The sequence below is a fragment of the Oryctolagus cuniculus genome, chromosome 12 (assembly GCF_964237555.1).
Source record: "Oryctolagus cuniculus chromosome 12, mOryCun1.1, whole genome shotgun sequence".
Taxonomy (NCBI): domain Eukaryota; kingdom Metazoa; phylum Chordata; class Mammalia; order Lagomorpha; family Leporidae; genus Oryctolagus; species Oryctolagus cuniculus.
In genome coordinates, this window is record NC_091443.1 from 97,694,912 (window position 1) to 97,767,000 (window position 72,089).

General features: G+C 43.1%; 1 protein-coding gene and 2 long non-coding RNA genes across 3 annotated transcripts in view; 1 reads left to right on the plus strand and 2 right to left on the minus strand.

Moving 5' to 3' along the window:
* Window positions 1-14,729: 14,729 nt before the first annotated feature.
* On the minus strand, window positions 14,730-54,341 carry LOC138844731 (uncharacterized). The gene is made up of 2 exons (XR_011381001.1): window positions 42,209-54,341; window positions 14,730-14,845 (listed from the first exon to the last, which is right to left on the minus strand). It is a non-coding gene; the product is annotated as an uncharacterized lncRNA (long non-coding RNA).
* On the plus strand, window positions 24,401-37,276 carry LOC138844730 (uncharacterized). The gene is made up of 2 exons (XR_011381000.1): window positions 24,401-24,555; window positions 24,666-37,276. It is a non-coding gene; the product is annotated as an uncharacterized lncRNA (long non-coding RNA).
* Window positions 54,342-65,125: 10,784 nt separating the features above from the next.
* The window catches only part of LOC127482730 (monoacylglycerol lipase ABHD2), a 709,665-nt gene continuing 702,701 nt past the window's right edge, over window positions 65,126-72,089 (minus strand). Inside the window, exon 23 of the mRNA XM_070054462.1 lies at window positions 65,126-65,262. The gene's annotated coding sequence lies outside the window, so the exon portion shown is untranslated. The remainder of the gene's footprint in view (window positions 65,263-72,089) is intronic.

Consider the following 72,089-nt stretch of genomic DNA (forward strand, 5'->3'; position numbering starts at 1 on the left):
TGTCTTCCAGAATCTGTGCAACTTACAGAATCTCCAGATCTGATTGTGATCCTGGCCTCAACAGCTACCTCATTAAACTCCTCTCCTTAGCACTGCATAAGTAGGTCTCAAAGAGATTAGGTGACTTGTTCAAGGTGACCCAGGAATCCCTGACAAGGGCGATGCCAAGAAGTCAAGTCTCTGGGCTCTATGACAGACGTGGCTGTTTCTTCTGGTGACAGATGCAATCTTTACCTTTGCTTCTTCTAAGGCCAAGGCACCTGCCCTTGAGCAGACATCTGTGAATTGAAGGGCTCTCATGACAATGTACAGCCACCCTTGGCACATGAGGTGACCTGGAGCAGTTCATGTCTCCACTCCAGGTTTTGGTACCTGCAGGTTTACACGAGTATTTTCAATGACCCTGGCTGATTCCATCAAGAACTAAGAGGAAGTCAGCATGCTGTTCCAACAACTTGTGTTAAAACTCACCCTGGGAGTCTGTGTTGTGTTGTATCATGTAAAGCTGCCATATGGGTGCCACTGCCAGTTCCTGTCCTGGTTCCTCTAACTCTTATTTTTTGTAATATTTATTTGTTTGAAAGCGTCACAGAGAAAGGAGAACAGACAGAAAGAGGGAGAGAGGGAGAGAGGCAGAGAGGGAGAGAGGCAGAGAGAAAATCTTCCATCCTCTGGTTTACTCCCCAAATGGCACAATGGCCACTTCTTGGCCAGGCCCATAACCAGGAACCGGAGCTTCATCTACAATTCTCACATGGGTGAAAGGACCCAAGCACTTGGGCCATGTTCCACTGCTTTCCTGGGTACATTAGCGGGGAGCTGGATTGGAAGTGGAACAGCTTGGACTTGAACCAGCACCCATATGGGATATCAGCATCACAGGTGGCTGGCTGCTTTACTCTCTATGCCTCAATGCTGGCTTTGCACAACTTCTGATCCAGTTCCCTGTTAGTGACCTGGGAAAACCAACAGAGGATGATCCAAGCACTTGGGCCCCTGATACTCATGGGGCAGTCCTGGATGAAACTGCTGGCTCTTGACTTCAGCTTGGCCCAGTCCTGGCCTTTATGGTCATCTGGGGAGTAGGCCAGCAGATGGAAGATCTGTATCTCCATCTCTTGCTCTGTAACCCTGACTTTCAAATCAATAAATAAACCTTAAAAAAATCCTCACCCTGGGTAAGAAGTGGGGGTGACAGAGAAAATAACCCAACCCACCAACTTCAGAGAATTATTTTAGAAACCGGCACTTTGGAGGAAAGCCTAACTGTGTATATGCATATGAGAGCGTGCTTTAAAATGTGAAAAATGAGGCTGGTACCGAAGCTCACTAGGCTAATCCTCCACCTTGCGGCGCTGGCACACCGGGTTCTAGTCCCAGTCGGGGCGCTGGATTCTGTCCTGGCTGTCCCTCTTCCAGGCCAGCTCTCTGCTGTGGCCAGGGAGTGCAGTGGAGGATGGCCCAAGTGCTCGGGCCCTGCACCCCACGGGAGACCAGGATGAGTACCTGGCTCCTGCCATCGGATCAGCGCGGTGCGCCGGCCACAACGCGCCGGCCGCAGCGACCATTGGATGGTGAACCAACGGCGAAGGAAGACCTTTCTCTGTCTGTCTTTCTCACTGTCCAGTCTGTCAAAAACAAAATGAAAATAAAGATTGTTTGGAGGGAAAATTCAAATCTATGAAGAGATTTTTTCATAACATACATTTTCCTATTAATGACTCCTATTTAGGTGCATAAAAATTTTTGTTCCAAAATAAACTCTTAATTTATTTGAGAAGTTGAGAGACAGATAGCTCCTGTCCACTGTTTTACAGCTCAAATGCTCACAACATTTCCACAGCATTGAGCTGGGAATTCATTCCAGGCCTCACCCCTTGAATGGTAGGAACCCAATTACTTGAACCATCACCAATGTTTTCCCTCTGTATTAACAGAGGAGTCAGGAGTCAGGAGTTAGAGATGCGTATAAAAACCAAGTACTCCAATATGGGGTGCAGGCTTCTCTACTGGCCTCCTAACATATAGGCCAAATGCCCTCCTGTATACTGCTTATATCTGAATTCTATTTTCCATTAACTTTGTTGAAATACCCATGTTTATCCCATATTCTTTTTTTTTAACTTTTATTTAATGAATATAACTTTCCAAAGTACAACTTCTGGATTATAGTGGCTTTCCCCATATTCTTATAATGTGTCTTTCTTTGAACTGTCCCCAAATACATGCAAAGATGTTATATGATCAGGGCAACAACTGAATTACCTGCAACTCTGAGATTGCTCTTTACTAAAACAACACATTGGGACACCTCAATGAAACGGCACCAGTATCCTCACAGAAGCCTGTCTCTTAATGGGCTCTGAAGGGAAGAATAGAACAAACTGAAGGATACCTACGATAGGGCTGGCACTGTGCCACAGCAGATAAGGCCAACACCTGAACCTCCAGCATCCCACATGGGCACCAGTTCGAGTCCTGTCTGTTCCATTTCTGATCCGGCTCTCTGCTGTGGTCTGGAAAAGCAGTGCAAGATGGCCCAGGTCCTTGGGCCCTTGCACCTGCGTGGAAAACCCGTAGGAAGCTCCCGGCTCTGGATCAGTGCAGCTCCAGCCATTGTGGCCATCTGGGGAGTGAACTAGCAGATGGAAGACTTCTCTCTCTGTCTGCCTCTGCCTCTCTGTAACTCTGCCTTTAGAATAAATAAATAAATCTTTAAAAATATATCTATGATAAAGTAAAGTACTCTGAACACTGCCTAACTCATAACTGTTCTGTCTACGTGAGCATAAACCATTGCTAGTAATCCGCACACTATGCTCTAAGCTCACAGGAACTTCCTCTTGCCCTCTGATCACCTTATGGGACACCCCCATAGGCTAAGTCTGCTCCCACAGAGCCCATCTGAATTAACCTCAGTCCTTCTGTGGAAGGTATTGTGTCTCTCAGCATTCACACTGAAGCTTTAATCCCATTATCTTAGCATTTGGAGATGGTAATTTTGGAAAGAGATATGATTTCGATGAATTTATGAAGGTAGGTTCTTCATAATGGGATTAGTACACCTGAAAGTTTGCTCTTGTTTCTCACTCTCCCCCCGCCCCAGGTGAAGACGCAGAAAGATGGTAGTCTTCTGTGACCCTGAAATGAGCCCTCACTATACTATCCACCTATATTGGTGCCCTGACCTCAGACTCCTGGCCTCCAGAACTGTGACAGAAATAATCTCTATTCTTTCTGCCATCCAGTCTATGATGTTTTATTACAGTAGCCAGAGCTGACCACAACATCTCAGTGCTGAGGCTGCCACAAGTTGTTCTTCCATTTCTGAGCACAGAGATTTTGCATAAAGTTCATGAATTAAAAGGATTTCGGAGTGAACCCCCACTCAATCAACTATCAACTGAATTCAATTCTTGATCTCTATTTAATCTCTGAGTTCATCTATTTTCCTCCTGGATGATCACACCTGTTTGCAGGACAAGACAGGAAAATGACAACCCCAAAATGCAGAAGTTATGACGTGACAGCTCAATGCCTGGATCAGAGCAGGAGAATCTACTCCATGCCCTTAATTCCAAAAGGAATTTGAGTAATGTGCACTTACAAATGAATTGTCATCAGATTCACTGAAACCTTCCTCAAGAACCACAACCTCATGGAGAAGCAGCACTCACTACCTTCAGGACCCCTCTGGGTCTCAGGGTACCCAGGAATCTGTAAAGGGTACCTATGGCTGATTTTTAGCTTTCTTGCCCCCCAAGCTACTTTTCTAAATGCCACTGAGATGACACTGGTTCAGTCTCAGCCCTTCACTGCTGGGAGTTACACACAATGATCCTTTTATGGCATCCAGGTCTAGAAAAACATCACAGTCCCCTCACCTGGGAGGGTCTGTGTGACCACAGGTGTTGACTCAGAGGTACTGAGGGGAGAACTGAGCAGCAGCTGGACCTTCATTATGGCAGCCTTTCCCAGAGCATCCAACGCAACCACTCAGGACCCCTGCTCTGCTCTCAGAGCTGATGACTCATATAACCACCACAGATTCCTGCTTATTCAGCATGTGTGACAGCTGGTAGGTGATCACGTGGCACGTCTTTGGAGAACCTGACATTTATGTCTCTCTGATAGAAATGACTCTAGCAACATTCAAATCTGGGCAGTCAAGTAAAGGTTCCATCACAAAATGCATACAACCTAACCTCTGAGCTTCCATTTCCTTCTTTGTGGAATGGAATAAATGCATCTTTATCTTCCAGTACTGTCACAGAGGTGATGTGTGTAAGACTCATTCATTCAACAAATAGTTATTGAATGCTGAGATGAGTGAAGCATGGTTCCAGGCACTTGGGATACACAGCCGTGGTTAAAACACAGCTCCACTCTCATGAGGCCCATATTGTAGGAGTGGGAGGAATGGGAGAAAAGAGCAAAGAAAGAAAGAATACATAGCCCAGAGGTTGGTGATAGCTGCTGAGGAGAGAGAATCAAACAGGAACAGGAAAGGGGTGCAGAGGTTAAAGACTGCTGTGTCATACAAGTAGGCTGAGGAAGGACTCCCTGGAAGGTGAACAGAGCTCTGACAGAAGTGAAAAGGTGGGCTTTAGGATTCTGGAAAAAGCAGTGCGAATATCTAGAAGTATGAGAGTGCCTGAAAAGACTGAGGAAGTGACAGAGGCCCAGGGTGGCTGGAGTTGAGAAATGAAAAGAAAAATGGTAGGAAAGTAGATCAAAGGAGGCCATATAATGCAGACCCTGATGCCACTGAGAGTGTGGTTGCTCTTACTCTGAAGGAGATAGGAAGCGAAGGGAAGTCTGTAGAAGAATAACATGATCTAACTTAAAACTTCCATCTGGGGAGGTGCCAAGTTGCTGAAATAGGGAAAGGCATACTTCTCTAAGCTAAGAGTAAATAATAAAAAAGCAGGATATACATTGTCATGGGAGAATCAGAGAAAACTTCAGTGGAAAACTATGGAAGGAAGAGGAATGGCATGGATCTGTGTGGAAGATTTGGTTGTGTAGCATGAACACAGACCCAACTCATGACCCCAGGAGCTGATAGCTGGAGAAGGCTCCAACTTTGGAGACTGAGGTGAGATCAGATTGTAGCAACCCAAGCCAACAGTGATACAGACAGAGGGAGAGCATGGCATGAGTCTGGCCTGGAGCCTAAGAGGGAGAGTGTGACTGCTGACACAGTAAAAAAATGGCAGCACATTTCTCTCACCTCATCTGAATACAACAGCACCCAGCAACTGGCTGAGAGAGGGCAGGCACCAAAGGTGGCAGCTCTGGAAGCTCTTGGGCAGGCACCCAGCATCGGGCTGAGAGGAGATGCCATCTTCTCAGCAGTACCAGGGGCAGTACCAGGGGCAGCAGCTTGGGGGCACACACCTGGAAACCAGTCGGGGAGGAGACACTATTCAGCAGGTGGCTGTTGTGCATGCATGTGATCCAGAGATACCAGCAGAGGGAAAATCCATGTTCCCCACTGACTTTGAGTCAGCTTGGAGGATTGGACACCCATGTAGGAATGTGAGGCACCCCTAGCCTCTCAACATACCATACGCTCTGTGGCTCCAACTGCCAAGGCAGAACACAGACAGCTGGCTCTGGGAACATCTCTGCCTCTCTGTGGACAGGACAGGCTAGCAGAGCAGAGTGGATCCTCTATACCCTGTTGACTGTGGGAGCCTAGTGAGCTGAGACTGTGGGAACTTGTGACTGCACAAAGTGTACCTGGGTCTCTGGGCAATCAATGTGAGCTGCTCCACATGCTGCTCAGAGCTCCATGATCATCTAGGGTGGGTAAATGCAATGGGGTCCATGCTTATACTGAGGATTTTATACAAAGAATTTTGGAGGATTCCCTCCCTTTCAATTGTTTTGAGTCATTTGGGAAGAACTGGGGTTATTTCTTCAAATGTCTGGTAGAATTCAGCAGTGAAGCTGTGTGGTACCAGACTCTCTTTGTTGGGAGGGCCTTTATTACTGATTCAATTTATACCTTGGTTCTGTGTCTGTTAGGTTTTCTTTGTCTTCATGGCTCAATTTAGGTAAGCTGTATGTGTTCGGGAACCTATTCATTTTCTAGGTTCCCCAGTTTGTTTTGTTGGCATACAGCTCCTTGTAATGGTTTCCAATGATTCTTTTTATTTCTGTAGTGTCTGCTGTTACATTTACTTTTTCATCTCTAATTTTATTGATCTGAATCTTATCTCTCTCTCTCTCTCTCTCTCTCTCTCCCTCCCTCCCTCCCTCCCTCCCTCCCTCTCTTTTTTGGTTAGTTGAACCAACAGTGTGTCAATTTTAAACAAGGTCTTCATTTTGCTGATCATTTGTATTTTTTGTTTCAATTTTGTTGATTTCTTCTCCAATTTTAATTATTTCTTTTCTTTCCCTGGTTTTGGGTTTGGTTTGCTGCTGCTTTTCTAGATCCTTGAGGTGCACAGATGGTTCATTTATTTAGTGCCTTTCCAGTTTCTTGATATAAGCACCAATTGCTTTAAAGTTTCACCCTTAACACTGCTTTTGCTGTATCCCACACACTGTGGTAAGTTGTATTGTCATTTTCATTTGTTTCCAGAAATTTTATGATATCTCTTTTGATTTCTTCTGTGACCTACTGTTCATTCAGGAACACACTGTTCATTCTCCATGTGTTTGCATATGATGCAGAGATTCTTGAGTTGCTGAATTCCAGCTGCATTACATCGTGGTCTGGATAGATGCATGGTATGATTTCAATTTTTTGAAATTGCTGAGACTCCTTTTATGGCCTAGCATATATGGTCAATCCTAGAGAAAGTTCCATGCACTGGGAAGAAGAATGTGTACTCTTTTGCTGTATGGTAGAAGGCTCCATAGATATCTGCTAGGTCTATTTGGTCTGTAGTGTCAATTAACTCTGTTGTTTCCTTGGTGATTTTCTGTCTGATCTGTGCATTGCTGAAAGACGGGTATTCAGTTCCCCTGTTACTATTGTATTTAAGTCTATATCTCCCTTTAAATCTCTTAATAATCCTTTCAAATAGCCAGGCACCCTGTAATTAGGTGAATATACATTTATAATAGTCACATCTTCCTGTTGAATTGATCCTTCTTTGTCTCTTTTAATAGTTTTTGTGTTAAAGTCTACTGTGTCCGATATTAGAATGGCCACACCAGCTCTTTTTTGGTTTCTGTTAGCTTGCAGTATCTTTTTCCCTCCTTTCACTTTCAGTCTGTATATGTCTTTATTAGTAATGTGTGTTTCTTTTAGGCAGCAGATAAATAGGTTTTCTTTTTTTTTTAATCCATTCATCCAGTCTGTGTCTCTTAACTGGCGAGTTGAGACCATTTACATTCAGTGTGATTATTGTTAAATATTATATATTCCCTGCCTAGTTTCCTTAAATAGACCTGTTTATGTGTTTTGGATTTTGTTTGTACTGTTGCTGGGTCATTTTCTACATTCATCTTCTTTTGTAGCGAAGTTCCTGTTTCTGTGTTTCTGTGTATAGCACATCCTTGAGCCAGTGTTATAGGGATGGGCATGAAGACACAAATTCTTTCAATTTCTGTTTGTTGTGGAAAATCCTTATTTCTCCTTCATTCATAAATGAAAGCTTTGTAGGGTACAGTATTCTGGGTTGACAGTTTTTTTTTTTTTCTCTAGGACTAGGAATTTATCTTGTGATTGTCTCCTTGCCTGTAAGGTTTGAGATGAGAAGTCTGGGGTGAGTCTAATTGGATTACCTCTGAATGTAATTTGTCATTTCTTTCAGGCACATTTTAAGATCTGTTCTTTGTGTTTCACTGAGCTGAGTATTGCCACAATGTGTCGTGGTGAACTCCTTTTCTGGTCCTGTCTATTGGCAGTTCTGTGTATCTCTTGTGTTTGGATGTCTCTTTCAATCTGCCTATTGTGGAAGTTTTCTGATAAAATTTCATTAAGTAGGCCTTCTAATTATTTCTCTCTTTCCACACTTTCTGGAACTTCTATGTGATCTGTACGTTGGATCACCTGATGGAATCTTGTAAATCTCCAACCAACTCTTCATTTTCTAAATTTTTCTTCTTATGTTTGTTCTGACTGTTATTTTTGGAAGTTTGTCTTCAAGTTCTGATATTCACTCTTCTATTTCGTCTGTTCTATTACTAAGAGATTCCACTGCATTTTTTATCTGGTCAAATTCTTCGTTATTCTTATTCAGAATTATTTCTTTGTTCTTTGGCATTTCTGTTTGGTTTCAGATTGGTTTTATTTTTAAATTGATCTCCCTCTGCTATGAGCTGCTATGTGCATGCAGTACCACCTCCCTGAGCTTTGTTTATTTCTGATTCCTGATGGAGCTGGGTACCAGTGCTTTGGTGCACTAAGCCCCACCTGCTGGTGCTGGGCTCCCTGCTCACTTGTTTGTAAAACGAGCTAGGGTTATCATTTAGCATTATTTGCTGTTGTACAACTTGCATGGTGGGTGGGAAATCACTCTGAATTGTTGTGGTCCTTGTCCCCGTGTGGTACATGTTGTGAGGTGGCCTCTGCAATCGATGAGTATGCGTACCTGGGCGAACACGGCAGCATGCTGCCTACACACAAAAATGTAAACAACCAATATGGCTTCATCCCGCTAACTGTATCTCTGGTTGGGGGGGATAGACACCAATGGATTGTGGTATATTCAATCTCTCCACCCATTCCTCAGAATTTCTCCTTCTTCCTGCTTAGAGCCCCAAGCACTGTTCACCAAATGTCCCCACTCACTGCATCTTTGTGGGATTGCAACCTCTCACCTGGTTTGCTGAGGAAGAGGCACCTGTCTCCTCACTGCATTCCTGTGCTGCTCATTCTCTATCCTTCAGTCCTCTCTCTGCTTCTGCTGGAGTGGACCTGAGCAGCCTCTGGAGGACTTCGGGACATAATTTTTTCATGATTCTGCCAGCTGTTTGTATCCCTTCTACTCATTAATCATCCATTTTCGCTGCACAACTCGGTACCTCCTGCTGCTATACCGCCATCTTGCCCTGTGAATTCAATATTTTCACAAATGCCTAAAACTAAACACAGAAATTCAAGAATCAAGAAAAAAGACAACTTCACTTGCCCTCCCCAAGGAATGCAACAACACATCAAAATCAGAATGTGAAGATTAAGAGACTGAGGAAGTACCTGAAGTGTAATTCAAAAGATTAATCGTAGGATTACTCAGAAGGAAATCCACAAATTAAAGAAATCCTTACATGATGTGAATGAGAAATTATCCCCTGAAATGGATCTGGCTGAAAAGCCCATGAGAGTATTTCAGGCATGGAAAGCCAAGACACTCTGGCAAAAGATCTCTGTGAGTGAGATCTCAGTGGAAAGAACAGGTCTTCAAAGAAGGAGGTACCTTTCTCTGAAGGGAGGAGAGAACCTCCACTTTGACTATGACCTTGTCTAAACAAGATAAGAGTCGGAGAACTCAGAGGGCTTCCATAGCCTTGGAAACTCATAACTGGTGCATAGGGAGATTACTGATGCCATAGACAGGAGTGTCAATTGGTAAAGTCAACAACAGGAGTCACTGTGCACTTACTCCTCATGTAGGATCTCTGTCCTTAATGTGCTGTGCATTGAGATTTAATGCTATAACGAGTACTCAAATAATATATTTCACTTTGTGTTTCTATGGGGGTGCAAACTGTTGAAATCTTTACTTAATGCATACTAAACTGATCCTCTGTAAAAAAAAAAAAAAAAAGAAAAGAAAAGAAAAGAAACTATCAACTCCCAACTTGACTCTCACTGGGATTAAACATGACAATAGGTCTGATCTGATTTCATCATCATTAAAAAAAAAATCATCTGTTATTTTTCACTTTATGTTTCTGTGTGGGAGCAAACTGTTGAAATCCTTACTTAATGTATACTAAGCTGATCTTCTGTATATTAAGATAATCGAAAATGAATCTTGATGTGAATGGAAGGGGAGAGGGAGTGGGAAAGGGGAGGGTTGTGGGTGGGAGGGACGGTATGGGGGGGAAGCCATAGTAATCCATTATTCGTACTTTGGAAACGTATATTCATTAAATAAAAGTTAAAAAAAAATTATCCCCTGAAATGGAAATTTTCAAGAGAAATCAAAATGAAATATTAGAAATGAAGAATTCAATGTGTCAAACAGAAATATATTGGAAAGCCTTAACAACATATTTGGTGAGTCAAAAGAAAGACCATCGAAGCTGGAAGAGAAATCTTTATAAAGTTTTTGTCAGAACAAAAAAAGGAGAAGAAATTATAAAAATTATAAATGTTGGAAATTTATGTATACTATCAAATGACCCAACAAATGGGTCTGAGAGTTCCTGAAGGTGTGGAAAGATAGAGCCGATGAGAAGGCCTATTCAGTGAAATAATTACAGAAAACTTCTTCAATTTGGAGAAAGAAAGGGTTGTCTAAGTACATGAGGCACATAAAACTCCTTATAGACATGACCAGAAAGGCTCTTCATCACAACACACTGTAGTCAAACTTTCAGCACTAAAACATAGAGAAAAGGTTCCAAAATGTACACAAGAGAAAAGCCAGATTACTTTCAGAGGCTTATCAATTAGACTCGTTGCTGATTTCTCGTACAAAACTCAACAGGCTAGGAGAGAATGGAGAGACACAGCCCAATATTAAGAGAAAAGCTTTCAACCCAGAAGACTGTACCCTGCAAAGCACTCACTTATGAATGAAAATTAAGCAAACACCTTCCATAATAAAAGAAAGAATTTGTCACCACTTGTCCAGCCTTACTAAAGATGTTTAAGGATGTCCTACACACAGAAACACAGAAACATAGTCATCACTATGAAAGAAGGTGAAGGCAGAAAATCTCACGGTAAAAGTACAAAGGAAACCCAAAGCAAACAGAAGGAATATTTACAGAAAAACGGCAGGGCCAAGTCGTGACTTATCGATAGTAACCTTGAATGTAAATGGCCTAAACTCTCCAATTAAAAGATAAAGGCTGGCTAAATGGATTAAAGATAAGACTCATTTATTTAATGCCTTCAAGAAACATCCCTCACCAACAAAGATAGACCCAGACTGAAAGTAAGGATGAAAAAAGATATTGCACGGTAACAGAAGACAGAAACAACCATGTGCAGCCATCCTAATATCAGACAACATAGACATTAACATAAAAACTGTTAAAAGAGACAAAGCAGGACACTACGTAATGATTAAGAGATCAATTCAACAGGAATATGCAACTATCATAAAAGTACATGCACCCAATTCCAGGGTGCCAGGCTGCTTCAAATAAATATCAATAGATCTAAAGGGAGACAGAGACTCCAATACACTAGTAATGGGGGTCTTCAACATCCCACCTTTATCAATGGACAGATCAACTAGACAGAAATTCAACAAAGAAACAATAGATGGGCCAAATGGACCTAATTAATATCTATAGAACCTTTCATCCCACAGTAACAGAATACACACTTTTTTTTAAACTTTTATATAATGAATATAAATTTCCAAAGTATAGTTTATGGACTACAATGGCTTTTCCCCCCATAACTTCCCTCCCACCCGCAACCCTTCCCTCTCCTGCTCCCTCTCGCCTTCCATTCACATCAAGATTCATTTTCAATTATCTTTATATACAGAAGATCAATTTAGCATATATTAAGAAAAGCTTTCAAGGCCGGCGCCGCGGCTCACTAGGCTAATCCTCCGCCTAGCGGCACCGGCACACCGGGTTCTAGTCCCGGTCGGGGCGCCAGATTCTGTCCCAGTTGCCCCTCTTCCAGGCCAGCTCTCTGCTGTGGCCAGGGAGTGCAGTGGAGGATGGCCCAGGTGCTTGGGCCCTGCATCCCATGGGAGACCAGGAAAAGCACCTGGCTCCTGGCTCCTGCCATCGGATCAGCGCGGTGCGCCGGCCGCAGCGTGCTGGCCACGGCGGCCATTGGAGGGTGAACCAACGGCAAAAGGAAGACCTTTCTCTCTGTCTCTCTCACTATCCACTCTGCCTGTCAAAAAAAAAAAAAAAAAAAAAAGAAAAGAAAAGAAAAAGAAAAGCTTTCAACAGTTTGCACCCACACAGAAAACACGAAGTGTAAAATACTGTTTGAGTACTAGTTACAACATTAAAACACAATGTACAGCACATTAAGGGCAGAGATCCTACATGAGGAGTAAGTGCACAGTGACTCCTGTTGTTGACTTTACAAATTGACACTCCTGTCTATGGCATCAGTAGTCTCCCTAGGCTCTTGTCATGAGTTGCCAAGGATATGGAGGCCTTTTGAGTTCACCGACTCTGATCATATTTTAGACAAGGTCATAGTCAAAGTGGAAGTTCTCTCCTCCCTTCAGAGAAAGGTACCTCCTTCTTGAATGACCTGTTCTTTCCACTGGGATCTCACTCACAGAGGTCTTTCACTTAGGTCATTTTTTTTTTGCCACAGTGAATACACATTCTTTTCATTAGTGCATGGGACTTTTTCTAGGATAGGCCATATACTAGGCCATGAAGCAAGTCTCAGCATATTCAAAATAAATGAAATCATAGCATGCATCTCCTTGGACCACAATGGAACTGAATCTGAAAATTAAGAACTCAAGAAACTCTAGAACACATGCAAATACATGACTGAACAACATCCTCCTGAATGATCAGTGGGTCATAGAAGAAATTAAAAGAGAATTCAAAAAATTTTTGGAAAAATATGAAGAAGACAATGCAACATATCAAAATTTATGGGATACAGAAAAGAAGAGTTAAGAGGGAATTATGTAACAATTAGTGCCTGTATTAATAAATTGGAAAATAACTAAGCAATCAATGTATCTCAAGGACCCAGAAAAATGACAAATCAAATTTAATGTTGGTAGCAGGAATGAAATAATTAAAATTAGATAAGAAACAAACAAAACTGAAACAAAAAAATCACAAATGATCAGTGAAATGAAAATTCTTTTGTTGGAAAAAATAAACAAAATTGAAACACCATTAGCCTGAATAAACAACAAAAAAAGTAAACCAAGGAGAAAACCCAAATCATTAGAATCAGAGATGAAAAAGGAAATGTAACAAAAATAGCACAGAAATAAAAAGAATCACCAGGAATTGCTACAACGAGCGAAGAAATGGATATAAACCTGGACACATACAATCTACTAAAAGTGAGGCAGCAAGACACAAAAATCTAAACAGATCAATAACCAAGATGGAAATTCAATCAGTAATAAAGACTATCAACAATGAAAAGCCCAGCACCAGATGGCTTCACTGCTAAATTCGACCAGACATTTAAAGAACTAATCCCAATTCTTCTCAAGCTATACAAAACAACTGAAAGGGAGAGAATCCTCCTAAACTCCTTCTATGAAGGCAGCATCACCCTAATTCCTAAACCAGAAAAACGCAACAGAGAAAGAGAACTTTAGACCAATAACCTGATTTACATAGATGCAAAATCCTCAACAAATACTATCTAATCAAACCCAGCAACATATCAGAAAGATCATTCATTCAGAGAAAGCAGGATTTATGCCTGGTATGCAGGGTGGCTCAACTTTGGATCAGCTCAACTCTGGCCATTGCAGCCATTTGGGGAGTGAACCAGCAGATGGAAGAAGTCTCTCTCTCTCCCTCCCTCCCTCCCTCTCTTTGTAACTCTGTCTCTCAAATAAATAAAATAAAAATCTTTCTTTAAAGAAAGAAGAGAAGAAATTTCGATGGCCAGCAGACACATGAAAAAATGTTTAGGATCACCACCAGCCATCAGGAAAGTACAAATCAAAGCCACAATGAGGTTTCACCTCAGCCCTTTTAGAATGGCTCTCATATATAAATCAAAAAACAGTAAATGCTAGTGAGGACGTGGAAAAAACAAGTATACCTCCACATTATAACAGAAAGTCCTGCCCACTTGTTAAAGTATGCTGGATTTTGAGATCTTAGTCTTTCTGTAACCAAAGCAAAGACAATCAAGTGAGAAGATCTGCTACTCAGGGGTGTTGTTCAAGCATGAGGATTCACTATGCAGTAGCATCACAGTGTCAGCAAGAGGCACACCGCCTTGTTATGTGAGTGACATGGCTTGCCTAATTAAGAGCTCTCTTGTCACAATACCCAGAATTATGGCACAGTTCACCAGGGCCTGACCCAAGGCATCTACTTGTGTGCACCATGCTGACTCCATCACTTGGAGCAGTTAGTACTCACATGGCTCCCATGCTCTGTGCGTCCTCCTTTTGCAGCCCTGGCTTTCCTGGATGACGTCCCCAGTGCTGTGCTGGCTTCATCACGCAGGGGAATAGCAGTAGCCCTGGATGAGGAAAAGAGGTGAAGAGAACTGTACAGACGGCTCCGAGGGACAGCCCCTCTGTCTTGAAGAAATTGCAGGGTCTGGCTCATGAGCAGCTCTTGGGACCTGGGAACTCTCACCATCTTCTCTAGCATTCCCTTGGGGTGATGTCTTAGGCACTGGATTCTCCTGCTGAGTCCTGGCAGATAATTCTCACCTCCTTTGAAACCCATGGCGAGGGCCTCTTGGAGAGAACAGCAGGTATCCTGGGATGGAGTCTGAAAGGACAACGTCAGACAGGGGCTGTGGCAGAGAGTTCACAAGGCATTTTTCCCAATCAGCTGCTCCACATCTACCTTGACATACCCTCAATGATTGAATCAGGACCTGGCTGTCAAAGATACCCCGACAATCCTTACCCCTTGGACACTTTCACAACATGTTTCTTTCCCTTAGAGCCCCTACTTGATTGAAGTGCTCTCCATTGCTGTACAAAGCCTCAGTTCCTGTTCTCAAGCAGGTGATTTTAAATAGCTTTGCTCCTGGACATCTGTGTTGGGAAGTTCCCTGCAGGCACAGAATTATGTGTGAGTTCCTGAGACAGTCCACTGTAAAGAGGCACTGTGAGGCTGGTAAGAAGGCTTATAGATGGATAGGGTTTTGGGAAATCCAGTATCCAGGAAGGCACAGCATCTTGTAACATGGACAGTGTGAGGTCTGATATACCTGGGCTTAGAAAGGGTGGATGTAACCTATCCAGGGCAAAACTTCAGACCTGGCCTGACTATGAGGAATCTAACTTTGGAGTGTCAGAGTCAAGCTTAAAGAAAAATAATCACCTGATCGGAGATTTTCCTGAAAAGCATCATTAATTATCAGTTCCATCACTGTTACAGATTTTCTTAAATATCTTTCTGTCACACTGGGCTACCATTCCAGAAAAGATCCTTAACTAACACAGATTTAATCATGAAAGAAAATGAATCTTAGACTTTTAACTACCAAGAAAGCTTTAGCGCTCCCTGATAATCCTTGAGATTAAGTACACTGTCCAACCTAAAGTGCCCATACATTTGCTACTAGACATGTGGTTCTGAAGCAAATTCAAACTTGTAGTGAGAGAAAGTCCTAGAAACACAGGTAGAGTGTGATATCGAGGAAGGAAGGGGATGTCCCCATGGAAGTACAGACCAGTTGCCCTCAGTATGTAGGTCTAATATACAGTTAACTATAGAATTTTGGTTTTATTTTTGCATCCCCAAACACACATCAGAAAATGTTGTCCCAAATATACTGCATCTTTCGCAGATTCTGGAACAAGAATTCTGGATTCTAAACTAGCCTTTGCCTTTTACTAGCTGTGCGATCTCAATCTCTTACTCTCTCTGAGCCTATTATTTCTCAGCCAACAACACTCTACATAAATCAGTTACCATATGTAAAGCAATGGAAGCAGTATCTGGTTGAGAGCAAGTGTTATATCAATGATGAGCTACTATAAATAGGAATCACAGTATTTCAGAAAGTGGGGTTCAAACAATCAGTCAGAAAAAATTCTGAGAGACAATGACACTGAAATGAAAGGCGAAATAGCAAGAGTTAGGCAGGGATAGAGGGTGGGGCAGCAGAAGGGGGTGTCCCAGGAAGGAACAATAATGTTCAGTCTGTGGAAGGGAGGGGACAGGACCAGGGCATAATCATGTTTCTATCTGTGAGCCATTGCCCACGTTCTGTGTTCTCTATGTTAAACAAATATAAAGGAGAACCTTAGCATCCTTAGCACAAAGGCAAGATATAATGAAGACTGCATAAATGTACCCACAAGTCAATGGCAGTATTCAGTCTCCCTTGTGGAGCTGGATCCAGTCCCTGATCCTCCAGAGCAGATAAAAACGAGAGTCAACCATGGGGGAGCTTTCTAGGCTACACTGGACATAAAGGAATCCACTTTTTGGGCCTGGTGGAGATGAAGTGTGCTAGTCTGAGAGAGCCCTGGCTGAGAGGCTATAGTCAGGCGCATCCACACTTCAGGTGACCACCTCCAAGGGCACTTCTTGGAGGAAAATATATATGGCTCTCCCACTTGTCTCTTGCTCCTGGCACACTTATTTCAGTGAAATGAATGAAAAATGTTTTCCCAAAGACTGATGGCAGATGCTTTACACATAAAAAACAAACAAACAAACAAACAAAAAAAAAACCAGTGATCTGGGGCTGGCGCCATGGCTCACTTGGTTAATCTTCTGCCTGTGACGCTGGCACCCATATGGGCACCGGGTTCTAGTCCTGGTTGCTCCTCTTCTAGTCCAGCTCTCTGCTGTGGCCCAGGAGGGCAGTGGAGGATGGCCCAAGTGCTTGGGCCCCTGCACCCACATGGGAGACCGGGAGGAAGCACCAGGCTCCTGGCTTTGGATCGGCACAGTGCCAGCTGTAGCGGCCATTTGTGGAGTGAACCAATGGAAGGAAGACCTTTCTGTCTCTCTCACTGTTTATAACTCTACCTGTCAAATAAATTAAAAAAATAAAATAAAATAAAATAAAATAAAGAAAATCAGTGATATGATTATTGGCTCTGTAGCAGAAGTGAACATTTTGCTTCTGTATAACTTGGTGTGTTCTTCACAGCTATGTTGTGGCATGCTGGAGCTTGAGCAGATCTGCCCTGGCCAGCTCTAGGTGGGTAACTTTAGAGGGTTATTCCAACTCCCTCTCTTTCTATGTCTGTGATAAGTGGATAACACTATGAATAATATCTCTCAAAATTAAATTAAGACAATGCATGTTAACTAATAACAGTATTGGGCGATAAACACCAATAATGGCTATAATTATTTTACCATTCTTTTCATTATTACTATTCTAGCTTTATCAGTTGACAAAAACTGGTCTAAACCTGGCTGTGCCTTTAGGTATCCTAGGGAAATTACATTAATATAGATTCTTGGGTCTCAGTTTCAGATATTTAGATTCACAAAGGCTGTGTAAAGTGGGACCTCTGTGCATGTCTACAGATGGTTCTGTTGTATATGATTTATGGGATGACTACATGATCTAGGCAATACTGCATATACCACAGGTATTACGTATATAAAATTTGATGTGAATCTGTACCTTGGAGTTGTATTGTGTAATGACTCTGATATGATTTCCAGGGCTATTTTCATTTTTAAGAATCTGTGATTCTGTCCTGTGTCCTAAACAAGCATAACCTCACAGTCTAAACTGAGAACTCACTAGTTGTTTTGAAACTAATTGACCTACAGTTTTTAATCATTGAGGATTTTAATTATTTGGTCCTTGTGAATGTGGTTTGGATGCATCATGTACAGTCCCACCTGGAAAGATTAGAAGGTGAACACAGCCCTGAACATCTGTGTGTTCTGCCCCTGCAGATTCAGGCAACCGTGAGCCAAAAATACTCAGAAAGGGATGGGTCTTTGGTCCATCAGTTAAGAGGCCTGTGTGCCATGTTGAAATGCCTGGTTTCAATTCCAAGCTCTGGCTCCCAATTTTGGCCTCTAGCCAATGCATACTCTGGGAGGTGGTAGCTAATGGCAGTTATAATGTTATAATGGTAGTTATACCTGTGCCATCCATGTGAGAGACTTAGATTGAATTCTTGGCTCTGGTTCTGGCCCAGCCCGGGCTACGGTGGGCACAGGAGAGTGAATCAGAGGTTGGGGCCTCTCTGTCTCTGGTTTGGGCTCTGTTTCAGTTTCTCTGGCTCTAGAATAAAAATGACTGTATCTATGTTGGATATGTACAGACCATTTTTTTGGTCATCATTCTCTAAACAATACAGTGTAACACTATTTACATACCTTTTGTACTGTATTAGGTATGCTAAGTAATCTAGGGCTGATTTAAGATATGTGGGAGGGCTGTGGGTTATATGCAAAATGAAACATCACTTTATTAAAGGAATCAAGCATCCAAGGGAGGAGAGGTGATTCCTGCAGCCAAACCTCTGAGGATTTGGAGGGAAGACTTTGCAAATGGAATGGGTATGAACTACAGGGCCCTTTCTGCTGAGAGCAGCTAGCTCCCTGCTGGAGCCCAGATTCTATCTGCCTCTGCCCTCTGGACCCTGGTCTTTTGAAAAAATAAACAAAATTGACACCCCATTGGCCCAACTAACTAAAAAAAGAAGAGAAAAGAGCCAAATCAATAAAATCAGAGATGAAAAAGGAAATGTAACAACAGACACCACAGAAATAAAAAGAATCATCAGAAATTACCACAAGGACTTGCATGCCAGTAAACAGGGAAATCTATCAAAAATGGATAGATTCCTGGACACATGCAACCTACCTAAATTGAACCAGGAAGACATCGAAAACCTAAACAGACCCATACCTGAGACAGAAATTGAAACAGTAATAAAGGCCCTCCCAACAAAGAAAAGCCCAGGACCAGATGGATTCACTGCTGAATTCTACCAGACATTTAAAGAAGAACTGACTCCAATTCTTCTCAAACTATTCAGCACAACTGAAAAAGAGGGAATCCTCCCAAATTCTTTCTATGACGCCAGGATCACCTTAATTCCTAAGCCAGAAAAAGATGCAGCACTGAAAGAGAATTACAGACCAATATCCCTGATGAACATAGATGCAAAAATCCTCAATAAAATTCTCGCCAACAGAATGCAGCAACACATCAGAAAGATCATCCACCCACACCAAGTGGGATTTATCCCTGGTATGCAGGGATGCTTCCTTGATTCCATGTTCTGGCCTTACTCTCCAGGAACAGTTGTCCTCATCCTAGGGAAACCTTTATCCGATCCTGGGTTCCTTTGACTATCATTGTCATTTGTTACCTTTTGGTAACAAGATTATTAATTTCTACCCATCAAATATTCTGCTGAAATTATAATTTGAATTCCATTGAAAGTATAGATCAATTTGGAAAGATTTATAACCTTTATAAAATTTCCAATCTACAGACGCAATTGCATGCATATTCTTAATTTTGTATATTAACCATAAGTCAAAGATTTTGTTAATTCAACTGATTTCAGTTAATCAGTTACATTAGTATGAATTTTACAAGTTTCTAAATTGCAATGTGAATAATGACACTTTCATTATTTAATGCATATATCGTTACTTCTTTTTTACCTACTACTGGGTAGTTTTTGAGTGACCATTAAATAGACGCTGTGTTGGGGGACCACGTTAGACTTATTTTACAACTAAGGGGGGAAAGCACTGAACATTTCAGACTTTATTTTTTATTTTATTTTTTTTTGACAGGCAGAGTGGACAGTGAGAGAGAGAGACAGAGAGAAAGGTCTTCCTTTGCCGTTGGTTCACCCTCCAACGGCAGCCACAGCCGGCGCGCTGTGGCCGGCGCACCGTGCTGATCTGATGGCAGGAGCCAGGAGCCAGGTGCTTTTCCTGGCCTCCCATGGGGTGCAGGGCCCAAGCACTTGGGCCATCCTCCACTGCACTCCCTGGCCACAGCAGAGAGCTGGCCTGGAAGAGGGGCAACCCGGAGAGAATCCGGCGCCCCAACCGGGACTAGAACCCGGTGTGCCCGCGCCGCTAGGTGGAAGATTAGCCTAGTGAGCCGCGGCGCCGGCCAACATTTCAGACTTTATGCATAGAGTTTCTATAGGTTTTATAGATACTTTTATTCAGATAAAAGAGGTTAATATATATTTGAGAATTTTATGTTTTTATAGAGAATAAGTTTTGAATTACTTTCATTATCATTATAGAGTGTCTTCTTTATGCTTATACATGCTATGGAATGTCATCAAGTTTGCTACTATCAGTTTCTCTTTCCCTGCAACATGTTTTCCATTATTCCTTTTTAACCTGTGTGTGTGTGTGTGTGTGTGTGTGTGTTTGTGAGAGAGAGAGAGAGAGACAAAGAGAGATTTATTTTATAGATATATATGAACATCTATGTAATATCAACTTGTAAATGTTTGAAAAGATAAAATTATTAAACATAATAAAATTTCAACTAGTGTCAGTTGTAGCATAAATACACAGAATATTATAAAAAATCAAAAACACGGTAAACAGAGAAAAAGAAAAAACATTCTGAAATAGTAGTTCAAAGATATGGAAGATAGGTGGATTGATATGGGTTTGATCTAATAGGAATTCCACAGTGAAATGGTGAGCATGGAAGAAGGACAACAAGCAAAGATAAGGATGTTGAGAATTTCCATAGATTGTGGAATAATTTTTTATTTATCCTATGCTGCTCCTCAAACAAAGCATATTTCTTCATTTAAATAATCATCTTGAATTGTGAAAATTTCTTTGACTTCTCTATGCATATATATATATATAAATACATCACAATATATCATAATATGTAGTATATCATACCAGTACATTGAATCATAAGCATGATATAATTATTCCAATGGATGCAAAAAACCATTCAATGAAATTCAACACCCATTCCTGTTTCATAAAAAAAGAAACATAGTTCAATATAATAAAGGTTATATATGACAACTCTCAGTCACTGTCCTATTGAACGAGGGAGAATCAAATGCATTTCCTCTAAGATCTGGAACCACACTAGGATATATATTTATTGTTGCTGCTCTTATTCAATACAGTATTGGAATTTTTAGCCAGAGCCATTAGGAAAGAGAAAGAAAGAGTACAAATAGAAAGGAGAAGCTCAAACTATTCCTTCTCAGATGATATGCTTCTGTATGATGAGAAACCTAAAGACTCCTCAAAAACACATTAGAACTGACAAATTCTGTAAAGTCACAGGATATAATCAACACACAAAACAAGTTACATTTTTAGACACCAATAATTAACTCCCTGTGGAAAGAATGATAAAAACAATCCCATTCAGGAGAACTACCAAAAAATGCCTGGGAGCAAATTAAACCTGGTAAGTGAACGACCAGCATCCTATATGGGCACCGGGTTTTAGTCCCGGTTGCTCCTCTTCCAGTCCAGCTCTCTGCTGTGGCCCAGGAAGGCAGTGGAGGATGGCCCAAGTGCTTAGACCCCTGCACCTGCATGGGAGACCAGGAGAAGCACCTGGCTCCTGGCTTTGGATCAGCGCGGTGCGCCGGCCGCAGTGGCCATTGGGGGGGTGAACCAATGGCAAAGGAAGACCTTTCTATCTCTCTCTCACTGTCCGCTCTGCCTGTCAAAAACAAACAAACAAACCAGGATTCCTAGAGGACTATTCATTGGCTGGTTTTGCCTGGCATAAACTGGATAAAACCACCTCTGCTATTAGGAACCAATTTTCCCATAAAATCCACCATTCTGGATTTTGTGTGTCTGGAGGTTATATTTTATTGTGGATAGTTTTATAAATTTATCAAGTTCCATTTTTGGCTTTATGCTTTATTTAGGAATTCATGTAATTGGTATCTGGTCCTTTTTAAAAAATGTCTGGACTGCTTCAACTCACCATTGAGAGTCCTCATTTTACTTGTATTTTTGGCTTCATGCTGGCTTCCTTATCTTTTCAGCCTTGTGCCATTTCCCTTATGGATTCCCATTTTTTCAATTTACTTCTATTTCTCTTTCATCAGCACAACACATTTGCCATAGTGTACCTTAATATAGAAAAAGTTCCCCACGCCTGACCTTTAACCTCAAAAAGGCAGAGAACAGCTCCACTTATGAAATATGTACATGGCCATAGTAAATGTAAGCCTTTTTTTAGTACAGAGGGTTATTGAAAATGAGTTTGCCTCAGGTACTTCTTTTAGAAAAACAAATACGAGAGGACAGTTCATCGCCAGGTTTTGGCTACCACAAACTGGATGAAACTGGTTCTGTTGCTAGAAACCTCTTTTCCCATACTAGTCCACTATTTTAGTTGTGTCTTTTATTTTGTGTGTTACATTTTGCTTTGGATGTATGTATAAATTTTCCAAGTGACAATCTTTGTTATATGGTTATTTATGTATAATGTAATCAGATATCAGGTTTCTTTTTTAAAAAAATTCTTCACTGCTTCAACTCACCATTGAGAGTCCTCATTTTACCTATGGTTTTGGCTTTGTGCTGGCTCCTTATCCTTTCAGCTTTATTCCATTTCCTTTATGGATTCCCAGTTTTTCAATTGCCTTCTTATTTCTCTTTCATCAAAAACTTTTGCCATCACGTACCTTAATACAGAAAAAAGTTTCCATCTGATATTTTAATCTCAAAAAGGTAGAGAACACCTCCACTTATGATATATTGATGAGGGAATAGTAAATTTAAGCCTTTTTAGTACAAAGGGAACTCAGTTATTAAAAATGGATTTGCCTGAGGTACTTCTTTAAAAAAAGATAAATGCTAGACAACTGTTCACTGGCTGGTTTTGGCTGCCAAACACTGAATAAAACTGGTTCTGTTGCTAGGAACCTGTTTTCCCATACTAGCCACCATTCTGTTTTTTAATTTTTATTTTGTGTGTTACATTTTCTTTTGGATATATGTATACATTTACCAAGTTACACTCTTGGTTTTATGCTTGATTCAAGAATAACTGTAACCAGATATCCCATCTTTTTTTTTTTTTTAATCTATACTGCTTCAACTCACCATTTACAGTCCTCATTTTATTTATATTAATATTTATATTTCTGGCTTTATACCGGCTTCCTTATTCTATTGGCTTTGTGCCATTTCCCTCATGGTTTCCCACAGCAACTCTGATGCCAGACTCATGCCACTGGTGACAGTGAAAGGACTTGTATGCTCATGCTGGAGCAGAACCCACACAGCTAGGACATACATATATGCTTACACACACACACACACACACACACACACACATGCTCACTCCACAGGGGAGTGAAGTTCAGGCTCTGCTTTGTTGGGAAGAGCAGAGGCTGCTGGAATGCAGCAGGAGCAAGCCCACAAAGCTGGACGAAACCCACCAGGCCCTTCACACTTCTGCAGGGGCCAGAGGTGATCTGGAGGAGCATGGCATTAGAGGAGCCTGAGCTGCTACTGGTGACAGGGATACCTAGCATTCCCTGGTGGTCTCCCCAGCACCCAGCTCTCCCGGGTGCTCCTGCCCCTCCCCCACACTTGCCAAGCCCTTGTTGTCAGCATTGGCTTCAGTATTACCTGCATGTGTGTCCAGTATCGGTGCTGAAATCACAGTGTTTCGTCTCTCAACCCCTCACCTGCACCCAGGGCAGGGGCCCTGTTCCTCCCACAGACAGACTAGGTGGGGCCGACACAGGACACAAAGAAGGCCATGCTCGGCCATCTGCTCCCTTCTCTGTCATCCCGGGAAAACTCTCTGGTGACCAGTGCTGACAGCACCACAGAGGAACAAGACAGGAGCAGAGTGGGAGGACACAGAATGGATCAGCAGGGCTGAGACCTGTCCTGTGTCAGAAGTTTGTAGCCTTGGGAGTCCTGCTTACTGCAGGGGCGGGCACAGACTGAACTCAGGGAGCTGGGTGAGGTGTGGGGGGGAAACTCACTGCACTAACTGAAATTCAAAATGCCAAGGCTTTGAAAGTTGTTACAAGGGGTAGCAATGGCATAGCAGATTAAGCTGCTGCTTGGGAAATGGGCATCCCATACTGGAGGGATGGTTTGAATCCTGGCTGCTCCTCTTCCAGTTCAGCTCCCAGCTAATGTGACTGGGAAGGTAGCAGAGGATGACCCACGTTCTTGAGTCCCTGCCACCCATGTAAGAGTATAGAATGCCTGGCTGAGACGTAGCTGTTGCAGCCATTTGAGGAGTAAACCAGAGGTTAGAAAAATCTCTCTCCTCCTTTTTCTCGTTGCACTTATTTCCAAATAAAACAACAACAACAACAACAACAATAATAATAATAAAACATTGGTTCAAAACAGAGGTGTATTGGAGGAAGCGGACAGGTTACAGGTAGAGAGCCCTGCAGAAGGCTGGGATTTATCGAGCAGCTGACAGAAGGTGGTGGCAGAGCTAGGTCATGGCACATTTGCCACAGTTCTTCCCTCTTTCCTCAGCCCTGCAAAGACCACAGAAGCCCCCAGTATAGGGTTGTGCTTATTCTGAGGTTGAGGAGGCTGACACTCGTCCCTCCTGAGCTGGGAGGGCACCACTGGGACAGGACTGGTAGAACTCCACAAAGCTACCATTACCCAGAACCCTCTCTTTCCATGTTCTGTGGCAGTTAGAGGCCACCAGTGTTGCCAGTAACCCAGAACCCCCTCTTTCCATGTGTCCAGTAACTGACGGACCTGGGGTTCATTTTCTAGACAGGAGGCATGTTTGGCAGAGCTGGATGGATCCAGCTCTGCAGGTCCTGCCGACTTGAGGACATTTGCTTCCAGGTGCGTGGCCCTGGGCTCTCTGGGCTGCTGCTGAGGGTGATGCTGGCTGAGTCTTCAGTGATGCCCATTGTGTGCTGAGCGTGGATACAGTCATGTCGTTGCCTCCGCAGAGTGACCCTGGAACATGGGTGCCTGTGTGCCCTGGGTGTGAGCCTGTGTCAGGACACGGATGTCTGGGCAGGCACTATGCAGAGCACTCAATTCAGGTGTGGGGTGAGCCCATCTGTGAACCCACCGGGCATGTGGTTCCCACAGGTGGGAGTGGGGTGGGAGCCTTCTGCACAGGTGCAGTGATGGTCATGGGAGGAAAGCTGGATGGCAAAGGAGGATGAAGAATGACCGTCCTAGGGAAGTGGGGTGGGCCTATCCATGTCCCTGTCCTCTGCACAGTTCACCATTCTGGGACCTGGGCATCAGGCACTCACTGCCTGTGGGGCTGACACCTCCTCTGATCTGATGGACAGGAGCTGTGGGGAGCAGTTCCCTGTGGTTCTTTGAGGTTGTGTCATGGTGGGATTTTTGCCTTTCAGCTTCAAGGAGCTGTGGGACCTGGAGGTCTTGCTGGTCCAGCAAGCAGCACACATCACTGCTGAGTGTGAGCAGTTACAGATCTGGAGGCTGCATATCGACGAGTTGGGGATCTGCTTCACAGACCCCCAAGGGGCTTCCCTGGTTCCACCAGTCCCTGATGTCCATGGCCTCTCACCAGGCCCCCCCACCCCCACCCCCCTGGTTGCCGAGTCACCATGGAGGGCCACAGGTGGAGCCTGGGGAAGAGAAGGAGTGAGCTGCTGCCTGGCCCTAGGGAGGCTGTGGATCTTGCAACGAAGTCTTTTGTCCCCATTTTGTCCCAGGAGTGGGGTCATTTTCAGAAACTCATCCCTTGAAGTGGGACAGTGTTTACCTGTTTGAGAACTTGTCCCCAGCTGCCATCACAGTGCTCTCCCTGGTCAGCATTAGGCCAGAGCTGAGTGACTCACAAGCAACTCAGGGGGCTGGTAGGGACAGAGTTGAGGTAGAGCAGGTGCTGAGAGCTCAGGGATTCCCAAGGGCAGGGGGCAGCCTGCAGGTCCTCCCTGTCGCTGGTGGAGCCAGCCCAGTTCAGCAACATTCCAGAGCATGTAGCCATGGGGTGAGGGGCACCTTGCCTGACCTTTGGGCAGGTGTCCAGCAGATCCCTGGGTCCCAGAGGGTTGGGCTAAAGGCCTCTTGTAGAAGGCTCCTAGGAGCAGCCATGGCTTTGGCATCAGGGGCTGAGAAGCTGCCCAGGGACCTATCCCAGGGAGAGCAGGACAAGTGGGTTTGCAGTTCATAGTGACCTACTTGCCCTGGGTTCCGTGCTGGGAGGAGGACCTGTGGTGGAGGAGGCAGGACTTGAATCTGTTCACACCATCATCCCAGGACTGCACAGAAGCACAGAGACTAGGAGGTGGGCTCAGCAGAGCACCTGGAACAGTGCCCCAGGGGATTGTTCTGGAAATGTATCAAAAACCCACCTTTATTGATGGTTGACTTACGTATTGCAAGCCACGTAGGGGAGGGGGGAGGTATCTTGCCTGAGCAGCTGACAGGACACAGAGGAAAGGATTGGCCACAGCCTGTGTGGTCACTGTCACAGATTCTGGGGCCGACAAGGAAGGGGTACGGTGCGTTTCAAGCATACAGGAGAAGCAGGTAGACAAGGGGGCATCCTCTAAGGGATGTGGAGGCACCAGGATGGGTGGGCGCCTGGGTGAAGGCTCTCAGCAGCAAACAGTTCTCAGGCTAGGCACCCAGACCCTGTCACTTCAGGTCAAGGTCACTTCAGGCAACAGCTGCTGAGGGCAGAGCCCACCTACTCCCGGGCAGCACAGCCCTTCTCAGAACAGTCCTCACTAAGCTCTAGCAAAGGGTGATGACTTCTGCCCAGGAAAGGCAGCAGATGGCAAGTCCAGCCCCGCCCCCCCCCCCCACACACACAAGGAGGGTCCTGCTGGCCTTTTCTGCCTTGGAGACAAGGCAACAGACACTCACCCAATTAGAAGATCTAGGGCCTCAGGGTCTGACTCCTTTAAGTTCAGTCATGTTAGGGCTCCTATGCTGCCTCCAAGGGCCACTGCAGAAAGGCCAGCAACTGGACTCATGCCATCCCCTCTCCTCTCCCAGCCATGACACTCACACTCTAGAAATGCCTAAAGATGTTGAAGAACTGGAACAAATATCAGAGTAATAGCACGGTGAGGAGGAGGTTGAGGGTCCCCTTATGACAACTTCCTGCATGGTTGGTGCAAGCAGTGCCTATTTCCAAGGCAGCACACTGCCTGATTCTCAGATGGCTGGAGGTAAGTGTTCTCACCCTAAAGTCTTCCTGTCCATCCATTGCATGGTCATCTTCTAGGGAGGGAAACTGATGTCACTATTCGGGTCACCACTAGGTCCAGGGTTGGGAGGCATCTTGGTGCTCCAAAAGGGTGAATCTACTGGGAATGAAGCCCATGCCTCCCGGGAACTGTGGGTGATGAGGCCAGAGTCCAAGCAGAGCCAGCCTCTCCCAAGACGCCACGGAGCCCAGGGCTTCCATGTTCCAAGCACCTCAGGCTGTTCTCCACCCCATCCTGTTCCATCCCTGGGGCCTTGTCTCACCCAAGCCTCTCCTTTCCTGTAGCTGTGTCACAAAACAGACATGGGGATCACTGCCCAGGTGTGGGGGAAGAAGTCAACACTGCTGCTAGACATGAACAAGATAAAGACCGAGAGTCCAGGAAAATACCAGGTACAGGCCCTCTACCTGCTCTCACACAGGTAGCACTAACAACCAGACACTGTCACAGCCAAAGTCTCCCACCTGTTGTAAAGTGCAGCCCAAGGGATGGCCAGTAGTTCTAGGGCCTCCTCACCGACTTGCCTTCCTTTCTCTGGAACCTCCTCCAGCCCCTTTTCAGACTCTCCCAGACTTGGCTGGCCCTGGGTACTCACACTCCATGACAGAAAGCCTGCCTCTCTCACTGATGGGTTGTTCTGTGAACCTTGGCCCAGCACAGACACCAGGCCCAAGAACAGATTCCTCCTACCTCAAGGCTACAGTCATATGTGGAAGAGGGGTTGGAGGGGCCATGGGATAGGCTAGTGCCCTGGAGATAAAGGGACTCCTCAGAGAGGTTAGGGGTCTTGGGAGAGTTGTGGGAGTCCTGGAAAGGATCAAGGGTCTGGAAGATGTGGGTAACACCATATACCCAAAGCTCTCCTAGCACAAAGATCAGCATTCATCATGTTCTCAGAAGCTATGGGGTACCAAGCCCCAAGCTGGGGCAGTTGGGACCACGGCATTCACTAATAGAGAATGAGAGCAGCAAGCAAAGCAATGCTGCCCAAAGCAAGGAGCTCTGGGAGACCTGTGTGGATCTGGGGAAGAGACTTTCTGTCTGGACATCAGGACAAGGGACTCCTGGGTGCCAGCATGGAAGCAGAGACCTAGAGTGTGACATGGACGTGGTCGTGGGAAGAGTGCAGGGACAGAAGGAGGGGTCCTGGGGTAGGCAGGTGGGAAGGAGCCTCAGAGTGTTAGGATGATGTAGAATGGAAACCCCCGAGGTGAGGGTAGAGGCCAGGCCTAGAGAGACAGGGCTATCCTTGTGGTATTTTTTTTTGACAGGCAAAGTTAGACAGTGAGAAAGAGAGACAGAGAGAAAGGTCTTCCATCTGTTGGTTTACTCCCCAAATGGCTGCTACGGCCAGCGCATTGCACCGATCCGGAGCCAGGAGCCAGGTGCTTCCTCCTGGTCTCCCATGCGGGTGCAGGGCCCAAGCACTTGGGCCATCCTCCACAGCCTTCCCAGGCCACAGCAGGGAGCTGGACTGGAAGAAGAGCAACTGGCACAGAACCGGTGCCCCAACCGGGACTAGAACCTGGAGTGCCGGCGCCGCAGGTGAAGGATTAGCCTAGTGAGCCACAGCGCTGGCCTATCCTTGTACTTTAACAGGTGGCCTGGAGAGCAGAGCTTGGAGAGATGAGGTCATGGGAAATCTCAGCCACCTGGAGGTTGTGAGAAGGGCCAGAGTGCAGAGTGAGGGGTCGATGCCGACCAAGAGCTAGCTGGGAGCAAAATCAGGTTGGACTACGATATGCATGGAATGAATTGAGGGTGGGGGCCATCCAAATTATGCCCTATTTTACTATTTGTGATCTCATATTTCTGCCTTTTTTACTTTTTATTTTGACTATGCCAATGTATCTCAACAATCAGGAATGAATAGTGTACCAAACCAAAAAATTCCATCCTCACAGTTCCCACAGGTATCTGAAGCAGTCTCCCATCCCGCCTCACACGGCCACTCCCCCAGTGGAAAATAACTTAAAACAAAGCCAAATGCATTTGTAGATATCTCAGTGTGCATTAGTAATTTAGAATTGTTTGTTAAACACGAGCATCACCACCCTTCAAATATTGCTGGAAGTCTACAATATCGTCAGTATTCATATCTACCTAACTGCCTTCCAGTCTCTAACTATATTCCATCAGAATGTGGAGCTTCTCTGTAGAGGAGCTAGTATTAAACACGTAAAGTAAAAACTTTCAAAAATGCTTTAAATAATGACAATTACCATTGTGCCACTAAAAAGGCCACACTGATCAGGAAAGGAGCAGCCTGGACTCGAACCGGAGCCCATACGGGAGGCCCGTCCTTCAGGCAGCGGCTTTACTCGCTACTCTACAGTGCCAGCATCAGGAGAAAATATTTACAAAACTTACAGCTAATGAAGGACTTGTTCCCAATTATACACTGAACACTTAAAATTTAATCCAGAGGGGCCGGCACTGTAGCTCAGTAGGCTAAGCCTCTGCCTATAGCGCCAGCATCCCCAATTGGCACTGGCTGCTCCTCTTCCAATCCAGCTCTCTGCTATGGCCTGGGAAAGCAGTAGAAGATGGCCCAAGTGCTTGAGCCCCTGCACCCATGTGGGAGACCCGGAAGAAGCTCCTGGCTCCTGGCTTCGGATTGACTTAGTTCTGGCCATTGCAGCCATTTGTGGAGTGAACCAATGGGTGGAAGATCTTTCTCTCTGTCTCTCGCCTTCTCTGTCTGTAACTCTACCTCTCACATAAATAAATGAAACCTAAAAATGTTTAATGAGCAAAAAGGTGACCCCTCCACCCCGCAAATGGCACAGTATATAATAGGACACTACCTCCAATAAGCACACAAAAATAGTATACTGAGTGTTAACAGCATGATGAAATACCACTGCAAGTCTATTTGCATAAAATCAAACAGAACTGCTAATAGGAAATGTTGACAGAAATGTGGAGTAACAGGAACACGCATTTACTGAAGAAAGGAATTCAAAGCAGAACAGGAACTCTAAGATAATCTGGCAGTTTCTTACAAAAGTACACACACAGCATCAGACTCCAAATGTGTATCTCTATGTATTCAATTGACCTGGAAAACAAGCACACATAAAAACCCCTTGCCATGCTCACTGTCTTATTCACAATCACTAAAAACTGTAAACTGGATGATCTTCATGAGGGATGAATATGCAAACTATACCAGATCCATAATGAGGAACAGGATTCAGTGAGAAAGAGGAACAAGCCGTGAAGTCATGTGGTGACCGGGCTGAATTTCAGGTGCATTTTTCTAAGAGAAAGAATCCATACCTTAAAGGCTACATGCTAAGATTCAACTCATAGGACATTCTGGGAAAAGGCCAAATAGAGATGGAGAACGCACGAATGAATGGTTGTCAGCGGCCACTGGAGTTCAAAGAGTTTGACTGCAAAGGGCCACACAGAGATCTTGTAAGGCAAAGGAGCTGCTACTTCAGTTGTTGGACTGGTGGTTAAGAGACACTCCCATGTGGGTTCAAACCACTGGTGTTTAGGAAACACTTTCAATGTGGGTTCAAACCATTGCTGGTTAGGAAACACCCATGTGGGTTCAAACCCTTGCATCTGTACTTTCCATACACTGCTCATGTAGACAATGCACCCAACTGTACATCTGAGTTTCATTTCATTATATGTAGATTTTACCCCAAAGCTCAACAAATATCTATGTTCCCTGAAGGCCTCACTGTTGATTGGCCGATGGTCAGATGGTCACAATAGGACTTCAGTGTTGCTCTCAGAGCTTGTTAGACCTCAGCAGCAAACCGGGAAAACCCTCTTTACTCTCTTTCCCAGGAGGCAAGTCCCATTTCCTGTGATTTTGGTGTATTCTGCCTATGGCACTCTTAAGTGTTCCAAATGAGATCCCTAGGCTATACTCCAGTCAGGAGGTCTTATGTCACAGAGATGCAATCAAAGCATGGGCGGGGGGACTCTCTAATGCAAAACTGAGATAAAAGGAATGGAGATCCAAGCGAGGGGCCTCCCTGGACCTGGCCACAAGTTGTAAGAAGTGGTGCCTTCCTCCTGGGCCTGCATCAACCCCATAGGCTTCGCAGTGTTGGAGGATGTTCCTCTAGCTAGGGACATATCAATCGACTTTGCCAGGATCATGAAAATTGAGTCTCGAACCTGCAGATCTCACCATATTTATCACTGCTCTAGTAGGGAGTCCATGAATCTGAATTTCACTCCTTAAGAAACCCAGTGCGCAGACCTTCCCTTTCAAACCCTTCCCTTGAGGGAGACAGCTGAGCGTATCTATAGTCAGTCCTGGGTCTTTGCAATCTACTGACTCACAGTCAGCCAACCTCCCCAATGCACTGAATTTATGGCTGCAAGGGGCCCTGGGCTGCAATCAAGGCAGTTTCATAACTTGTTGGTCCTCATGGCTCTGGCTGGCCTTGCTAAGGTGCTTCTTCCTTGGGGGTCATGTCTTCAGAGTGCAAGGCTCAAGGCCTGCCATAGGTGTAGTGCCTGGACTGGCACAATGGCCTGCCAGGTCCTGACCTCTGGGCAGAATGTGTTACCCCTTCGTTCTGCCCTTCCACCCCAGTCAACCCGAGTGCAAGCTTAGGAGTCTCCCCGGGGTCACTGAAAATAGGCACGTGCTTGTACTCTTGAGGTCCAATGCCCAGTGGACCAGTACCAGAAGGCTGAGCCCAAGCCTAAGCCTGAGCTTCCCCAAGGCCTCTGGCAGGACACATCAGCCCCCAAGATGAGATCAGTTTTTACAGATGAAGCCAGTGTCTTTTTCAGGTGAAATGAGACCTTTCAGGTAAGCTTGACACTGCCAGGGGATGCTTGGCCATGATGACCTTGGTTCTTGCAGCTATCGCCAGAGCAAGAATGAAGTGGAAGCCCTTCTCTTCACGTACATGGATGAGGAACCTGCTTTCTGGGCCCAGGCACGCATTGTATGCTCGGTACATGCTGGTGATGTGGTTTCTTGCTGCCAGGCTGAATGATGGCCATATGCCTGGATGACTGCACCTTCCAACTGCTCCTGCTCCTTGTGCATCCAAGACAATCTTCTTATGGAGGGCCCCAAGCAGAAAGGGATGGCAGAGAGGCCCCTACTGTGAGTCGGAGCCCTCATTTCCCCATTAGCCAAGGTAGCTGTGTCTGTTGGTGACCAACCTCTTGAGTCCCGTACCCACAGTACTCAGGCCTTGTCCAGATGATTCTTACGGCCCTGCTGACCCTTCTGCCTCGCTTTTCTCCAGTCAATCAATGAACCCAATGCCAGAGCACATCCAGATGGTAGGGTTCCCCATTCTAGGTCCCTTTAGCCTGACTTCCAAACCCAGTCAATATCCATCCTCCACCCAGCTCCCACCCCTATCTCCATGGCAGCCACCTACAGACCAACTGTGGAGGCTCCATGTTGTCCCCCAACAGTACCTACTTCCCTCCTCTGTTCCTCTGTCCTGACCAAATGAGCTCCCAGCTGCTATAGCGGGTGAATTCCATGCCTCCCCGTCCCACTGCTTTTCTGGGAGGCTCTTTCTCTGCCACTCCCTGGGAATGGCTCCTGTCTGCTAAACGATCCACAGTGTTACTGATGTGAAGCTGGAGATGGAGCACACAGGGCTGCTGCACCTGAGGACTGGCCAGGGAATGTAGGTCTTCCTCCTCACAGCAGGTTGGGGACCATCTGTCCTGTCAGCCTCACTGCTGCTGGTGCTGAGAGTGGGTATGGAGGACAACAGGTTTTGGTATCTGAGGCCGCGAGTGCAGGTCCTCCTCCTTATGTCAGGTTGAGGACTATCTGAACTGCGGGCCTCACTACTGCTGGTGTTGAGACTGGAAACAGAGGTAATGGGGTTCTTGTACCTGAGGACTGGCCAGGAAGTGTGGATCTTCATCATACCAGGTGAGGAACTGTCTTGTGGGCCCCGTGGCAGGCATTTAGCCCTGATGACGGGTCACCTTCAGGCAGCACTGGGGACATGGCACTGGCTTGCAGACTGGGCGTCGGGAGGCTGCTTTATGGCTCAGCTGAAAGCCCAGCTCCACAAGGTAGTTTTGAGCCTCAGCATACTGAGCAGATCCTAGAGGCTCCCCTTTAGTGAGCTCAGTTCTTGCTGCTCCACTGAAGCCCTCCTGGGGACAAGCAGCCATCCTCCTCCTCACGACCCAGCTGGAAGACAAGGACGGACAGGTATTGCTGACCTTCAGCAACTTTGGAAGGGCCTAGGAACCCCATGTCAGTTTCGTTTCCTCCTTGTGTACTGCAAGCCTTTGGCTGGGATTTCCCCCAGCTCAGAGCAGGGGACAAGCGGCCATCCTCTTCCTCACAGACCAGCTGGAAGACAAGGACGGACAGGTATTGCTGACCTTCAGCATTTTGGGAAGGACCTAGGATACCCATGTCAGTTTCATTTTCTGCATCTCTGCTGTAAGCCTTTGGCTGGTATTTTCTCCAGCACTGCATGGGGGGGTGGGGAGCGCTGCCCTGTTCTTTAAGGCCCTCCTGAGACACCAGGTGCTCCACAGCTTCATGGATTTCCTGGTTCTCGGGAGAACTCAAGAGACTGAAAAGTGTGATGTCACTTGGTTTGGGCTCTTTCTGCTCCATGCTGAGCTACTTGTGGCCCAATGCGTCTGCCACTGTGGGCCTCTCAGCAGGGTCAAAAGTCATTAGCCAATCCAGCATCTCTGAAGGTTCCCTCTTATATAGGAGGGGATTAGGTTAAGAGCAGGCCAGGATGGCTTCCTTCAGATGCACAAAGCTCTCCCCTTCAAAGGGCAGCCACCCTGTCGCTATGGTGTACAGGCCCAGGCTCCACACATCGGCTTTATACCCATCAAACTCCTTATCTAGGAACTCTTCTGGGGCGTAATATTCAAGGGTCCCACACAATGACTTTAGTAGTTGGCCTTCAGTCAGTTTTAGTCAATTAGCTTAATAGATACTTTATAGTCCAGAAGGAGATTTTCCAATTTTAAGTCTCTCTGAACAATGTTCTGCATATGGCAGTACTCCACTGCTGCTAATGTCTGAATGGAATACCAACATGCTTCTCCTTCCTGAAAGAGGCTGCACACTACCACATACTTTTCAAGACAGGCTCTATCTGCTGTGTAGTCTACCTGTGACAGCTTTATAATGTTAGGGTGATGCAGAGAATGCAAAATTTCTGCTTCTACCCATGCTTGCGGAACTCAGAAGAATCCCTGCCACCTCTGGCAATGATCTTCACAGCCCCCTTGGTTCTGCTCTCCAGATGGAGGGCCAGCTTCACCTCGACAAAGCTGCCCTTTCCAATGATCCTGAGGACCTCATATCCACGGAACACCTCCTTCTCAGTGTGGGAGGATCTGACGCCTTTCATCGTCAGGGTATCTCTTGAACCTAGTGTACTGGGGCACTAGGAACACTAGCTAGTCACCTACAGTAGCTACGCTAACATGATACTCCAATGAGAGTGCAACAGATAAATCCAATGGAGAGCAACAGATAGGTGGTGCTGGGACAGTGGGGATCAGCAATTTTGCACAGGAAGCTTTGGGAGATGTTGTTTACTGCAGTCTGTCTGAAGGTGGGACAAAACAGAAACAAGATGAGTTTGGTGCTTTGGAAAGTGTGAAATTTGACTGTGTACAATATCTACTCTCCTGTATCAGAAGTAACAGAAACAAAACAAAACCATGCAGAAAACCCAGGATTTCTCAACATATCTTGTAATGCACATGGTTGCTGATCAAGATGAAACTGAATAACCCTTCAGAGCCAGATGAATGAATGAGGAGAGAAGCCTGAGGAATATAAAAAAATACTGAGGAGTAAAGCACAACCCCTCAGCGAGATAGCATGGAATAATTTAATCCAGTGCAGTTCTCTTAAATTAGTGGCTGATGTAAGACTTGACATAGCAATTGTTAGGAGTATGTATGGAAAAATATGCTACTTGCAAATCTGTTACTGGGCAATCTGACCCCTAACTCTGTCATGATTGCAAATACATACAGTATGCATCCTAAACAATACATGGATCTTTTTCACAATACTCTGTGATTTCTTACACTAGGCTCTAGTATTGAGAATTTATGAAATTATCTGTGGTAAAAAATATGAATACATATCACATGATTCAAGAATAACATTGTTATCTTAAGCCTTATAGAAAACTGTAGCTTGCTGACATCCATCTCTGGATTGGAGTAAATATGTAATGATTTTTGCATCGGAAATAACTGGAGCTCTGTCTCCCTCTCTTACGCTCTCCTTCTGCCTCTTTTCCTTCTTCACCCCTTCCATCCAGTCTGTCGGGTTTCCCCCAATACACTCTTTCCCTTACTCTGGTGTTTGGTGTGTTATGTGGTGGCCTTACACTGGTGCCATGACTCAGATCCCGGCTCCCACAGTGACTTTGCTCTCCCTTTGGGAATCTCTGAGCTGCTCTGGGGTCCTGGATTTCTGCCAGCCACAAAACACACCCCCAGAACTCCTTCCATGACACTGAAAGCTCCATGATCTCCATCCAAACACCAGACTTCCAAATTCTGAGCTAAGATGCAGAACCAGAAATTCTCACAATGACTTTTACTTCAAGTTGTGGTTCTACTCTCGTCTGCGTTCGTCTGGAAGTCCTAGTACTGGGTGCCAGCCACAACTCCCAAAGGCTTTTAGTCTCTACAGACGCTGTGTCCGGGCAACAGTGGGTGTGGGTGACGACTCAACCTCCTGCTTCCCTTCTACAGGCTAAGCCCTGGGCTCCAGTGGGCACTTGGGTGACGACCCTGCCCTCTGCTCCCATATCTTTATAAATGGGACTAAACAACACTACCAATCTTAATGTTTTGTTTATCCTATAGTTTTTATAAAGCCTCACAAATTCTGACAATAAATCTGTGTGACTAGGTCATCACGGGTGGTTATCTCCTCCTTCCAAAATTCTCTTCCAAAATCATTAGTACCTTTTAAGATTCAATGATTATCGTAATTTGTTTACAAGTCTCAACCTTGTTTCTCCTAAGAAGGTCACTTCCAACACATCTGGTGTTAGTAAAATGTATGTAATACTATGAAGGGCCGGCGCCGCGGCTCACTAGGCTAATCCTCCGCCTAGCGGCGCCGGCACACCGGGTTCTAGTCCCGGTCGGGGCACCGGATTCTGTCCCGGTTGCCCCTCTTCCAGGCCAGCCCTCTGCTGTGGCCAGGGAGTGCAGTGGAGGATGGCCCAGGTGCTTGGGCCCTGCACCCCATGGGAGACCAGGAAAAGCACCTGGCTCCTGGCTCCTGCCATCGGATCAGCGCGGTGCGCCGGCCGCAGCGCGCCGGCCGCGGCGGCCATTGGAGGGTGAACCAACGGCAAAAGGAAGACCTTTCTCTCTGTCTCTCTCTCTCACTATCCACTCTGCCTGTCAAAAAAAAAAATGTATGTAATACTATGAAGCAGACCATTTATTCCTTATCAATTTTATTTCTTATTACACTAAGCAATAGAAGCAAGAATTAGAAAACTTTGACCAAACTGCAGAAGAGGATTTTATTCTGATAGCTCTCATTCACACAGATCACCTTCTCCATAAAGTCATCCTAATCAATGTCTCATTTTTGTGTACCCTTGATCTGCTTAAGTGTCTTTGCAGATATACTTGCTGTATTTTCCAAACACCAAATACAAATAAGACTTTTTGGTTATAAACTTTTGAGTGTAAATGAGTGAGTGAGTGTGTGTGCGTGAAGAGCACCTCTCTAACAAATATGATGCATTTAACTTACAAAAGGCATTACTGGGGCAAGTGTAGTAGTGTAGTGGGCTAACCCACCACCTGCAGTACCAACGTCCCATATGGGCAGCAGTTCATGTCCTGGCTGCACCTCTTCCAATCCAGCTCTCTGCTACGCCCAGGAAAAGCACTGAAAGATGGCCCAAGTGCTTAGGCCCCTGCACCCATGTGGGAGACCCCAAGGAGGCTCCTGGCACCTGGCTTCCAATCAGCTCAGCTCTGGCTGTTGCAGCCACTGGGGGAGTGACCGAGAAGATGGAAGACTTTCTCTGTCTCTTCCTCTCTCTGTTACTCTTATCTCTCAAATAAATACCAATCTTGAAAAAGAAATTATTTACATATTTGAAGTTGAAAATTTGCACATGTTTGCATTTTTATCTATATACTTTTTCTCCATTCTACTACAGGATAATTACCATCTGTGTAAATTAAATTGAAATAACTAAATTTGTAGAAAAGAAAAATATGCAACATTCTAATGTATGTCTTACTATTAAAACATTACAATCATAGCTACATAATATAGTAAAAATAGCTGTAATTTAGTAGGAATAATTAAGTTTTTCACGGATAATTTTATTTTTGATTTCTCAAAGCACTTTTCCATAAAATGATTGGGCAAAAGTAAAACATAGTTCAAAATTTTGTTAATTTTTTAATATTTATTTATTAATTTATTTAAAGTCAGAGTTACACAGAGAGAGAAGCAGAGGCAGAGAGAGAGAGAGAGCGGGGGTATTCCATCTGCTGGATCATTCCCCAGTTGGCCACAACAGCCAGAGCTGCGCCGATCCAAAGCCTGGAGCCAGCAGATTCCTCCGGGTCTTCCACACAGGTGCAGGGGCCCAAGGACTTGGGCCATCTTCTACTGCTTTCATAGGCCTTAGCAGGGAGCTGGATCGGAAGTGGAGCAGCCAGGCTTGAACCAGCACCCACATGGGATGCCAGCACTGCAGGCAGCGGCTTTACCTATTACACCACAGCGTTGGAAGCCCTCAAATTTTAGTTATCTAAACACAAAAGCTCTCACCATAAAGAACAAAGAACTGCTGAGGTGGATTTTAAGGTGAATGTCTGGGACTGTATTGATGAGAAAAATCAAGGAAGACTTCCTCCAATGATAATAAACCAATAACATATAAAGAAATGGAATGTGCATGTCAGTAACTCCTCAGATGTTTATTTCTGAGAAGGAAAAGGAAGTTATTGCAAAGATGACCAAACAATCCGCAAAAGAAGACAACAGATACACCTGTCAACTTCTTTATGTAATCGTCCTTGTGAAAACAGGGATTTCCTTTATCTGAAGAAAGGCATGATGTTAGCAGATAAGCATAAGATTGCAAATTAGACTTTGTGGTGCTCGAGCTGTGTGATACAGTGAGTTAAGCCACTATCTGGAGTGCCGGCATCCCAGCTGGGCGGTGGTTCGAGTCCCAGCTGCTCCACTTCTGATCCGGCTCACTGCTAATCCATCTAGGAGGGCGACAGAAGATGTGCACAAGTTCTTGGATCCCTGCACCCATGTGGCACACCCACATGAAGCTCCTGGCTTTTGGCTTCAGCCTGGCCCATCCCTGGCCACTGCAGCAATTTAGGGAGTGAACCAGCTGATGGAAAGCTTCTCTTTCTGCTTCTCCCTCTCTGTAACTTCACCTTTCAAATAAGTAGATAAAACTTCTAAAACATTCAACTGTGTGCCATTGATTATAAATACACTACTAATCAGGAAATTGAAGGAGCTTATAATTTAACCAGAAATACAATGCCAACCTGGTGTCACCTGAGGTTAGCTACAAAGATTATTTCTTAGTTTGAATCCTTACTTAAGGTATACTAAGCTGATCTTCTGTATATTAAGATAATCGAAAATGAATCTTGATATGAATGGAAGGGGAGAGGGAGTGGGAAAGGGGAGGGTTGTGGGTGGGAGGGACGGTATGGGGGGGGGAAGCCATTGTAATCCATGAGTCGTACTTTGGAAATTTATATTCTTTAAATAAAAGATAAAAAAATAAAAAATAAAAAATAAAAAAAAAGATTATTTCCTAGTTTGAACAAACAAAAGTCATGACTTTTATAATAAACAGGCTCTAAACTTAGAACATTCCACCCCTTCAACTGGATAAAGTTGAAAATAGGTATTTTATTAAAAATGAGCACAGAAAAAAAAATCTGATGACATGAGGGTTTCATTCACGTGTATGTTGACTCATAAAAAGTCTATGCTTCTAAACTTTTTATAAGAAATCATTTTAGGCCGGTGCTGCGGCTCACTAGGCTAATCCTCCGCCTAGCGGCGCCGGCACACCGGGTTCTAGTCCCGGTTGGGGCGCCGGATTCTGTCCCGGTTGCCCCTCTTCCAGGCCAGCCCTCTGCTGTGGCCAGGGAGTGCAGTGGAGGATGGCCCAGGTGCTTGGGCCCTGCACCCCATAGGAGACCAGGAAAAGCACCTGGCTCCTGGCTCCTGCCATCGGATCAGCGCGGTGCGCCGGCCGCAGCGCGCCGGCCGCGGCGGCCATTGGAGGGTGAACCAACGGCAAAGGAAGACCTTTCTCTCTGTCTCTCTCTCTCACTGTCCACTCTGCCTGTCAAAAAAAAAAAAATCATTTTAGACTTGAAGAGTCGCACAAGGAGTACAACCAAACTAAGACTTCATAACATTTCCAGAGCCTCACAGCCTAGACAGTGGTTCAAATAAGAATGCTGAACTCACTACCTATGCTTTTTCAATCCCAGAAAGTTGAAGACATTTCCCAAGGTCATAGAAAGACAGCATGTAATAAAACAAAACACGCAAACCTAATGACTCTTTACTGATTCTGGCCAGCAGTAGTTGGGACATGAACTGGTGTTCACATGGGATGCCCGTGCTGCAGGTGGAGGCTTAGCCTACTACACCACAGTGCCAGACCTGGAATTAGGTTTTGATTACTTTCCTTAGTACAGTCTGTCATTCTGTGACCTTGGGAAAATGTTTTGGACTTTTTGGGATTGAAAAGCATGGGTAGTGAGTTCAAGCTTTCTTATTTCAAACACTTTCTAGGCTGTGAGGCTTTGGAAACCTGATGAATGCAACAATACATCAAAAAGGTATCATATATGTATACATACACAACATATAATATGATGAGTGGGTTTTATCAGAGTCACGCAAGTGTGGTTCAACATCTATAAAAATCAATGAAATCACATCAGCAGAATGAACAACATAAAACAAATGAACATCTCCATGGGTGCAGAGAATGCTTCCATCACACGATTCAACATCGCTTCATGAAAAAAAAAAAAACTGAACAAGGTGCAGAGGAAACACAGCTCAAAATTCAAAGCTATATGATAAAACAATAGCCAATATCATACTGAATGGGAAAAAGCTGAAAACATTTCCCCTGATTTTTGGAACAAGATAAGAACTCCACATAAACCGTTCTTAGTCAATATAGTATCTCAAGTACTCAAAAGAGTACTCAGGTAAAGTAAAGAAACAAAGGATGAAAACTGGGAAGGGGGAAGTCAAAATATGTTTTGTTCAGAAGACATGATTTTAGACAGAAAAACTTAAAACACTGCAGTAAAAATATGTTTGGAGTGATAAACCAATAAGTCACAGGATACAAAATCAATGTGCAAATAAGTTGCATTCTTACACACTAATAATGATCCTCTGTAAAGGTAAGTTTAAGATCTTTGTAAAAAGTAAGAATGGGAATAGGAGAGGGAAGAGGAAGAAGGGTGGGAATACGGGCGGGATGGAGAGTGGAATGGAAAGCATCACCACCTTCCTGAATCTGTATATATGAAATACATGACATTTGTATATTTTAAATAAAATAAAAAGTATGAAACAGGAAAAAAGAAACCTAAATTTACAATAGCTACCAAAATTCCATAGTTAGTAATGAATTTAACCAAATAAGTGAAAGATCACAATAAACTTATAAAGCACTGATGAAATAAATCATCAGACACATGAAAATGGAAAGACATCCCCTGCTCATCAATTAGAAGAATTAACATTAAAATGTTCATATTCCTTAGGAAATCTACAGACTCAATCCTATCAAAATACCAATGACATTCTTTATACAGTCAGAAAAGAAATGCTAACATTCCTATGGAACTACAGAAGACCCAGAGCAGCCAAAGTGATCTTATACAAGAAACAATATACAAAGCTGGGTGCCTAACAATGCCTGATTTCACAAAGGCATAGTAAATAAAATAGGATGAAACTGGAATGAAGATGGATACCAAGATCAATGAAAACAGAGAAAAATACATAAATACAAACATACATATGTAACAGCTAACTGATTTTTGATGAGAATCCCATAGTCCTTTCAATAAGTGGTGCTGACAATACTGGATATACATATATAGAAGAATGAAATTAAACGTCTATGTTTCACCACACATAAAAATCAACTCAGGGGCTGGCACTGTGGTGTAATGGGTGAAGCCACTGCCTACAGTGCCAGCATCCCATATAGGTGCCAGTTTGAGTCCCAGCTGCTCCTCTTCCAGTCCAGCTCTCTGCTATGGCCTGGGATAGCAGAAGATGGCCCAAGTACTTGGGCCCCTGCACCCACATGGGGGACCCAGAAGAAGCTCCTGGCTCCTGGCTCCAGATCAGCACAGCTCTGGCCATTGCAGCCATCTGGGGAGTGAACCAGCGGATGGAAGACCTCTCTCTCTGTAACTCTGTATTTCAAATAAACAGAATAAAATCTTTAAAACGAAAACTAAAAATAAAAAATAAAAATCAACTCAGATGGATCAAAGATATAAATCTGAGACCTGACAATACAAAACTGCTGGAATAAAACATAGGGAGACATCTCTTTTTTAAAAAAAAATTACTTGACAGATAGAGTTAGACAGTGAGTGAGACAGACAGAGAAAAAGATCTTCCTTCCGTTGGTTCAACCCCCAAATGCCCACTACGGCTGGCGCTCTGCTGTTCTGAAACCAGGAGCCAGGTGATTCCTCCTGGTCTCCCATGTGAGTGCAGGAACCAAGGAGTTGGGCCATCCTCCACTGCCTTCCCAGGCCACAGCAGAGAGCTGGACTGGAAGAGGAGCAACCAGGACTAGAACCCGGCGCCCATATGGGATGCCGGCACTGGAGGCGGAGGGTCAACAGAGTGAGCCATTGCGCCGGCCCCGGAGATATCTCTTAAAAGAGGTAGAGGCAATGACTTTTTGGTAAAAACCCTAGAAGTTCAGGCAGCAAAATTAAAACTTGATGAATGGGACTACATCAAACGCTGAAGCTTCTGTACAGCAAAGAAAACAGTAATAGAGTGAATAAACAACCAATGGAAAGGGATAAAATACCTACAAACTACTTACCCAACAAAGGATTAATATTCAGAATATATCAGGAACTCAACAAACTCAAAATCAAGCATCTAATGCAGTTAAGAAATGGGCACAAGGGGCCTAAAAAGACAACTCTTTAAAGAAAAAACACAAATGGCCAACAAATAGATGAAAAAAAAACTATTACTAGCCATCAGAGAAATGAAAATAGGGGCTCACACTGTGGCATAGCAGGCGAAGCCTCTGCCTGCAGGGCCATCATCCCACGTGGGCACTGGTTCATGTCCTGGATGCTCTTCTTCTGATCCTGCGCTCTGCATATGGCCTGGAAAGCAGTGGAAAATGGCCAAAGTGCTTGGGTTCCTGCAACCACATGGGAGATCTGGAAGAAGCTCCTGGCTCCTGGTTTTGGATGGGCTCAGCTCTCGCCATTGCGGCCATCTGGGGAGTGAACCAGCAGATGGAAGACTTTTGTGTGCCTCCCTCTCTGTCTGTTAACTCTGCCTCTCAAAGAAATAAAAGCTCTTTAAAAAAAAAGAAATGCAAATCAAAACCCCAAAGAGATATCACCTCATAATGCTAGAATGCCTATCGAAAAGAAAAAGTAAACAACTCTAGCAAGGATATGGAGAAAGGAGAACTCTCATATACTGAGCATGGGAATCTAAATGAGTACAACCACTGCAGCAAACACCGTGGGGATTTCTAAAAACTAAGAATGGAACTGCCATATGACTCAACAATCTCAGTACTCAGTATATCTCAAAAAGATATGAAATCATTGTATCGAAGAGATACCTGCTCCACCATGATTACTGCAGCACTGTTAACAATGGCCAAGATATGGAATCAACCAACGTATCCATCATCAGATGAAGAGATCAAGAATTTGTTGTGTACATACTAAATGGAATACTACTCAAGCATTTAAAAATGAAATCCTGACCTTTGCAGCAAAATGTATACAACTGGAGGATATCGTGTTAAGTGAAAAAGGCCAGGCACAGAAAGACAAATAACGTGTGCACCCCTTCACATAAGCAAGCTAAAACCCTGAATGTATAATGCATAATAAAGGATGGCAGGCACTGCGGGAGATGGAGGGAGTTTTGATGATGGGCACAAAATCAGAGTTAGACCAAAGGAATAAGTTCCTATTGTTACACAGCACAGTGAGGAGACTAGCTCACAATAACCTAGTAGGTATTACATGAACACACAGAAGAAATTCCAAGCCTTCAATCATAAAATATTGACAAAGAAAGGGAAATGTTGATTATCCCATTTTTCATCAGGACCCATTGCAGATATGCACCGAGACATCATACTGTAGCCCTTAAGTAGGTGAAATTATTGTTAATGTCAAAATTTTCAGAAAACAGAACCATACCATGAACCAGCACCACCAACACTGGGTCCATGCCCCATAGAAAGGAACTAAGTAGTTCATGTATCTGTAGTCTCATGTTTGAAGCACATTTTCAGCCATGAAGGAAAAAGCAGGGAGCACTCTGGTGTGGTCATCAACAATAATAATCGCTTGCCTCTTGCAACAGTAGACCAATAAAATCCACCTGCCAGGTGGCATGTGAGAGGAATCACCTCTCCAAACACCACCATGGGAGAAAAAGGAATGATGTGAGTTTTGTCTGCAAAACAGACATCCCTGGGGGACTTTCCAACTGAGTTGGATGGAATAGGAAAACCACAATCAGAAATCCAAAATGACAGGTATAAGATGTCCCCAGATCAGATATGCCTGGGAGAAGAAACTCATTCTGGTACCACAATAGGAAAATGTCCCCGCATCAGATATGCCCAGGAGTTCAAACTCATTTTGGAACCACAGTCTCCACTATGAGGGCAGGGATTCAGATAAAGCAGACGGCATTTTTGTCTCACTAAAAGGGAATAGTATCTTGGCATACAAAATTAGCTGAGAGTTCATCAGCTGAAGGGGTCAAGAGTTTGTTGTATATATACGGAATGGAATACTATCCAGCCACTTGAAAAGAATGAAACCCTGTCACTTGAAGCAAGATGTATGAAACTGAAAGTAAGTGAAAACAATCCAGACACAGAAAGACAAATACTGTACCCACTCCCTCACAAACACAAGCTAAAACAATCGGGGGCCAGTGCTGTGGCATGGTAGGTTAAGGCTCTGCCTGTGGTGCCAGAATCCCATGTGGGAACCCACCTGCTGTTCCTCTTCTGAACCAGCTCGCTGGTTATGGGTTGAGAAAGCAATGGAACATAGCCCTAGTGCTTGGGCCCCTACATCCACTTTGGGAGACCCAGAGAAAGATCCTGGCTCCTGGCTTTGAATTTGCTCTGCTGCAGTTATTGCAGCCATCTGGGTAGTGAATGAGCAGAAGGAAAACATCTCTCTGTCTCTCCCTCTCTCTATAGCTCAGCCTTTCAAATAAAAATAAATAAATCTTTAAAATGCACCAATCTGACTACATAATAATTAATAAAGGATGTAAGACGTTGGAGGGAAAATGCAAGGAGTTTGGATGATGGGTACCACATCAGAGGTATATCAAAGGAGTAACTTTCGAATGTTACACAGAATAATGGAGAGGATAGCTCACAATAACTGAGTATGTGTTGAATGAACATACAGAAGATATTCCAAGTCTTCAATCCTAAGTACTGACAAGTAAAGGGAAATATTGATCATCCCATTTTTAATCAGGACACATTGCAGACATGTACCAAAATGTCACACAGTAGCCCTTAAGTATGTACAAGTATTGTTAATTTCAAAATTTTCAAAAAAAATAACCTTCACGTGAACTAAAAACTCCATCACTGTGTATACACCAAATGGACAGGAACTAAGTATTTCAGATATTTTTGGTCCCATGTTTAATGCACCAGGGATGAAGTACTTAGAATCTGATGACATTTTCAGCCATGAACAAAGAAGCAAGGAGTAGTCTGGTGTAGGCTTACGTAACAGTAAGCACCTGCCATTTGCTACAGCAGGTCAACAAAATCCACTTGCCAGGTAGCATGTGAATAATCACCACTCCAAATGCAATCACGCGAGAAGCAGGAATGACAGTTTTGTCTGTACAGCAGGTGTTTCTGGGGGACTTCCACAACTGACTTGGATACAATAGGAAAGCTACAAGCTGAAATCCAAGTTGATAGGCCTATGAGGTCCCAAATCATATAAGCCTGGGAGGCTCCCCGATGAAAGAAAGGAGGTAGATAATATAAAGTACAGTTTTGCTACATTAAAAGGCAGTAGAGGCCGGTGCCGTGGCTCACTAGGCTAATCCTCTGCCTAGCGGCGCCGGCACACCGGGTTCTAGTCCCGGTCGGGGTGCCGGATTCTGTCCCGGTTGCCCCTCTTCCAGGCCAGCTCTCTGCTGTGGCCAGGGAGTGCAGTGGAGGATGGCCCAGGTGCTTGGGCCCTGCACCCCATGGGAGACCAGGAAAAGCACCTGGCTCCTGGCTCCTGCCATCGGATCAGCGCGGTGCGCCGGCCGCAGCGCGCCGGCCGCGGCGGCCATTGGAGGGTGAACCAACGGCAAAGGAAGACCTTTCTCTCTGTCTCTCTCTCTCACTATCCACTCTGCCTGTCAAAAAAAAAAAAAAAAAGGCAGTAGAATTTTGGCAATCAAAATAGCTGAGTTGCTCAGTGAGGTTAGGCCAGTAGCACAGATATCAACAGTGACCCACCAAAGGAGGAACTCCAAAGTAAGGGTATAGAGTGTCCAGTTTGAGGCCACACAAAGGCCATTAGGAATTGGTGTTGTCCCAAGAATTGGTGGATATGTGAATTTCAAGATGGCCTTGAGTGAGGGTGGACTGCTCGACGACAAGTAGGACGATCACAAGTTCTGCCCCCTGAGACACATGACACTACCCCTGTATCTGGAAGGAGGTATCTGATGTGAGATGACCGATGGGGCTCTGCAAATAGACGAAGTGTCAGAGGCTGACATCCTCGTCAAGGACACAGACTCCTCAGGGTGTGGGTTTGTCTGGCCTCTGAAAATACCACTTCCATTTAACAAGAGATTCTCAGTGGCTGGAGGCCAGGGCCCAGCTCATGATGCTGAGGGAGGTAGTCCAAACTCTCTGTGAGTCAAACAGTAGTGTCACTACAAGCTCAAAGCTAACTTGAAGTCCTTTACCCATGGGACCCTCAGAACCAAAAACTAGCCGTAGAGTAATCCTTAGCTTTTTCCTTGGAAGTATGCCTGACCAAGGTGCATCCTTGTGGGTGGCTGGTGAGACAGATGAATCTTAGGGTTCTTTAGAGGTGAGGAAGTTGGTGTTATCAGAAACTGAAAATGTGCTGGGCTTCCCTGGTTGAAACTGAATCAGTGAGGAAAAGCAGATATATGTGGATTTGTTGAGGAATTTGAAATCCTTGTTCAAAATATAGACCAAAATTTGAGGTTGCAAGCTCTCATCTCACATGGAACTAAGGTCCACACCCACTTGGTCAAGAAGTCAGTTGCTGATGATTGAGGCCCATTTTTCCTCCTCCTCTTGATTATCAGTTGAAACGATGTCCTCAACATAGTGTCACAGGTGGATGCTAGGAGACAACTGAAGGCCAGCCAGATCCTGTTAACACAGACCACGAGCCCTGGAGGACCATACCGGCAGCCCACTGGAAGTCTCATAAAGGTGCACTGTTGGCCTTCAAATTAAGGGCTGGCACCACAACTCAATAGGGTTATCCTCCACTTGTGGGGCCGGCACCCTGGGTTTTAGTACTGGTCAGGGCGCCAGATTCTGTCCCGACTGCTCCTCTTCCAGTCCAGCTCCCTGCTGTGGCCCAGGAGTGCAGGGGTAGTCTGATAATATCAAGTAAAGCAAATTCAAAGGGAGGCATGACCTTCTTGAGGTGGTGGTAATCTGCAGGATGCCTCCATTCCTATCCTCCATCTTTGAGAAGGTCCTTGATGGGTGAGTTAATAGATGACTCAGTGTACTTCAGAGAATACTTATACTATGTCATGGACAGCTATGTCAATTCCCCACTTGTCCTGCCTGAGTGGCTATTGTAGGGTGTTATCAATATAGGGAGGTGTTGTGTTAAGTGTCCGGGCTCTACACAAGCATGCCACATCAGTACAAAAGACTTGGGATTGATCTAGGTGAAGAACAGAAGTCTTAGGCTGTCCATGCCAAGGAACAGAAATGATAGCTGAGAGGTGGGCAGAAGCAACACAAGGACTCATGGGAAGAGGTTGGGTCCCGTCTTAATGCTGACCATGGCAGTCGACCCAAGGGCATGTCCTCTTCATAGTCTGTCAATGAATATTGCGTGACTGATGCACTACACTGGGAAAGATCACAATGCCATAGGAGTTAGTGCCTGATGATTCGTAAGGGTCTATAATGTGACCCTAACACATGGTGGTTGTCACCCATAAAGATGCCTGGTGATGACTGCTTACCCCTAGTGTGCTCAAGAATCCCACCATTGTTGAATGTCTGGTGGTCTTCTCTCTGTCTAGAAGGGCCTCAGTGGTGTCCAGACCATCTGGAGAAACTCATGAGACTTGCCTGAAATGAGCCAGTAGGCAGCAGTGCAGCCTGCAAAGCCATTGACTTTGTTGTTGATGCTCAGAATAGGTCCCATTGTGTTCATAATGGATCAGAGGAAGTCAGAGAGCGCACCACATCTGATTACACAGCACTGGATTGCAGGGAGATGCTGAAGGAACCTCTGGCTGTGAACACTCTGCGTGTCTGCCTTGGTATTTCCCAGGGTGCTCATGGTTTGCGGAGCTTGATTAACTTCCGAAGTTGCCGTCAACAGGGCCAGAAGTTTTGCTTGGCACTGTTGTGCAACTGCTCTTGCAAATAACAATGGGAATGCTGATGTTGTGGCACAGCAGGTAAGGCTTCAGCTAACAATGCTTACATTTCATCTTGTAGTGCTGGGTCATGCCCCAGCTACTATGCTTTCAGTCCAGCTTCCTCTTAAGGTACATGGATAGATAATGGATGATGTCTGAAGAACTCAGGTCTATGCAACCCATGTAGGAGAAGAAGATACAGTTCCTCCTCCTGGCTTCATATTGGTTAATCTGTAGCTGTTGCAGCCATTTGGAGAGTGAGGTAGTGGGTTGGATGATATCTCTATGTCTCTCCCTCACTAATTTTTTTTCCAATAAAAATCATTAAAATATAACAATGGCCAAGGAACTATTCCAGAGTTGTTAAGATGTCATTTGGGTTCCCCACACCCCATATCAGAGTGCATGGATTTCAGTACAATCTTCTTGCAGTGCAGTTTCCTGCTAATGCACACTCTGATGGAGAGCAGGTATTACGTCAGTTATTTAGGTCTCTACCACCAATGGGAGAGAACTGGATAAAGTTCTTGGCTTCTGACTTTGTCCTAGCCTTTCCAGAATATTTGCAGGCTTTGGGGGGTGAGGCCAACAGATTGAAACATCTTTCTCTATCTCACACTGCCATTCTAATAATTAGAATATAAAGGCAACAATACATTGTATTTGGCATGGCAATTAAAGACATCATTTTGGTGCCAGCATCCCATTACAGAGTATCGAGGATCAATACCTGTCACACATTCAAATCCAGGTTCCTGCTTATGCACACCCTGGGAAACAACAGAGGATGGCTCAGATAGTTGGGCCTCTGCCACTCAAGTGGAGTGATTCAGCCAATGGGAAATCTGTTTTCTGTCTTTCAATGAAACATAATGAATAATGCCTAAGTAAGTGAATAAATAAATCCACTGGGGCCAAGGTAGCTTGTTTGGGACTGTCCTAGGGGCAGCTTTCCCATTCAGGGGTGGTGACTGCACATACTCGCTGAAGAATGCCTAACAGCCTCAGTAGTTCTCTTTTATTCTTAACTGTACACCGTCCATTGAAATAAAGAGGCTCCTGCTGTACTGTGGTGTTTGACATGCTCTGGACGCCCACTGCAGTAGAAAAAGGGACAGTTTATGTTCACCCTCTGTGCAAACATGGCGCCATCTGTTTGTGCTTCCCAGGCAAGTTGGACAGGATCTTGATGTAGTTCAGTGAAAGCTGCCAGCTGCCAACTCTGTTGCCCGGTGATTTATAGACTACTTCCTGTCAGGAACACAGCAAGGCTGCCCTTCTCAATGTGTCCCTGTCCAGTCTTTGAGCAGGCTTTGTGTCTCCATCCACAGCAAGGTGTGTACCTCTGTGTGGACTTCCCCGGTGTCTGAGATATGGCACTTCACCATCTGAGACAGTTGCAGAGAGGGCAGCTGCTTTCTTAACCATGTCCTGAGTGGTGCCTGGCAGCATGTGAGGGGCAGCCAGCAGTCATCTGGTGCATCCAGACTCACGACCCCACAGCACACAAGACTGCAGTACCCAGGTGGAGATACCAGTGTCTCCAATGATCCCATGAGACCATGTTACTTAGATGCTGCTGCCATCAACACTCAGCACACAACCTTGAGTATAGGCCTTCCCTTAAGAAGCCTCACTGTCTCACTGGGAGTCTGTCGGGGACACAGAAAGCAGTGATAAACCAATGGGTGAACCCATGCACTCTATTAGCAATGGCAGTCCACAAGTCTACCAGGCACTACTCTAGTTCCCATATGGCAATTGACAGAGAAATTTCCCACAGGTAAACTTTAAGCCTTTTTGACAAGCTCTTATATTTATAACATGAAATATTCCTCAACACAACTATTAACAACAACTGAATTCAACCACATTGTAGAATACATGATGTTATGCACAGAAAAATCTAAACACTCCACCAAAAAATGGTTCAAGATGAAAAACCAATTCAGTAAAGTTATAGGTTACAAAATCAACATACAAAAAACAATAGCTTTTTATATTCTAATAACCAATTTGCCAAAAATGAAATCTAAAAATTAATCCCATACACAAGAGGGACAAAAAGAAAATATTTAGGAATAAATGTAACCAATTAAATGAAAGATATCTACAATGAAAATTCTAAAATGTTGAAGAAATAAATCATCAAGGACTCCCAAAATGGAAAAATATAACTTGCTCATGGATTGGAAGAATTAGTATAATTAAAATACCTATAAAGCAACCTACAAATTACATGAAACTCCTATCAAACACCAATGACATTTTTTACAGAATGAGAAGATAATCCTAAATTCCCTAAGAAATCACAAAATATCAAGAATAGCCAAAACGATCCTGAGCAAAATAAAAAAAAATCAACTTGGAGGCGTCAGAATACCTGACTTCAAAGCTTACTACAAAGCTATACAAGCAAAGCAGCATGATAGTGGAAATTCATTAATTAATTAATCCAAACAGGTAGAGCCAATTGATTTTCCATTAAACTGCTCAAACTATACACTGGAAAAAAGTATAATCTATTCAATCAGTGGTGCTGGCAAAATTCGATGCATATATGTAGAACTGAATATTACAGAACTATAAAAAATAAAATCCTGTTATCAGCATCAAAATCGTAGCAACTGGAGGATTTCATGCTCAGTGAAATGACCCTGACAAAGAAAGACAAATATTAGATGTTCTCCTTTATATATGGGAGCTAAAATTTTCTTTTAAAAAAATCAGACAACAACAAAAGAAAAACAGAAAAGAAACTAATGCCTGTGTGTATCAGTATTGCCGCAAATATAGTTTTGTCAAACTTTCTTTTATATCTTTGTCAAATTGTTATGAATGATATGCTACTATAATTTTAATAAATCATGCTCATTTTAAAATTTACTGTGTTATGACTGTAGTAGACATTTTTATAAAACCTTTGATTTAATAAATAAAAATTTCATAAGTACAACTTTTGGATTATAGCAGGTCTTCCCCCCCCATACCTGCCCTCCCACCCGCAAACCATCCCAACTCCTATTCCTTCTTCCAACCCATTCTTCATTGAGATTCATTTTTAATTATCTTTATACACAGTCTATCAACTCTATACTAAGTAAAGATTTCAACAGACTGCACCCACACAGACACACAAAGTTAAAAGTACTGTTTGAAGACTAGTTTTATTGTTAATTTTCATAGTACAACACATTAAGGACAGAGGTCCTACATGGGGAGCAAGTGCACAGTGACACCTGTTGTTGATTTCACAGCTGACACTCTTCTATTTGACATCAGTGATCACCCTAGGCTCTTGGTCATGAGCTGCCAAGGCTATGGAAGTCTCTTGAGTCCACAAATTGCAACATTATTTAGACAAGGCCATAATAAAAGTGGAAGTTCTCTCCTCCCTTCAGAGAAAGGTACTGACCTCTTTGATGGCCCTTTCTTTCCTCTGGGATCTTACTCTCAGAGATCTTTCATGTGAGTGATTTTTTTGCCAAAGTGTCTTGGCTTTCCATGCCTGAAATGCTCTCATGGGCTTTTTAGCCAGATCTGAATGCTTTAAGGGCTGATTCCAAGGCCAGAGTGCTCTTTAGGGTATTTGTCATTCTATGAGTCTGCTGGGTGGCCTGTTTCCCATGTTGGATCATTCTCTCCTTTTTCATTCTATCTATTGTTTTTAGCAGACACTTGGTCTTATTTATATGATCCCTTTGACACTTAATGCCATCTTACTAGTTAAAGTGATCAGTTTAAGTTCATAACTGATCATAAAGATAGGACTTTTTTTGTTTGATTATTGTTATTGCCCTTGCCTATATTCTTCCTTACTAGCTGAACTCTTTATTGAGTGGACTATAAAGCTCTTCTGAGATAAATTAAAAAATACACTATTTCAAAAATAAAAGATTTAAAAAGAATGATCAACCCTCACTTTTAAAATTTTTGGCTTGTTAAGAATAGTGTACAAATTGAAATGTCTCTGTAGTGATTCTCAAAAACCAATAAAATCTCAAATATGAAAAAAAGCTTATCTTGTATTCATTGTATTGCTCTGATGCAATACAACTGCATTCAATTGCAATACAATTGCTATTCAATTTCACATACACATGAAAACATACTACCATTTTTCTTAATTAAAGGAAACAATCTCAAATAAATGTCCATCACCAACTTAAAACACAGCATAGTAGCCTTTAGACTGAACATGACAAGACAGAACAGTTCAGTTACCTACAGGTTCTGTTTTTGCTTGCATTAATTAACCATTTTCAAATACCATAATATTAGTTGTGACATTAATCATTTAAAACCCCTTAACTTTATACACCTAATAACATATTGGTATTTTTACTTAAATGTTATCAACAAGAGTTGTACATATTTATGGGCTAGTGTGACATTTCAATACTCATATAAAATTTGTACGGACCAAGTCTACATTAATCTTTCGACACTATTGTATGGACAGAGCCTTGAGCTCCTTTATTTCATTTTCTAACAACAGATATAATGGATCCCTGTGAGCTGCACACATCTCCCTGTATGGTTCTAGGAAATTACTCAGTAATCTACTGCTACTGCGATAATCATCCATATCCATTTTTCCACCTAGTTTTAATATTGCAATTGGTTTCAAAAGCAAAACAGAGACTTAATAAGGGGGAGGGGGAGGTAGGTGGGAGGGAGGGAGGGAGAGAGAGAGAGAGAGAGGGAGAGAGAGAGAGATAAAGACACCACCCATCTAGTAGTTCATTACCCAAATGCCCAAAATACTCAGGGCTGATCTGACCCAGGCTGAAGCTGGGAGATGGTCTCCAATGTGGTAGCAAGAATCCAACTACTTAAGCCATCACTGGCTGCCACTGGTATCCTGAGCATTGTCTTTCCCACCATGCCAAATGTCTACCCTTCAAAAAACTTTCGGACATACCCTCATATAGCCCTGGCTTCCAGAGGAGGCGGCTACAGTCCCTTGTCTTGACCCCATCACTGCATGGTCTCTACTCCCAAATCACCACACATGCAAAGCTCCTGATCAACTCCAGCCACAGCATCTGGTTTAATGGATCCAAATGAAGACACGGGAAATCCTGGCCCATCAGGGTTACCAAACATGCAGTCACTGGACATAAAGGCCCACATCTGAGGCAGAAGCAACCTGGATAACCACATGTCCAAAACTGAAACTGCATCATTGTTACACCACATATTAAAATCAACTCAAAATGAACTGCAAGTCCACACAGAAGATCTGAACACTTACAACTTATAAAATAGAAAAGTCCTTGACATTAGCCTCAAGAGTGGTTGCTTATGTGTTAACAACTAAAGCACAGAGAGCAAAAGCAAATATAAGGAAATGAAATTACAACAAAAAGCAGTCAAGCAAAGATCAATGAAATGAAAGGCAAACCAATGAATATGAGAAAATATTAGCAAACCAGATGTGTGATCAAGGGAGTAATACAAGCATACCACTAAGAAGCAAAGAATACAATTAAAAAAGGACAAAGGACTGAATCAATGTTTTCCAACAAAGACATACAATGTACCCAGTGGGTATGTGAAAAAGTTCTGAACATTGCTATCATCCGCATAATGCAAATCAAGATGACAATGGTTATCACCTCATATCTGTTAAATGGCTACTATTAAAAAGTTAAAAGATAACAAGTATTGGGCAAAATGTAGATAAAACAGAAAGCACAGTATTGGAGGGAATGTAAATTGTACTGTCCACTATGAAAAGCAATATGGAAGTTCCTCAAATGAAATTTAAAAAGGAACAACCTAAGTAGAACAAACAAAAAAAAATACTAAGAGGGATAACATATTAAGCTGCTCATCAACAGTCAGGGTGAGGGCTGATCAAGTCACCGTTTCTCATAGTGTTCATTTCACTTTAACAGGTTTCCTTTTTGGTGCTCAGTTAGTTGTCACCTATCAGGGAGAACAAGTGATATTTGTCCCTTTGGGATTGGCTTATTTCACTCAGCATAATGTTTTCCAAATTCCTAACAGGGATCCCTTTTCAGTTAAAATGTAAACACCTAAGAATAATTGTGTGTTAATTACAGAGTTCAACCAATGTTACTAGAACAAAAAAAATACTAAAATGGATAAAGTATTACATTGTACATCAACCGTCAGGACAAGAGCTGATCAAGTCACTGTTTCTCATAGTGTCCATTTGACTTCAAAAACTTTCCCCTTTGGTCTCAGTTAGTTGTCGTCAATCAGGGAGAACATATGATATTTGTCCCTTTGGGACTGGTTTAATTCACTCAGCATGATGTTTTCCAAATTCCTCCATCTTGTTGCAAATGACTGGGTTTCGTTGTTTTTGACTGCTGCATAGTATTCTATAGAGTACATGTCCCATAATTTCTTTTTTTTTCTTTTTTTTGGGGGGGGGTTTGATTTTTTTTAACTTTTATTTAATGAATATAAATTTTCAAAGTACGATTTATGGATTACAATGGTTTCCCCCACATACCGTCCCTCCCACCCACTACCCTCCCCTTTCCCACTCCCTCTCCCCTTCCATTCACATCAAGATTCATTTTCGATTATCTTAATATACAGAAGATCAGCTTAGTATACATTAAGTAAGGATTTCAACAGTTTGCTCTCACACAGAAACATAAAGTGAAAAATAATAGATGATTTTTTTAAATGAGGATGAAATCAGATCAGACCTATTGTCATGTTTAATCCCAGTGAGAGTCAAGTTGGGAGTTGATAATTTCTTTTTTTTTTTTTTTTACAGAGGATCAGTTTAGTATACATTAAGTAAAGATTTCAACAGTTTGCACCCCCATAAAAACACAAAGTGAAATATATTGTTTGAGTACTCGTTATAGCATTAAATCTCAATGCACAGCACATTAAGGACAGAGATCCTACATGAGGAGTAAGTGCACAGTGACTCCTGTTGTTGACTTTACCAACTGACACTCCTGTCTATGGCATCAGTAGTCTCCCTATGCTCCGGTCATGAGTTTCCAAGGCTATGGAAGCCCTCTGAGTTCTCCGATTCTTATCTTGTTTAGACAAGGTCATAGTCAAAGTGGAGGTTCTCTCCTCCCTTCAGAGAAAGGTACCTCCTTCTTTGAAGACCTGTTCTTTCCACTGGGATCTCACTCGCAGAGATCTTTTGCCAGAGTGTCTTGGCTTTCCATGCCTGAAATACTCTCATGGGCTTTTCAGCCAGATCCGAATGCCTTTAGGGCTGATTCTGAGGCCAGAGTGCTATTTAGGACATCTGCCATTCTATGAGTCTGCTGTGTATCTCACTTCCCATGTTGGATCACTCTCCCCTTTATTTATTCTATCGGTTAGTGTTAGCAGGTACTAGACTTGTTTATGTGCTCCCTTTAATTCTTAGTCCTTCCATTATGATCAATTGTGAACTGAAATTGATCACTTGGAATAGTGAGATGGCATTGGTACAAGCCACCTTGATGGGATTGAATTGGAATCCCCTGGTATGTTTTTAACTCTACCATTTGGGGCAAGTCAGCTTGAGCATGTCCCAAATTATACATCTCTTCCCTCTCTTATTCCCACTCTTATGTTTAACAGGGATCACATTTCAGTTAATTTTTAACACTTAAGAATAACTGTGTATTAATTACAGTATTAAACCAGTCATATTAAGTAGAACAGACAAAAAAACTACTAAGAGGGATAATGTATTAAGTTGTTCATTAACAGTCAGGGCTATGCTGATCAAGTCACCGTTTCCCATAGTGTCCGTTTCACTTCAGGAGGTTTCCTTTTTGGTGTTCAGTCAGTTGTCACCGATCAGGGAGAACATATGGTATTTGTCCCTTTGGGACTGGCTTATTTCACTCAGCATGATGTGTTCCAGATTCCTCCATTTTATTGCAAATGACTGGATTTCGTTGTTTCTTACTGCGGTATAGTATTCTAAAGAGTACATATCCCATAATTTCTTTATCCAGTCTACCGTTGATGGGCATTTAGGTTGGTTCCAGGTCTTAGCTATTGTGAATTGAGCTGTAATAAACATTAATGTGCAGACTGCTTTTTTTGTTTGCCAATTTAATTTCCTTTGGGTAAATTCCAAGGAGTGGGATGGCTGGGTTGAATGGTAGGGTTATATTTAGGTTTCTGAGGAATCTCCAGACTGACTTCCATAGTGGCTTGACCAGTTTGCATTCCCACCAACAGTGGGTTAGTGTCCCTTTTTCCCCACATCCTATCCAGCATCTATTGTTGATAGATTTCTGAATGTGAGCCATTCTAACTGGGGTGAGGTGGAATACCGAAATCAATACACAATTCTTCTTAAGTGCTGAAACTTAACTGAAAAGTGACTGCTGTTAAATATAAGAGTGGGAATAAGAGGGAAGAGATGTGCAATTCGGGACATGCTCAAGCTGACTTACCTCAAACAGTAGAGTTAGAAACATACCAGGGGATTCCAATTCAATCCCATCGAGGTGGCATGTACCAATGCCATCGCACTAGTCCCAGTGATCAATTTCTGTTAACAATTGATTGTAATAATAACGACTAAGAACCTAAGAGATCACATAAACAAGAATAGTGTCTGCAAATACTAGCTGATAGAATCAAAAAGGGAGAGAATGATCCAACATGGGAAGTGAGATACACAGCAGACCCATAGAATGGCAAATGTCCTAACAGCACTCTGGCCTCAGAATCAGCCCTTAAGGCATGCGGATCCGGCTGAAATGCCCATGAGAGTATTTCAGGCATGGAAAGCCAAGACACTCTGGGGGAAAAAAAAAAACCTAAATGAAAGATCTCCATGAGTGAGATCCCAGTGGAAAGAACGGGTCATCAAAGAAGGAGGTACCTTTCTCTGAAGGGAGGAGAGAACTTCCACTTTGACCATGGCCTTGTGTAAAAATGATCAGTCAGTGAACTCAGGGGGCTTCCATAGCCTTGGCAGCTCATGACAAGAGCCTAGGGTGATTACTGAGGCCATAAACAAGAGTGTCAATTTGTTAAGTCAACAACAGGAGTCACTGTGCACTTACTCCTCATGTAGGATCTTTGTCCTTAGTGTGCTGTACATTGAAATTTAATGCTATAACTAGTACTCAAACAGTATTTTTCACTTTATGTTTCTGTGTGGGAGCAAACTGTTGAAATCTTTACTTAAGGTATGCTAAACTGATCTTCTGTATATAAAGAGAATCGAAAATGAATCTTGATGTGAATGGAAGGGGAGAAGGAGTGGGAAAGGGGAGGGTTGCGAGATGGAGGGACGTTATGGGGGGGAAGCCATTGTAATCAATATTCTGTACTTTGGAAATTTATATTCATTAAATAAAAGTTAAAAAACAAACAAAAAAAGATATCCTCAGTATTTCATATTGAAGGCTTAGAGAGATGATACACTATAGGATTTACAGTTCTTAAGAACCACTTAAGTACTGAATGTAATAAACAGAGGTGTGTTCTTTATAATGTGAAAAAAAGGAACAACCTTTAATAGCCATGAATTCAAAAGAAAATCACCATCTCAAAGAACTGTCTGCACCCCCACATTCACTTCAGCATCATTCACAATTCCATGATATGGAAATAACCCAAATGTTTGTTGATGGACCTATAGGGTAAAATGGGATACACACACAGTGGAATCCTCGCCAACCTTAAAAAGAAAGGAAATACTACTTTAACTTGTCACAAGATGGATCCAAAAGTATGGAACTATAGGACATTACAATGAGTGAAACAAGACACAGAAATAAGAAATACTACATAAGCACACTTACATGTGGAATATACAAAAGTCAAACTAACACAGGGAGCAGGATGGTGTTTGTGATGAACTGGAAGCATGAAAATGAAGAGATGTTAGTCACAAGGTACAAATACATGGTTATGGTGCTGGAGCTGGGGTGTTTTTAAAAGCTTGAGCCTCCACCTGGACTGCCAGCATCCCATATGGGCAAAAGACCGAGTCCCAGATGCTCCACTTCCCATTCACCTCCCTGCTAATGTGCCTGGCAAAGCACTAGAAGACGACCCCACACCTTGGGCCCCTGTGCCAAAGCAGGAGACCTGGGGACAGCCCTGCCACTGAGGACATTTGAGGAGTGAAATAATGCATGAGATGAGATATCCCTCATCCTCTCTCTCTGTCTCTGTCTTACTCTCTTCTCTCTTTCCTGCCTTTCTATATTTTTTATGTGACAGGTAGAGTTATAGACAGTGAGAGAGAGAGACAGAGAAAGGTCTTCCTTCCATTGGTTCACCCCCCAAATGGCCTCTACAGCTGGTGCTGCACTGATCCAAAGCCAGGAGGCAGGTGCTTCCTCCAGGTCTCCCATGCGATTGCAGGGCCCAGGCACTTGGGCCATCCTCCACCATCCCGGGCCACAGCAGAGAGCTGGACTGGAAGAGGAGCAACCAGGACTAGAACTTGGTGCCCATATGGGATGCCGGCGTCGCAGGCAGTGGATTAACAAAGTGAGCCACAGCGCCGGCCCCTGCCTTTCAAATAAATCTTACAAAAATCAAATTTACAATTATGAGCTAAGTTTTGAAAATCTAATACCTACCCCAGGTAACCAGTTCACACTATATTCTGTACTTGTAATTTCCTAGGTCAGTATTCTTAATAAAACACTATGAAAATGATAGGAGTGTAAGTGAGAGGGCAGATATGGTAGGAAGAATTACTATGCTGCTAAAGATGTATTTATTGAATGCATAAAATATGTGTACCTTAAAAAAAGCTTTCTGGGAAAATACATAAATAAAATAAGTTTAAGAAATACAATAAGAGTGATAAATTTGTTAAGTAGCTTCACTGTACTAATCCTTTCATACTGTATTGTAAGAACCAGGAGAGTCGAAAGGTTTGTGTGAAAATGCAATATATAGATCAGACTCATATAGAAACACATATTGTGTGCCTTGAATATATACAATTTTTGTTTCTCAGTTATACTGTTATAAGGCTGAAAAATAACACATGCAAAAATAGATTCCTATACTTAAAATGCAAATAAAAATTAAGGAACTTAGGTTAATATTGTGGGGTTTCGGTAGGCTTCATGGGATAGAAATGATTTTTAAAACATTCATGATCAGACGAGATCAGGTGCGACAGGATGGTATGGCCGTAGACTATACTATACAGCAGTCAAAAACAACGAAACCCAATCATTTGCAACAAGATGGAGGAATTTGGAAAACATCATGCTGAGTGAATTAAACCAGTCCCAAAGGGACAAATATCATATGTTCTCCCTGATTGACGACAACTGAGACCAAAGGGGAAAGTTTTTGAAGTGAAATGGACACTATGAGAAACAGTGACTTGATCAGCTCTTGTCCTGACTGCTGCTGTACAATGTAATACTTTATCCATTTTGGTATTTTTTTTTTGTTCTAGTAACATTGGTTGAACTCTGTAATTAACACACAATTATTCTTAGGTGTTTACATTTTAACTGAAAAGGGATCCCTGTTAGGAATTTGGAAAACATTATGCTGAGTGAAATAAGCCAATCCCAAAGGGACAAATATCACTTGTTCTCCCTGATAGGTGACAACTAACTGAACACCAAAAAGGAAACCTGTTAAATGAAATGAACACTATGAGAAACGGTGACTTGATCAGCCCTCACCCTGACTGTTGATGAGCAGCTTAATATGTTATCCCTCTTAGTATTTTTTTTGTTTGTTCTACTTAATACTTTTGGTTGAATACTGTAATCAATACACAATTATTCTTAAGTGCTAAAACTTAACTGGAAAGTGATCGCTGTTAAATATAAGAGTGGGAATAAGAGGGAAGAGATGTGCAATTCGGGACATGATCAAGCTGACTTACCTCAAACAGTAGAGTTAGAAACATACCAGGGGATTCCAATTCAATCCCATCGAGGTGGCATGTACCAATGCCATCGCACTAGTCCCAGTGATCAATTTCTGTTAACAATTAATCGTAATGATAGGACTAAGAACCAAAGGGATCACATAAACAAGAATAGTGTCTGCAAATACTAGCTGATAGAATCAAAAAGGGAGAGAATGATCCAACATGGGAAGTGAGATACACAGCAGACCCATAGAATGGCAAATGTCCTAACAGCACTCTGGCCTCAGAATCAGCCCTTAAGGCATGCGGATCCGGCTGAAATGCCCATGAGAGTATTTCAGGCATGGAAAGCCAAGACACTCTGGGGGAAAAAAAAAACCTAAATGAAAGATCTCTGTGAGTGAGATCCCAGTGGAAAGAATGGGTCATCAAAGAAGGAGGTACCTTTCTCTGAAGGGAGGAGAGAACTTCCACTTTGACCATGGCCTTGTCTAAATATGATCAGAGTCGGTCAACTCAAAAGGCTTCCATAGCCTTGGCAGCTCATGACAAGAGCCTAGGGTGATTACTGATGCCATAAACAAGAGTGTCAATTTGTTAAGTCAACAACAGGAGTCACTGTGCACTTACTCCTCATGTAGGATCTCTGTGCTTAGTGTGCTGTACATTGAGATTTAATGCTATAACTAGTACTCAAACAGTATTTTTCACTTTATGTTTCTGTGTGGGAGAAAACTGTTGAAATCTTTACTTAATGTATGCTAAACTGATCTTCTGTATATAAAGAGAATCAAAAATAAATCTTGATGTGAATGGAAGGGGAGAGGGAGTGGGAAAGGGGAGGGTAGTGGGTGGGAGGGATGTTATGGGGGGGGAAAGCCATTGTAATCCATAAGCTATACTTTGGGAATTTATATTCATTAAATAAAAGTTAAAAAGAAGAAAAAAAAGTATAACATTCATGATATGGGCTGGCATTTTGGCGTAGCAGCTGAGGCCAACAAATGCAATGCCAGCATCCCATATGGGGACCAGTTCCAGTCCCAGTTGCTCCATTTCTGATCCAGCTCTCTGCTACAGCTTCGGAAAGCAGTAAAGGATGGCCCAAGTCCTTGGGCCCTTGCACCCACGTGGCAGACCTGAAAGAAGCTCCTGGTCCCTGGCTTCAGATCAGCGCAGTTCTGGACATTGCCACCATCTGGGGTGTGATCCAGCAGATGGAAGACCTCTCTCTCCGCCTCTCCTTCACTCTCTGTGTAACTCGGACTTTCAATTAAATAAATCTTAAGAAATTATTCATGAACTTGACTAAACTAAATTTTTTTTTATTTAATGAATATAATTTCCAAAGTACGACTTATGGATTACAATGGCTTCCCCCCCATAACGTCCCTCCCACCCGCAACCCTCCCCTTTCCCACTCCCTCTCCCCTTCCATTCACATCAAGATTCATTTTCGATTATCTTAATATACAGAAGATCAGCTTAGTATACATTAAGTAAAGATTTCAACAGGACTAAACTAAATTTCAGGCAGTTTCTATTTTGAAAATAAAGATTCAGGATTTCTATCAAGAGAATATTTAAGACAATATCCAAGTAACATATTACACTGCCATCTCATCTCCCTCAAACTGAAAACTCAGAAATAGAAAAGGAAAGGAAGTGTATCTGAAGGAAACAGGAAAGTGAAAAGTGAAATGAGAACTATAAATTACTATATGCTATTCTACCACCCAGGTGTGTACATTCCTATGTGCATGTAACACAGTTACATATTACAGGCAGGTTGAGAATTCCCCAATTAAGCTATGGAACTGAAAATGCAGGCCCTGCTTCATCAGCATGTGACCAGTGACACTGCAACTGTACCAAACTCTAAAGAGTACACTCCCTGCTATCCAAATTCCTACTGGATTTAACTTGAATTTGTATCCTGTAAATGAAGTCTGATAGGAAGATGGGGCAAGTGCACAGTCTGAGTTCTCACTGACTCACTGGGACAGGTCTTGGTCACAGTCCTCAGGCTCACTGCCCTAAAAAGCCTTCCATTTCCCATCACTGGTGACAACTATGGCCCTTGGTTCAAAGCAACACTTGGTTGTGGGCACATTATGTATAGAGAACACACGTTTGGGGAGGCACCATGGTAGTTTCTCACCTAAACTCAATCTAAATTCCTAGGGTTTCCATATTGAAATGCATGACAATTTTTAAACAACACAATCAATTTTCAGTTCCTACTAGGAGCTACACATTATGGAGTTAGTTCTGTCAAGGTTTAGAATTTACACTTTCCTATAATTTTCACAATGACATTCTTTTAGTTTATTTTGTAATCACAAGAAAGGAAGGAGGAAGGAGGGCAGGATGCTAGGGAGAGGAGGGAAAGGTGCCAAGTACATGCTCTATGTTCACCTTTATATAAATAAAAATTATTAAAAAAAGAAATTTAGCTGTGAAAACTGTAAGATGAAATATACAAACCAAATGGAGATACCATGTATTTAAGTTGAAGAACAAACCAAAACATGGCAATACCAAAATATTAAACCAGGATGCTCACAGCAGTATGGCAGGGCCTTCCCCGTGGAATGAGTAGCAGCACAGGCCTACAGCATCTTAGTCACCAGGGGCTGCAGCCTCTGCCAGGGTCAGGGGTGCTCACACTGGACTTGCTTCACTGGATCAATAGGTGGCAATGTCTTCACCGATCAGGTTGCTTTAGAACCCATTTTCATAAATGGCAGGACCCCAGCAGATATCATGAAGTATTTATCTGGAAAACTGTGGATCCCATTACACTGATCATGGTATCCCTATGTACCTCCAAAATTTAGGGGTCTGCCAAGAATTACTCAAATTCTACCTGCACAGAGCAGAGGGCTATACACCATGAACATTAGTCTACCACAAGAATATTTCTTGGGGATGGCACTGCGGCATAGCAGGAAAAGCTTCTGCCTGTAGTGCCGGCATCTCATAAGAGCACTGGTTTGAGTCCCCACTGCTCCACTTCCGATCCAGCTCTCTGATATGGCCTAGGAAAGTGGAAGATGGCCCAAGTGCTTGGGCCCCTGCACCCACGTGAGAGACCCAGAAGAAGCTCCAGGCTCCTGGCTACATACCAGCTCAGCTCTGGCAATTGTGGCCCTACGGGGAGTGACCCAGCAGACTCTCTCTCTGCCCCTGCCTCTCTATATCTCTGTCTTTCAAATAGTTAAATAAATCTTAAAAAAAACCTTTCTTTCCCCATTTGACACTCACATGTCATCTTCCAAAGTAATCAGGTGGGGAAATCAAGCAAGGTGATTCATTAGTGTAGGAGGGGTTACCAATCACATAGAGCTCAGTGTCTGTTGAAGCAGCAATTTTAAATTTAACGTCATATGTAAGAAAATATTTACAAAGTTTCAATGTCTTTGAAAGCAGCACTCTGAAAACTACACATATACCAATTCATTGAAGGATTTCCTGGACTCCATGCCTGTTCTCTCACTACAGCACTTCAGTAGAAAGCTTTATAATATTTGCAATATTGAACTGCAAGTCACAGTTTCAGTTTTTCCATTCATAATTATTGAGGCCTACATAACTCACAAACAAAATTGTATAAAGGTGAAACAAAGGCACTGTTTGTAGCAAACTCTCCATCTAGTTTTCCCCCATAGATATGACTTTCGTTAAACAGAGGAAAAGCATCTTAAGATGTTTGGCATAAACCACTCGAATTTTGGAATCTCCCCAGAAAGTTTCTATATTTTAACTTCTTATTAGTAGTACATTAGAAATTGCTAGCCGAGGATTTTTGTGGGAAATGCTAAAGTTTTATGATGGTCACAGGAGCAGAGGTGTGGAAAACGTGACAGAATTGAGACATAAAAGTGAAAAGCAAAAGAATCACATATTCATGTGGCTTTGAGAAGGGTGTAGGGACCAGCCAGCCTTTGAGATGCCTGGTGACTGTTATCAGAGAACATCTGTGGATGGGGAGCATGAGAAAACAAAAGAACAGATTTTTCTTGTTGTGTTGTGTGTAAGAGAAAAGAATTATGGAATCAAGGAACCAAGCTCTAAAATAGCCAAAACGAGAAAACTGTGGGCAATATAAACAGGTCTAGCTAATGATGGGAGTAAAAGCCAAGACCTTCCTGAAACACAGTACAGAGATAAGGCTGTCTAGGATGGGAAGACCAGTGAGAACAAACACCTGGACTTAACATGAGGTCATTTCAACTTCTAGATTTGAACAATCAGCACTAACAGGAACACCAAGAGTGGATACTGAGGAAACTGGAACATCCATGAGGACTTGCACCAAGGGGCTGTTTCAGAGTAGTCACTGGTCAGCATCTCATACAATGAGGATCAAGGAATGATCCTTGGGTGTCAACACTAGTAACTGCTAACCAGAAGGAAGGAAGACTTAATTCACCACATACTGTAAGAACCAAACCACAGAACACAATACCTACAGATTTTGAAATTTTGTGTTGTTTGAAACACAGGGACAAATAGGGATTTCATTTCATCAACTGAAGTTTTAGAACCAATTACATGGCAACCAGAGTGGATACTGCCCAGAAACAATGCCCCTGCCTTCTCAGACCTAAAAATGGTCTAGAAATATCATAATCCAAATGATTTCAATATTTCAAAATCTAATTTAGAAGTAAAAAGAACCTCTACTGAGTTATTCAGAACCTTACAGTTTTATAACTGAAACGAACATACTTAGGAAGTAATGCTTACTACTAGAAATTTCGGTGCCATCCTCGGATCTAGGTGCCTCTGATGATAAACAGAGTCACCATATGCCTAGTTAATGCAATAATATGATTGGGATATGTAAATTTTACATGATATGTCTCCCCATATAACCATATTCATTAACACAACAGAACAATGTATTCCTCAGGAACTTTTTCATAAAATTAGGGAACACTGGATATCACAGAGGCAGAATTAGAATTCAGTGGGGCAGTGACAACAATATACAACCATCTTTTTGGGGTTATCACTCAATGCTATCACTGCTGTGTTGGAGAACCCTTAATGAAAACTGAGATAAACCATCTAAGCAAATTAGGAAAAACAGGAAGCAAATCTTGCAAGCAGGAACTACCGTTTTGGTGACCAGATCCATTTTCTCAGCTCCTATACACTAAGTAGAACTATAAATCCAGAAAATAAAACAAGAGACCTGGAAATTCACACAGTCACCGGGCATCTAAATTGCCTACCCAAAAGAAGATGACTCACCTGCGGGTTCACCTATCCTGGCATCAGAATTCAGCCAGGTAGGCTCACACCTCCTGGAACTGTACATGATACCTCCAAGCACATATATATTTTAAATATAAAATTTAAAATCTATTTAGAACATATGATATTAAATTTATAATATAGAAGTATATGAATGATATGCACAAGCATTTCAAGAAGACTCACCAGGCGAGGATGGACAAACCTGAGGGTCCTGCTGAATCCACTGCCACTCCTCTGACACTGGCAGCCTGGCCCTTCCTGCAAGTATTGCTCTTGGCTGCTCACCTCCTTGTTCTTAGAGCCAGGGCTTAGCACATGTTCCAATGAAGAGCTCCACGACGCTGGACACCAAGAAGAGAAAAGGGAAACAGCAACACTGAGTATCCTTTTTATAAACTCGGTATTCAACGGCATACATCAAGTCTGATTGGATTACCTCCAGGCCCAACAATCAGAAAACAAAGACCAAGCCTGTGCAGGCTTGCACAGAGGGTGTGGCTCCAGGCTTCTCCTGAGCTCCTGCTGTCTGTCCCAAGTAGGCAGTGAGGCCAGGCTCCAGTGTAGTGGGGCCACAAGTTGATTGTTTGTTTCACTTCTGTCATGGAATTTATTCCACCATTCGATCTATTTTTTTTTATTTTTTTTTTATTTTTGACAGACAGAGTGGACAGTGAGAGAGAGAGACAGAAAGAAAGGTCTTCCTTGTGCCGTTGGTTCACCCTCCAATGGCTGCCGTGGCCGGTGCACTGCAGCCGGTGCATTGCACTGATCCGAAGCCAGGAGCCAGGTGCTTCTCCTGGTCTCCCATGAGGGTGCAGGGCCCAAGGACTTGGCCCATCCTCCACTGCACTCCCGGGCCATAGCAGAGGGCTGGCCTGGAAGAGGGGCAACTGGGACAGAATCCGGCGCTCCGACCAGGACTAGAACCCGGTGTGCCAGCAGCACAAGGCAGAGGATTAGCCTATTGAGCCGTGGCGCTGGCCCACCATTCAATCTAAAATTTGACAGAGTTTTTCTCTCTAGGTATAGTACATACTCATCTGCTTTTTCTCCTTAGAGTGCTCAAATAAAGTGAAATTGCTTTTATATGACTCATGCATTGGGAGGGGTGGTTGTTTTTCAACTACTTGATTACAGAAAGAAAACAAGTATGGGATGTTGGCATTACAGGTGGTGGCTTAACCCACTGCACCACAACACTAGCCCCTATCCACAGAAGTTTAGAAGCCCAATGAGTCAGAAAATAGATGTGCAAGGAATGAAAATATACAGTTTCGGTAAGTCTGAATTATTTTTATTGCAGTAAAAAAGAAAACACATAGATATTTCAACTAGGTGATGAGGTGTCAGATATCACACAAATGATTCATTTAGCATCATCGTTACCACTGCTCTATCTTTTCCTCTAACAACTGGTTTGGACACTTGCTTTAAATGTGTGGCCAACCTTGGAAAGCTGGAAATCTTGATGCCAAGCAGATGTGAGATGAAATTTAAAACAGAACCATACCAGCTAGAACCACAGCCTAGACCTAATTCTAGTATTTACCTCTTGGAGATAGTTGGAAATCATAAACTATATAAGTAAGAAAACACCATCTCCACCTCCAGATTCCACATTAAGTACCATGTGCACTGACCAACAATGCTTTACTCCCTCCTCCTTAATAAAAAAAAGAATAAAAATAAGTCTATGATTGCTGCACTATGCTTATAAGATACCTCTGCTTAAAGATACACCATTAAATACAAAATTTCAAGGTTGTATCATAACTCTAAGAGGTTTGTAACTCAGAGAAAGTTCCAGGAGGCAAGGTTAGGCCTGTCCTTGTCTCTAGAAAAGTGGGCAACCCCTCAGGGCCGCAACTGTTCCCCCCCGAGGGGACTCAAAACCATGTGAGTGAGCAATATTGAAAAGTCACAACTTGAAGGACTGTGTGCTAATGGAACCCTACCAACCATTTAAATGAAGAGAGAACCATCATGCAGCCATTGTGCGGATACGACACCACCTGTGGGTAAGGCTTCCCAGGTGTGCACAGCACTAGCCCTGGAAGTGCCAGTCACAGAGTGTAACGGTGCCCATGGGATCTGTGCAGTGTGACCACTTTTTCAGTAATAACATCTCTACCCAACAGCTCTCGAGTAGCTCAGGAGTGTAACAGGTACATTGTGTAAAAACAAGAAGTGATTTTTACACAGTTTCAAGAATATCAATCAGCTCACTTCACACAAGTCAGCATGTGTCATTTCTGATGAACACTACCAGCAAACTTCAACAAAAATTTCAGTGAAGGTTTTACGTCAGTTTGTACTGTGGGTCTGTAAGGTTCTTTTTCTTTCTACTTGAGGCTTTGAATGGTTAAAGGTTCTTTATTAAAAACATTTCATTTATTTTAAAGGTGGAGTTACAGAACGAGAGGGAAGGAGGGAGGGAGGACGGGAGGAAGAGAGACAGAGAGAGAGAGAGAGAGAGAGATCTTCCATACACTAGTTCATTCACCAAATGGCCACAATGGCCAGGGCCGTGCCAGAACGAAGCCAGGAGACAGGAGCATGGGCGCAGGAGCCCAAGCACTTGGGCTATCTTGTGCTGCCCTCCCAAGTGCATTAGCAGACAGCTGGATTGGAAGTGTAGCTAGGACTCTGATTCAGTGCCCATGTGGGATGCTGATATCACGGGCGGCAGCTTTACCAGCTAAGCCACAACGGTGGCAACAATGTTCATATTTTTTACTTTAAAGATTTATAAAACCCCTCTGAAAGTTAGACATTTTATAACACAGCTAATAACTCTGAAAGGACTAGAGTTAATAATGGGTGGAGTAGGGCATTTGGTACAATGGTTAAGGAGAAACTACCTGACCTGCTGAGTGGACAGTGCTGTCTGTGACTGTCCTCCAACCTACTACTTTATTTTCAGCTGTGAGCACCAGAGCTTTGAAAACACTTTTAATAATGTACAACACAAAGAGGCAGAACAAAGGGCAGTCAGGTACAAGAGTGCACTGCTCTAGTCTTATCCACACTGAAGGTGCGGAGGTCTGTTCAACTCCTGTGTAAATTTCAACCAGGTCAGCCTTCTGGTAGTGAAAGAGCTGGCATGCAATGCCACTTCATTCTACAGAATGCTAACAGAGACTTGCTGTCTAGTGGTTAAGATGCTGCATTCTAGTGGTTCAAGTGCTACCGTACATGAACAGCGTCACTCTTTCAAAGACACACACATGCGGTTCACAGTTTCATTTGCCTCAACACGGCATTTGATAAAGAAATTAAGTAGCTCAATTATCTCCCTCTAGCAAATCAAAAGTCAGTGCAGCTCCGGGGCTTCTTCTGGAACCTGCCTGACTGGCTTTTTTCTCAGGCCTTCTGAACTTGCTATTGCCAGACCCAGCTTGATGGGGCCTTCTACAGGTTATCAGTGGGGCTCAGGTTTCGCTGCACATGGGTCTCTATTCAAGAGTCCTATCAGGATGAAGGGCAGGATGGGAGAGGGAGTGGGAGAGGGGAGGGCCACGGGAGAGAGGGAGGTTTGGGGGGGGGGAAGCCACAACAATACACAACTTGCACTTTGTAAATTCACATTTATTAAATAAAAAATAACTATATAACAAAAAAAAGAAAAAAAACTTAATACTTTACCCTTTTAGTATTTTTATGTTCTACTTAAAACTATTGGTTGAACTCTGTAATTAATACACAATTACTCTTAGGTGTTTAATTAATGCTATAACTAGTACTCAAATGGTATTTTACACTTTGTGTTTCTGTGTGGGTGTAAACTGTGGAAATCTTTACTTAATATAAAGATCTTTACTTAATATACTTAATATAAAGATAATTGAAAATTAATCTTGATGTGAATGGAAGGGGAGAGGGAGTGGGAGAGGGGAGTGTTGTGGGTGGGAGGGAAGTTATGGGGGGGAAGCTATTGTAATCCATAAGCTGTACTTTGGAAATTTATGTTCATTAAATAAAATATATAGAAAAAAGAGTCCCATCAGCAGAGAACCTTCCAAGACCATCCGAGTGGCATCCTCTCTTGCACCTGGTCTCCCCACACACACCTCCTCCCTTGTCCTTTTCTCTGCTTTATTTTTCATCTGAAGTCTTCACCATACTTGACATTATATTCTACTGGATGTGTTCAAGGCTGACCCACACTAGAATGCAAGCTCTTGAAGGCAGAGCATGGTCTTGTTTATCATGCTATTCCCAGGGTCCATGGCCAGTAACAGCCTTCAAGAAACATTATCTGAATTAATAAACAGGAATGAAAGCCAAACACCTCTGTTTCTAGCTTAACATATGCTCACCTCCCTGCTAGCTATAACGGACTCCTCTACACCACCTGCCCTTGGTGTGCCAACAGGGAGTGATGAAAGGGCAGCTCTTGTCTTGTGTTGAAGCAGAGATGCTTCACTGAAAGGAATGTGAATTATAAAAACCTGGTGTTGATGGAAAGCACAGGAGATTACCTCACTGTTTGTGGAAGTCTAGATGGATGCAACCCTGGAGGATAATTTAGAAGGACCTAGCAACATTTTAAACAGGACTGTACTTGACCTAGTGATTCTCAAATAACACAGGTCATCAAAACAGCAGTTCCTGGGATGCTCAGGTATGGATATTCCAGGTTTCTCAGTGCAGCATTATTTTAATGGCAAAAAAATCAGAATTATCACACAAAATGGCAACCACTTATATTGGAATACAATGTAATCTTATACAGTCACTGAAGAGAATGAGATCTATATGTTTATAATGATACAAAAATTACTATACTGTCAAGTATAAAAAGGAAGATGGAAAACCATCCTATCAAGAACACAGTTCTGCACAAAGTCATTTCTATGTGCATGTGAGCACAGTACAAACACAAATACACCCAACCATACCCACCCACCCCCCCCACACACACTTTTATTAAGGTGCGGAAAGCACCTGGAAGAGGACACATCAAACTGTCACCAGTGCTTCGGACATCTCCAAACAGAGCTGAGGGGTAACTTCCATTTTCTTTTTTTCAATTTCCACTTTCTAAATCATAAATTTTGTAATGTGCACACTTTAGGGACAAGTAAATCACATTCAGAATAACAAAAAGTAAAGATGCTGAACTTCTTTTAAATTCTGGAGCCAAAAATCATCAATATTTATAAAACTAAAATTCTGGGCTTTGGTATCAAGTTCCAGATGAACAAATGCAGCCACTATTTCAGGCTTTATTTATTGCTGACCCATAAAATGAGGCTGGGAACACTCGTCCTATCCTCAGCTCAGGGTTCCCAGGTAGCTAAATTAAAGCCATAGGAAGAATTAAAAGTGAAACGTATGGCCTGGGAAAGCAGCAGAAGATAGCCTAATTCTTGGGCCCCTGAAACCATGCAGGGGACCTCGAAGAAGCTCCTGGCTCCAGCTTTTGAATCGGTTCAGCTCTGGCCATTGCAACCATTTACAGAGTGAATCAGTGGATGGAAGACCTCTGTCTCTGTCTGTAACTCTACCTCACAAATAAATAAATGAATCTAAAAAATTTGCTCTCTCTCCCACTGCTTTTCAGAGAGAAGGTGGATAAAAAGGTGCTGTGGGCTCTAAATCCATTTGACAAAAAGGACTAAGATTATGATCAGGAGCAGTAGTAAGCAAGCTTTCAACCACAAAATAGAATAAAAACTGTTTCTTAGCACACCAAGTGTTGGTCCATTGCTACTCAAAAGCAAAGCATTCCATCCTTGTAATTATGCTCACACAACATGCTTTTATATACCCTAGCGGTGTGGAAAATTTCTTCAGAATACTCAAGATTTATTTTTAAAGAAGAGAAAATGCCTGCTTTGATAAAATGAACATGCCTGCACTTGAAGAGAAAAGGAAACATTTAGAAAAAAAAGCAGTGAAACCACCAGACTGTGAAAAGGATACTTTATCCACCAGGAAGTTTCTGAAAGCTGTTTTTCTGTCATATACAAACAAGGTGTCCAAACTCAGGACTGAACAACATGTTCTACCAGTGCCACACAGCCACAATCCTAAATTATGGTTCTTGCCAAGGCTTCAAATAGAGGGTACACTTCTAATTATGCTGGGTAAGCTCCAACTCCCTCAGTTTTGAGCAAGCTGCAAATTGCAGTCCAGTGCTGCAAAGTTCTATCAAGTTCCTAGTATCACAGGTTCAGTAAGTTATAACAAACTTAAGATGGTGAATTTACTGATAACAAAAGATTGCCAAAAAGACTTTTCACATACATTTCCTCAGGTTTTTAAACAGAAGGCATTTTAAAGTTGCTATAGCAATATAAAGCGAAAGTAAAGACCGCCACTGTTAAGGTCAGAGATGCTCTGTCTCATCTGCATTCCTTTTGTAGGTTGAATCCTATTAGTGAGTCTCAAACACCATTCTGTAGAACTTCATAGAGTTTTTAATTTCACAAGGCTGTAGTGATTGTATCGGGAGCCCAGTCAGACAACCTAGTCTGTACTGCTCAAAAAATCCCAGCAATCCTTGTGGTCACTTCAATTCTAGAAGTCTCTTCTGCCTTCGCATTTATTGCTACGAATATTTCTCTGCCTTTTTTATGACTTTTCCACCTGGAGCATTCTCTAAAATACCTTCAGGCCAGACTTCAGCCCCTGCCTCAAGAGTGCAATAATATACAGTTTGCAGGGCACTGTTAAGAGGTCAGAGAGAAGTCTCCTGATGTTAATAGACTGAGTAATATTGTTTGCTCCTTTACACCACATCATTAAATTGCTTTCATTATCCATAAAGTAATTCTTTATTTCACAGCAAATGAGATCCAACACTAATTCAAATAGGCTAAGTTCATCCTAACAAAATAATTTATTCCTAATAACTAAAGAAACAAGACAATGACAAAAAATTTGCCAAGACTTGTTATCATAAACGAGGGATCTCCAAACATTACAGAGAAAATGTTAAAAGAAATGTGCGTGGGTTTAAAAAATTTTACACCAAAATAAAGTTATCTTTTCATTCCTTTTTCCATTAACTTTCTGAAGTATTCTCATACAGAAGAGAAAAAAGACGGTTTTAAAAATGAATCCAGGCCGGCGCCACGGCTCACTAGGCTAATCCTCTGCCTTGTGATGCCGGCACACCGGGTTCTAGTCCCAGTCGGGGCACTGGATTCTGTCCCAGTTG